Here is a 72089-nt window from a genome sequence, read left to right as displayed (position 1 = left end):
AATAGAAATTTCTTAGGAGTTCCTCGAGGGAATTCTACCGTGGACCATATCTGCCATTTTTCAAAATGTGTCTCACTTTTTGTGAAAAAAGGTGTAAAAGTCTCAAAAGCTCAAATTTTGTTTCATTTCTACTACAAAAAGGTGTTATTTTAAGGAAAGCAAAAATGTTGTTACACTTAATGAAAAATAAGTCGTCATTTTAAATTATTTTTGACGCGTTAAATCATTAACGAGCTTTTCCCGCGCTCAAAGTCGACGAGTTAGTATTCTAAAAAGCTTTTATGAGAAATTTTGATGAGTTGGATTGCTAACGAGCTTTTTTGTATTTTTTTTTACATTTCCAATCCTAAAGTGCTCATTCCAACAATCAAAATCGACGAGTTAGTATTTTAACAAGCATTTTTGCGAAATTTTGACGCGTTAGTTTGCGAACGAGCTTTTCCCGCGCTCAAAATCGACGAGTTAGTATTCTAACAAGCTTTTTTGCGAAATTTTGACGCGTTAGTTTGCGAACGCGCTTTTCTCGCACTCAAAATCGACGAGTTAGTATTCTAACGAGCTTTTTTGCGAAATTTTGACGCGTTAGTTTGCGAACGAGCTTTTCCCGCGCTCAAAATCGACGAGTTAGTATTCTAACAAGCTTTTTTGCGAAATTTTGATGCGTTAGTTTGCGAACGCGCTTTTCTCGCACTCAAAATCGACGAGTTAGTATTCTAACGAGCTTTTTTGCGAAATTTTGATGCGTTAGTTTGCGAACGCGCTTTTCCCGCGCTCAAAATCGACGAGTTAGTATTCTAACAAGCTTTTTTGCGAAATTTTGATGCGTTAGTTTGCGAACGCGCTTTTCTCGCACTCAAAATCGACGAGTTAGTATTCTAACGAGCTTTTTTGCGAAATTTTGACGCGTTAATTTGCGAACGAGCTTTTCCCGCGCTCAAAATCGACGAGTTAGTATTCTAACGAGCTTTTTTGCGAAATTTTGACGCGTTAGTTTGCGAACGAGCTTTTCCCGCGCTCAAAATCGACGAGTTAGTATTCTAACGAGCTTTTTTGCGAAATTTTGACGCTTTAGTTTGCAAACGAGCTTTTCCCGCGCGCTTTTTTGGTTTGTTTGCATGGTTTGTGCGATTTTGGCATGTCGATTTTGAGCGTGGGAAAAGCTCATTCGCAAACTAACGCGTCAAAATTTCGCAAAAAAGCTCGTTAGAATACTAACTCGTCGATTTTGAGCGCGGGAAAAGCTCGTTAATGATTTAACGCGTCAAAAATAATTTTAAATGATGACTTATTTTTTATTAAATGTAACAAAATTTTTGCTTTCCTTAAAATAACACCTTTTTGTAGTAGAAATGAAACAAAATTTGAGCTTTTGAGTCTTTACACCTTTCTTCAGAAAAAGTGAGACACATTTTGAAATGGAAATTGATTTCTACCTAGGAGCAAACATCAATATCTTGTATTTTTGAAGGTTCAAGAACGCCGATTTTTCACACCTTCTTAAATTTCATTTTTTAAGCTTTTCTTTTAGCCACCAGATGTTTTCAAACGTTGAAATTTTTAAATACAAAAACATAATCCTATTTTTCCAAATAGGAATCTAGATTTGGAGTTGCTTTGAAATTAAGATCGAATTTTGAGAATTTCTTTTTCAATTCGTTAATTAATCTAAAATTCGAATTCCAGCTATTCTCAAATAGGAAGACGTTCATTCTCACTGAGCTAAAATGGTTGTTAAAACTTGGGGGTAAAATGTATCCCCTGTGTTTCTATAAGCTTTTTGATTGCATAAAATGAATAATAAATGATAATTTCAAATAATTCTTCTTGAAATCCCACCCTATTGGTGAACATAGGCGAATTGAAGTACTTTTTGATTTATATAAGATAACTGTATAGAAAAAGCTTTGGTCTTTGACGAAAACTTTTGAATTTGAATTTTTTAGACGATGTATCTTCAGCTTAGATATTGAAATTTACTTTATGGTTCACATAAAAAAACGGAACAATGGCTTTTGAATGGGAATTAGTCATGGCTCTTCAGTTTGTCGAATGTTCTATTGTGACCATTCTAAACATAATGGCATCTTCGACAATTTTTAAATCCAAAACTCTGCGTCGTTTTTTGAATGATTATATACTGTTATCCCTCTTCATAACGCATGCTTTGGTTGGTGCATTGAACGTTGTGACTGTGTGTATGTATTGGGCTGGATACCCATGGTCCATAACCAATTACGTCCTCATAACACGTGACAGTGTGGCTGGTTTTGAGATTTATTTCACCATTATTCAGAGTATTGAGCGATACGTCGCCATCCGGAAACCGTTTTTCTATGCACGGCTTGGAAAATTGCATGCTGTTTTGTTTCTTAGCGCAACAAGTGTTTTCCCGCTCGCCTTTTGTGTTGGACGAATTTATACAGCAGCTACTTTGTTTTTTGGTTGCTTAGTTACCATCTTAGGCGGTATTTTCATATCTGCCACCAACATTTTCTTATACCGGTCAGTTAAGAAACAGTGTCGGGAAATTACGAAAACCATTATTGACAGATCTGAGGAAAAACAAAAAGATCGAAGAAAAGTCATGAAAAAACGAAAGTTACGTTCATTGAAAATGTGTATTTACATCACAATAACCTATCTTTTAACCTGGTGTCCACTGGTAGCCTTTGCTATCATCAATGTTATGATAGGACTGAATATCTATTACATCATGGCTGCAACTTTGATTGGTTTTTCCAACGGTATATGGGATGTTTTGATTTATTTCTATTTCAACGCAAAATCTTGGCGAGTTTTGAAAACACTCTTTGGGAGGAAAACAAATACGATTGGTCATGAGGATTCCTCGTCCATGTTTATTTCAACAATTGGTTCCACCAAAAACTTACCTTCTCAATCAATCAATAACCGGCTAAATCTCTACAGCGAGCATCAGCCCTAATTTCTAACAAAACTGTGATGTTTCGACGGCAGGTTATCTCAGATTTTTATGTTAAATGTGTCTACAAAACAATAATTTCGTCAATTGCCTTTAGACATAATATTGTGGGTCATTTATCTTTGGTTTAAAATTTGACGATGACTTTTTACACAGCTTCGGTCCAGAGAGATGGTTGGGTACAGAAAATCATATAAGTACTTTTGAAACATTACTTAATCTTTTCAAAAATTGCCTGATACAAGCTATGAAAAATTAGAGCAACCCAGGGACAATATTTACATTTGTTTAATATAAATGAAGAAGTTTAACCTGGGGAAGAGTTTGGGTTGTGGAGACTTGAAAGCCTACCCTTAAGGGCGGCACATGCCGAGGGTACATGGCCGGCACATTCCCCCGGTGCTGACACACAACGTTGTTTCAACGTTTATCCAACGTTCCAAACGTCCGTATAACGTTAGACAAACGTTGAAAAAACGTTGTGCGTCAGCTGTGTAGGTATCAGTCTGTACCGCCATGTTTAAATATGGTATAAAATTTTCTCTAACGATAATAAATTTATATTAAAATATGAAATTATGAAACGACAGGATCTTATTCATCCTTGATATTTATTTTTAGATATTTTTGATTTTGTACAAAATAAAACGGAATGGAACTAAAAATAAAAATGCTCATTAGTTAAGCGATGAAGTGCTTTATTATTTTCTCCCCTTTCTCGTCTATCTAGTAATTGAATTCTTATTGCTCGTGCGACTCGAGTCAATACATCAAAAAAGATTACTCCTGTGAATTTGTATTGCGGCTCTGTAACGAAAAAATATGTTGACACTGTCAACACTGCTGGGCCTGTACGCCGCTTAGGCTTTCTTGTCTTGGATTGCATTTGAACCGGACTTCTTACAGTTTCAAGACCCTTCGATTGTGAGGGTTTCTAGGGGTGCCACCAGATGGAAAATCTGACCTCCTCAACATCTTTTTCGGGGATAGTCCAATTAATTCACGCGATAAATATCATACATCCCTGTCTAATAGCCCCGGTATAACTTTTTTCCTCTGTGGGGATAAAATTCCTATTGAAATCCTAATAGAGATAGAAATTCTATTGTTCCAAGGATAAAAAACCCAGTGGGGATGAAATCAAAGTCGATTTCCCAGTGGGGCTGAAATTCCAGGGTTTCTTCCCACCGGGGACGAAGCTTTTGCTTAATTTTCCAGTGGGGCTGGGGTCCCAGCGGGGCTGTGACACAGGGGTGTTATCATAAATTTTGGGACAGCATCGATTTACCTAAGTATGTCACAACAACATTCAACTATTTCAAAGCCAATCTTTAGACTTCAGAAATGGACACTTTCAGTGCATTATCCATAGCTCTCTTCCTCATTGTGATGACCAAAGCGAACTGAAGAGCTCTACAATGTCCTACCGTTCCACAATCATGGTCAGAATAATGTCGACATTAAAAGTTCGGGCGGGATTGAGATTCTGAGGCTTGCTACTTTATCCAAGGAATTATTATAGACACTGGAAAAACAACTCGCTGATTTTTGCCAATTTCTCATGTACAAGCCTTGTCCGCAGTAATGACATTATTGTTCACCTTCCTTCCACCATTAGCATGATTCTTCATCGCATTTTAATTGCATTTCTCACTAAAATACACTTATCCAATTCCCAAATGAGCCTTTAAGTTCTCCTCCGAGAGTCAAACTCATCTAGTTAATTAATTACTAATTATACGTCGTTATGACGTTTTAAAATGCCAGGAAGATGAAAAAACATGTTATGTATAAGAAATTGAATATTGACACCAGAAATTTCTAAACTTCAACCTCAAAAAATCCGCCGTGCCACCACGTGCCACCAAAAGATTTTATACCACAGTGGAGCTATGAGACTCACGTCTAACACATGTCAATATCAGCTCTTCTTGGTGAAATATTGGAAAGATATTCCCAATTCAAAATTTCGTGTCATTATAAGCATTTTGTTTGAATTTACTCGTCTGATGATGTTTTTTTCTCACACCAGATTTGCTAAATGTATTCGCTTGGTATTCTAGCATTTATTTTCAAACTTTTGGCCAGCAAAAGTACGCATAGAAAAAGTTAGAACTTTTTAGAAATAAGAGTATTATTAATTTTTCAAAATCAGAGTCCTTCGAGCCGCCATGACAGTTGTCCTTTGCGGACAAAGCCTGTACATCGATTGTTTTCTGAAACAAAAGAAAGACAATACTTCGCTCTCCACCGTTTCATTCGATGTTTATCCAGAGTCTCTATAACAAATCCATGCTTTATCTAATCGAAAATTTCAATTTGAGATTTATGAAGGGGTACACGCTTTTTTTTATAAGAATGGTGTAAATCCATTTCATCATGGATATTCTTAACTTTTTTGGGAAAATCATCCTAAAATATTCTTATTTTCATCATGGACATTCTTATAAAGTGTATTCTTATTAAAAAAAGCGTGTATACTCCTGCTGGCTTCCAGGCTTTATTCTTTATCCTCAGCCTAGCAGGACCATTCACAAGCTTTTGTATCCTCACATCCTAAGTTGTTAGTCTCATTTTCCTTCCATTTGCTTACTCAGCATTTTAAATAAAAGAAAGAACAACTTTCTTGATTCTTCTTTGTCATAGCATAGGAGGTACGCCTCCTTTCTATATCTTAAAAATGAAAAAAGTTAATGGTAACAAGGTCTTTTATCAAAGGGGGTTTCGGCCCACGCGTTTCATGCTGTATCAAAATGAATTTCTTCTCACCAACGTTTTCCTTCACCCCCTTATTCCAACAAGAGGGAAAATAGAAAAGTATTTAATTATTATTTTTTTAAAGGGTTTCCATAAACTACACCAAATTTCGAAAGGGTGATTTTGAAATACTAATAACGATAAATCGATAATTTTATTTTCAATTTTTATTTTATTTTTTTATCACACCATTTTATCTGTTATACTAAAGATTTCCCAATTCAAGCTCGTTTAATCTAAGTGATCTCCTCGTTAACGTTTTTTGATTTTTAGACTTTTGAGAAATATTTGAAGGCTCGGAAAATTGCGATAAAAATCATAATGGCATCGCATAATGTAGATCGAATTTCAAAAGTTATTGTAATTTCGAACATTATTTTATTTATCGAATCTATAGTGATTGTTTTATTCAACTTGATTGCAATCCTGACAATATTAAGCTCAAAAAGTCTTCGAAGAACATTCAATGATTGGCTACTTTTGATACTTTTTATAGCACATTTATTGGCTGCCATTTTGAATATCGTATGCGCATGCGTAATAAACTACCCAATCGTAAACCAGAGCATTTTCTGGTACATTCGTGAAGTCGCGATCAGCTTAGAAATCGATTATACAATCTTGGTATCTTTTGAAAGATTCGTGGCTATCCGTAAACCGTTCTTGTATGCAAGACTTGGTAAATTCCATGCTATATCAGCCATTTTGAATCCTATATTTGCTGTTTTGAGTTATGCCGTCTGGAGATACTATTCGCTAACAGCGTATTTTATCGCTAGCGTAGTCACTATATCTGGAGGTTTCGCTATTTTCATTTCAAACATTTTTCTGTATCGGTCAGTTCGTCGGCAATGCGAGGGGATCACCAGAACCATCATCGATGCTTCCCATAAAGTACAAAGCAAGAAACGAGAAAGTTTGAGAAAACGAAAATTGAAATCGTTGAAGATTTGTATCTACATTACAGCTTCGTATCTTATGACCTGGTTTCCATTAATGATTGTGGTCAATTTACAATTTCTCTTAGACTTTAGTATTGATTGGCAATTTATTTTATCAGCTTTTGGTGTTACCAACGGTTTCTGGGATGTCTTGATTTACTTTTACCTGAATCAAAGAGCAAGAACGAAACTTTTTTATCTACTTAATGTAAGAAAGAATCTCATCTCAAATTTTGATCTCGATACTACAGTTGTTTCACAAGGTTAACGGCTGCAATAATGAAGACGAATATTTCTTTTATAAATAGTTATTTTGGGTAACTGTAAAATCTTTTCAAGCAGTAACAAGACTCTTTCCTTTAGAAATACTTGTCTTATTTTTCAATCTACATTTTTCAAAATCAACTATTATTGTTAGCGAAAGTTCACAAAAATAGAAATATTTTGGCCCAGCTTTTCTCTTAAAGAAGTCCCGATAATAATATCTCTCGTCTGTGTTTAAATCAAAAGCCTATTGGAGTTAACCTGGGCACTGCGAAAAATGCATTGGTTTGCTATGATTAGTTTCTCGCACCATGACATCTACAACCGGAGCTAGTAGTTAGAAATATTTGAGCCAAGTGCGGTATGAAAACTTTACTATTCAATCGCTAATCGAGATTCGAATTGTGATTATATGCATATCCACCGAATCCACTATTCAAAAGAACAGAGGGTGACCTGAAGATCCAGCTTTAATAACTTACGATTCTGCTACATCATCTGCATATTTTTCCTAACGAAAAAGTAAATGTAATGAAGAAAATTTTGATTCTCATCACCCCCGGACGTACCAAACTACATTAATTTACATTGTGAAATAAGAGACAAAAAGGAGGGGATAATAAAGCACGTGGTATTCTTTGTACTTGGCGCTCTTTTCAGTCATCATTTTGTGTAAGCTCAAAATTGGGCAGTGGCGAGTTAGGGACCGGCGTAAAATGGGCCGGTTTTAAATTAGGACTGGCGTGAAAAGGGCCGATAAGGCTCCCCGAAAAGGTAGCAGTTTCTATTTCCCACGCATGCGTAAAGCGGAAAAGATCCTTCCATTTTTGACTTCTTGGACAGATAACAGCTCCTGGCTAACACTCAATCTGTCAAACCTCTAACATCTCACTTTCGAGTAAGTAAGACTATCAGTAATCAAGACTAATTTTTCATTAAACTTAAATGTATAAAAAGGAAGTTTTTTTTCATTTCAGAAGTGAAGGGAAATTTAATTTATATATGGAAAATATCTGTGAAAGGGAAGAGGAGTAAAGCTTTTACGTCAACTCTGAAATGTTAATTAATTTGGGTGATAAAGAAAAATCCAGTTAGCGAGAAGGAGTGAAAAATGGTTGTATGATTTCGAGCCCAAAACAAAAGGTTTTCAGTTCTCTTCCAAGCCTAAAAATTGTTCTGATCTATTGGAATTTTTTCGCTTGGTCAATTTTCTAGTTTGTTGAAAATATTTTAGAAAAAATATGATTAAAAAGCAAATCGAAATTGCTAATAGTTTTATTTTTGTGGAAGGATTTATTTTGATTTTCCTGAACTTTGTTTCATTTGGCATTATTGTGTCGTCCAGAAACCTTCGTTCATCCTTCTACAATATCCTTCTCAGCGCGTTATTCTTATCGCATTTACTGAACGGGATATGCATTATCATATACATTTCTTTCGATATCTGGTCAGATGTCTATTCCAAAGGTTACACTGGAGCTATTATTGCTCGAGATTGCGCGATCAGCTTGGAAATCAATTTCTCTATCCTTCTATCGTTCGAGAGGTTCATAGCAGTACGAAAACCGTTCTTCTACGCTAAACTGACAAAGATACATGGGATTGCAAGCATCGGAGTAGCGATCGGGTTAACAACCTTCTTCACAATATTTTCGATATTCTCAGTTAAAGCTTACCTTTCAGCTTTCATCGTTATAACAAGTGGTGGCATTTTTATCATCATATCAAACTTTTTACTGTACCGATCCGTCAAGAAACAATGTAGTCAAATAGCAGCAACCATTGTCGATCGCTCCACTCAAAAACAAAATGAAAAACGGAACGAGATAAGAAAACGTCAATTAAAATCTTTGAAAATATGTTTATTCATTGCCAGCTCTTACATTTTTACCTGGTTTCCCTTGATCGTGGTGGCCATCGGAAATCAAAAAACGGACACTTCACTCCTTTTGAGGAAGATTTTTGCGGTTGTTAGTTTTAGTAATGGAATATGGGACGTTCTTATTTTCTTTGCACTGAATGCTGAAGCAAGACGACAGTTAATGCAAAAGATTTTTGGACGTAAAGCTGTGTTGCGGAAATTTTCGGACAGATACATTACAGAGATGACTATTAAGAATGGAGAACCTCTTGTGAATTAAATAAACTTCTTTATAGACTTTAAAATATATCGTGTTATCGTTTCAATGATAAATATGAAGCTTTTTATACGAATATGTAATTACTCCAGCTCATTTCTTTAATTCTGTATCTTAATCATGAACCATTCAGTTTTTACACCTCTTTCTCACAGACCCGGACCCCCTCCAACTAGAAACATTGGCCAAAATATCATCGCGATAAAAAACATGGGAATACCAATCTCAATCGATTTTATGTCTTTCATTTTTTTCAAAAAAATCCAACGGGTCTGTGAGAAAGGGGATGTTTTCGGTCAGTTATTGCAAGTTTTGAATTAATGAGTTTCACGGGTTTCATAACTGAAACCTCAGAAGAAAACTTTGGAATTCGAAATATCAACGTTTCGTTTGAGCCAAATAATCTTGTTTGTTTTTGAATTATTTTGAAATTTCTATTTGACAATCAGCAGTTGTTTGTTATGTTCTCTAGCCGTTTCTGATGCATCAATTCGCTCAAATTTCATTGCATTTAAAAAAGTTTTACTTGAAGTGTGATGATAAGAACTTTTTGACGAGATTTTCTCACTATAAGATTTCGGTTTTTAAAGTAAGTAAAATCATTTTTTTCCTTTCTTTTTTAGAGTACTGTAACTGTAGGTTGACCGTGAATGCCCTGTACTGTACTCGTTGCATTTTCAGACATTTTAGTGGCAAAAATTTTTCATTCGATATCATTTGCTCAGGTACCCTGAGTATCAGAGGTTAAGTTTTCAAAAAATATATTAACCTCTGAAGACAAATAATAGAAATTTTATCGCGCATGTGTCAATCTAATCACTGTACAAAAAATCAAAGATGAAGAGCAAATATTACCATATTAGGTCGTGTTCAGACCAAGGTTTAAAGCAATTAGGTCTACATGTTTCTTTTATATTCCTTTTGTATTTAACGGCATGCTTCTCATTAGTTAAGCCAAAGTTTAAAAAGGAATCACCCTCTGGTTTAAAAAAAATGTTTTTACGATTTCGTTACATATTTCTGAATAGACGAAATCAGAATTCGCAAGTGAAAAGCATGCTCCTTTTGTAAATGAAGAAAAAAGAATGTGAAATTTCTGACTTAGAGACGCCCGGAGCATCTCTAGCAGTAATGGCTTCAACGAACACGAATTAGCGTTTTGCAGAGGGATTCCCTGAAATCTTTTTTGTTTCAAAGTATCTCAAGAGAGAAGATGACATGATTTCAAGTTAGGAAAGGAGATTCCTCGAGATCGCCAATCGATGATGACAAAAGAAAAGTGATTATAATTGAATTCCCATATCAACAAAGTACTATTTAAACCATAAACTTAAACTTTCAGGTCTGAACACGACCTTAATGTCTAGCAGACTGTATCAGTATGTAGTTTACTATTTACGAATTCCCCAGAAACCTCCAAGTGTAATTGAAATAAGTTTATTTCGAAAGAAATCTTTTATATGATCCCCAAATGTATAACAGTAATTACTAAACTTTTAATTATGGAAATGTCACTTTAATTGAATCGAAATAATAGACAGACTTTATGTTATGATTCTCTCACTGACTCTTTTTACAAAGCATTGATGACTTTTTGTAAGTTGTGTTTTCAACGACGGGAATAAAGATATCAACTTTGAACCTCATCCAAGATCTTGGATGGTCGTCATGGTTACTTTTGTCTTCGTTGACTGCGCGCTGAATAGAATCTCGATTCGTCGGCACAGCCTCAATATATGATTTTGACCTGTGCTTTTCACGGTACTGCTCAGGTTTTGAGTGAATAATGACCAGACCGAGAGCTGTTAAGGTGCTATTATTAGAAATGACGTCATAACCGGTAGGTAACACCCTTGCCCAATGACGGTGGTGTGGTGCCACCATACATGGGACTTGATTTTAGAGAATTTTGCTAAAATTTGTGAAAAAAGAGACCCTAAATTGGATTCCCATTTCACTTTTTTCCCGAATTCCCCAATAAAATGTATCCTACGAGGGACTGATTTTCTATTCTGGTGTTTTTGTGATCCTACCTGGGACTTCTTTTTACCCAAGTATTCAGCTCCCAGGCGTATATGGATAGTATGTGGCCGCCTAGTAAGCTAATAAAGCATGCAGTAACCAAGTAAAATTATACTACGATTGAAAACTTAGTTTATAATCAACCTCATATATTTTCAAAATCTTATACGAAACATGAGAATTTAATTTTGTAAACGATAACTAGGGCAAGCTCTTGAAATTGGAAGATTTTGTTAGAACCTTTACAATGATACGATCAAATCTATCACAAGAGTTTGTGAATTACGCACAAAAATCTTTGTTTCTCAATTTTCGTGAAGAATATATAGGACTTATGCAAGAAAGCTCAACTTTCCTTTTTCTTTCGGTTGTTAACAATAAACTTCTAATGGAGTTACCATTTTGATGTCTGAGTATTGCTCAGTCTTTAAATCCTCAAATTTCGTTATTTTTTCACCTACTTTAGATTGTCTCTCTTCTTACTCGGAAAGTAGTTTCTTTCTACCTTCCCTGAATCAAAATCACCCTTAAGCTTCAAACCTGACATAAAGGCTAAAGGGGTCGGCACAGGTCGATATATGATTTCGGCATGTGTTTTTCACGGTAGGCATAAAGCCTAAAGGTGTTAAGTTCATTTCTATCGCGTCACCTCTGCCCCAGGTGACGGTCCGGTCGAATTTGTGCTAAGCCTTTAACTTTGAGCACAACAAAGTGCAGTTGGAAGCAAGAACTAATAATTTGAACTGTTTGAAACTTTTTTCATGTCATGCCACCTTTAAATGTGGTTCACAAGTAATTCTCATAGAACTAGCCATAGCTTTCATTAAAGTGCCACCGCAGCAAAAGGAACACATAGATAGAGTTGAAATTACTTTCAAAATGAATGGTATTAGCCATACAGTAATTTTTGACTTCTCTGAGACAAAATTCAGTCTTTAAATGCTAACAAATGTGTCAAGGGAGTGATTTACAGTTATAGTTTCAAAAGTAAAGCCCATATTTTGTTTTTGCGTCTACTTAGGGTGACATCCTTGCCTTGCTTTACACGCTTTTTTATAAGAATAATTTTATAAAAATACAATGCTGAAATTTGGCCAAAACCTAAGAACAAATTAAGAACAGTCTTTACTGAGAAGTACAGATTTCCATTTTAATTATTATGACAAGAAAATTTCTGAAAAACTCAGAGCAGCCCAGCCAGAGCCATAACTTATTAGTTTTCTATCAAAACCGTGTATCTAAAGGCTTGGGGACACGAGAAGTTTTTTTCGTGTTGGTGCTATGCAACATGCTCCATCCCACATGCTTTAGGCTCCCTACGAAGGCAAAGACCAAGTCGCGAGTCTATAAAGGCTTCTTATTAAAGACACGTTTAGAAAAATAAAAAAATCATTAAAAACGTGCTAAAACATTAGAGATCACAGTCTAAACTATTGCTTCTGTAACTTAAAATTGATGAATACGATGACAGAGGCTCAACGGGAGATTCATTTTTCACTCTATATTTGGATAGGATGGGGATAAAATGACACCTTCCCATCAATCATACCACAGATTTTACCATATTAAAAAGGGGGTCAGGTTAAAATTCCATATCAAGTTCCAACATGCTTTTTCGCAATTGTTTTCTTTTTTGATGTAATTTGAAATGATGCCAAAAGATCTTGAGATTTTAAAGTTTAAAAGATACCAGATATATTTCTGTTTTCATATCAGTTAAGCCAATGATACAAAGCGCTGCGAAGCTGTAAATTCTTATCAATTTTAACCTCGTTTTGGAAAGTTTTGTTGTTTTAATTTGATCATGATGAAAGACTGGAAACAGTTGATTGGAGTTCAGGTAAATATGCATTATGAGGTATCTTGGTGTGTGTTTTCTAGTGGATTGTTTTTCGGTATTAAAAGGTCGAATTTCTGGTATTCCGGTACTCTTCGATACATTTTTAATCGGTTTTAGAATAATCCTCACTAAATAAGTCTGAAATTCCGAGAACGAAAGCGTATTAACGAACGTCAAAATTTTTGCTAAAATTCTATCTTCTATTCTAGCCTAATTGTTATTGAAAATCAGGGCACTGATTGCGCTCGAACGCGGCTCGTGATGTTCGTGAGTAATAATATTGTTCCTGAAGTAGATATCACGAAAACTTTGAATTACTGGAAAACTCAGGGAGTTATGCCTGATGGTTGTTGAGGCTTTTTTCAGGTCTAGGTGTATGGTTTGTGGGTGCACTTCACTATGATAAAGGACAAAAAAACCATACGAATAAATTGTGAAGGAGGCATCTCCAATTCAGTTGTTTTTCCATAGAAATAACGCCTACCTTCTGTTGAAAAAGATAAGGAATTTCAGAACGAAGAAAAATAGAGAGTGAAAACAGACGGACGGGGCGGGAAGAAAAAAAATATAAAAAAATCTTGAAAAATATCGAAGCTGAAAAAAGATAAGATAGTTCTATTTTTTATTGTTGTGATAAGAGGAACGTGAAAAACGAAGAAATTCTTCATCAAGATTTGTTTTGTCGAGAGGGTGTATAAACATATTTGAATTTGTTTTCATTTTTCTTTTCCAACCGCCGTACTGAGGCTGATTAACTTTTTGTGGCCTCGAAATAATGGTGAGAAGTTTATTATTACTGTTATACTGTTATCATTCTTCGAAAATATAATATTGATAATTATTGGTTTCTCAATTTCCTAGTCTGCTTCCTCGGTTCTTCTTTTTCATTTTGTAAGCTCTACAGGATTTCAAGGCTAGTACTGCCCACGTTGTTTTAACTATTTAAATTCATAACAATGTTTCAGTAGTCAGTGCAGTAGGAAGTATTGCGATATCGGGGCGGGGGTCTGGGCGGGCTTAGGTTTTTGGACTGACAGCTGCGGCACTGGTAGTATTGAAGTGGAATCAGTCGTTTTTCGCTAGCTGGGTTGATATTAGGTTTAGTGAGAAGCAGAAATATTGCAATTTTTCTATTCCACCTCTAAACCTGTATTTAACGGATTTGCTCTACTTCTTCTTCTTCAGGGTATCACTAAAGAGGGTTTCTCCACCACATCACAAAATTATCAAAATCAAGATTCCATTGCGAACGTTAAACGCACTAACAGATCGGTTGATAAAAAAGCAACAACTGTCAAGCGTGTCAGCACTTCTAACAAAAACATAAGAAACTCAACACCAAGACCACCGCCCATTTCTGCTGGCAACAACAAGACAAACCAATTTACCCAACAGAGCTCTACAAATCCTTCAGTGAAGAAACCTTCGATTGAGAGACAAAGGAAAACAGCTGTAGTAGGAAAGGTAAGGGATAGACACGATCATATCTTCTATACAAGATCACTAAAAAAGGGAATACAGTGATACCTTCAATTAGCGGACACAATGGGGAATAGGGTTATTGACGACTAATTAGAAGTGTCTGCCTTTTAGAAACTTTTCAATTATGTGCTCTAATTTTGGTATAAGGCACTGTTAAGGGGTTACTAGTAAGTATGTATAATTTTGGTCCGAAGTGCTTTTCTAGAGACACTAGGACATGAAAGAACAAGAGAATGATTATTCAAATGCAACGATTTAGTTTTTATGAATCATAGTAGTCTTGAGGTCCCTATAATTTATCATTTTTATGACGTAAGAAAATTCAGCGACTGGATAAAGGGAGCGCTCTAAAAGTCTATAAGCAATTTGTTCAAAGAAACTTTGAAGTATTTAAGAAATAAATAGTTTTGATAAATCAATCCTGTCTAATTTTCAAGTCTGTAATCAGTGACCGTTAATGTTAGAGAGGAAAGAGTAGAGTTTTTGCCCTTTCGTACAAAAAACTTTTTCCACTAATTGGAGAGTGACGATCTTTAGGAAAAGGATTCTAGGATTTGACTAGGAAATGGCCGGCCATTAATTGGAGGTTTTACTGTAGTTTAGGAGGCGAAATAAATTTGAAAACGCAGTGGCGGAGATGTTTACAGTTTGTTCCAATTTCTACCATAATTTTTTCCCTGCTAATCAGAAGTGTCCGATAGCAATGTCTAGATAAGCATATTTGATCCGCTTTTTAAGGTCGCTATAAATAGCTCATCAAATTTCGTTGGACAGAGATTTCATACTTTCCTTAAAGGTGTTTATCTCCAGTACGCCTACTCTGTCAATAAACAAGGTGTAAAACTGAGCAGAGTATCCTGTATTCCGACCTTTTAATCCAAATAAGCCTTAAAATAAGCAAATAATCTAAAAATAATTTCAACTAATATTCCTATCAAATAATTTCGCATTCTGTAAAGGTCAAGTTCAAAATCACGTATCCATAAACTGTCAGAAGGAGCGTACCTGAAGGATAACGATGATAAACTCTTTGTAGCCACATAGTATGAACCCCCCCCTTTTTTAAGGGGGGGGGGATCCAAGTTTTCAAGGAAGGCTTTATAGGGGGGGATGGGCAGTTTTCCAGTTAAAATGCGGGTCAAATAAAAATTGGGGGGGGGGATAGTAACTTTTTGGTTCAAAAATTTTTTTTTTATGTTATATGTTGATTTAAGTCTAGTGTTTTCAAGTTCATTGACTATTGGTACGAATTCACACTGAAAAATATATTTCATTCTTCAAAATTCTTCCCCATTACTGGGAGTACAAATTATATGCTGGGGGCTTGGACCCCTGTAAATGGTGCGGGATCAAAAAATTTTAAAAATAGGGGGGATACCTTTATAGGGGGCGATGAAATATTAATGGGGGGGTTCAGACCCCTCTGCACACTATGAGCCATCACGTGGAAACCACTCTGGAGGCGATGAGCTGTAACTGCTGACATGGTTTTCATAACATATGTTAGAATAAAAACGTTCACACGCAGTGGCGTTGTGGGAAAATTTATCTGGAGGGGCCAAAGTCATTTTTTTAAACTAGCCGGTACCCGGCGTCGCACGTCGGTTAAGCTGTAGCTGAACGCACTAAATGTCCTTTGGATGTTGAAGCTGGCTTAAAACGATGAAATGAATAAAAAGATATCTTCAAAGTTTGACTCTAACCCTCCCCAGGAAAAAGCGGGAAAGCCACAAAGAATAGGGCAACTTTGTTTTTATCAGATTTAAAAAGATAAATAAGTCAATTCTAAATTGATTTTTTTTAAACCCTTGTCATAACTTTTCGAATTTAAACATATAAAATGCCGTACACAGTTTTTAACAGTATCAACCACTTGAATGTTTTTATATGAAGAAAGAGATTGACAAATTTCTTCTCTCTTGTTTTTTATCGCCCTTTGAATGCTGTTATTGTTCGACAAACTTTTTAAATTTATGTTTTGATTTACATTTGAAATGTTCTTTTCTATAAAAGAAACTTGTTTTGTTTTGAAAACTCAAGTGAGTTACGGCATGTCCAAAGCAAAAGTGAACCAGTTCCACTCACTTTCAAAATGTCAAACATAGCTGGAAAGAAGCACCTTGTGATGTAGATCAACGTGATAGGTGTTAGAAAAATTTAACTTGAGGCTATAAGAAGTTATAGCCCAAAAACCTGTATTATGACGTCATAAACATTACATAACATTACGTCATAAAACTAAAATTTTGAATATCTCGTGAACTAAAAGTCATATAAACGTCAAATTTTGACCACAAATAGATATTGATGTAAGAAAATTTCTGAGTTAAAAATCTTTTGAAAAAAATGATGACGTCATTTTTTATAGCCAAAAATCGAAAATGGCCTTAAAATGCTGACGTCATCATTTTTCAGGAGATTTGAAAATTTTACTTCTAGAGAATTATGATATATTTGTTCTGTCAAAATTTCATATTGATATCATTAATAGTTTATGAGTTATTTAAATTTTAAGTTTTGTGACGTAATGTTACGTAATGTTTATGACGTCATAATACAGGTTTTTGGGCTATAACTTCTTATAGCCTTAAGTCAAATTTTTCTAACACCAATCACGTTGATCTACATCATATGGCGCTTCTTTCCAGCTATGTTTGACATTTTGAAAGTGAGTGGAACTGGTTCACTTTTAGCTTGGACATGCCGTAACTCACTTGAGAAGAATTCGAATGTCATTAATAAATACGATCGTTAAATAAATTCGAAAACATTTCAAACAAAAGAAAAGAGAAAAGCAGAATCAGGCAAAGCTTAAAATTAAAATTACTAAATGTAGATGGGCCTTAAATTTCAAAACAAAGGCTGAATAAAGTTTAATTTCTACGTCAGATGGCCGTAATGTAGAGTTTTTTGATTCAATAATTATCGAACAAAAAACCAAAGTGGAAACAAGAGAAATAGAGACAAAGTATTGCGTTCTGAAATATTTATTGTCGAAACGAGTTGAATGTAAATGAAAATGTAATTTAAGTTTTTGCGTTGCTGCGTGGCTGCGTCTTGATGTAGGATTTGGGGTGACGTTGGGGATGTACCATGCAATATAACTGATAACTTAAACGCCTAGGGCTGCGGGACAGCCACTGAGGGTGCCGCGGGACGGCTGAGGTGCGTAGCCGGGAGCTGTGAGCGACCTCGTAGCGGGTACTGCGTGGCAGTGTAGTGTCCTTAGCTTAATACCGTTGGGACTTACGGTATGTCGTGACCTTAAAGTCCCGGGGGGACTTGTCGTGTGTGCCCGTGAGGCAGTGTGTACTTGATCTAAACTAGCCGCTAACTATAAGTGTAAGGGGTTACGAAGTAACCCACACCCCCAAAACCACCGCCAAATCTAACATAGGATCGCCATTACGCATAGACGTTTATGATCGCTATGGGTCCCGAGACAGGTCTTAGGAGTAGATACGATGATTAGGGTCGTTGCCTAAACCAGAGGTAGGCCAAGGGTGATTAAAAAGACACATGATGCTGTGAGACGGCACGAAAAATTAAAACTTGAGCCGCGGGACGGCATAATAAAAAAAGACTGAAATTTAGCCGCGGGACGGCAAAATAAGCTGCGGGACGGCATGAAAATGAAGAGCTAAACCGCGGGACGGCATAAAATTTGGCAGTTGAGCTGCGGGGACGGCACGATAAAATACATTTTTGGATGGAAATTGAAAAGATAAGGCCGCGGGAGGCATGATAAAGTTGAAAATCTAAGTTTGGGGCGGCATGAAAATTTTAAAACTTGAGCTGCGAGATGATGTGGTGAAATGAAAATTCAAGCCACAGGGTAGCATGATAAATGAAGAGTTAACGCGGACAGCATGATAAATTGAAATTTAACCGCGGGACGGCAAAAGTTGAATTTTGAGCTGTGGGACAGCATGACAAAATGAAAAGTTTTGTGGTAAATCAAGTTTATTCATGAATTAAAAGATTCTCGCATAAAAGGATAGCGACCAAATGTAATATGCCTCTTAAACTGACTATGAGCACGGTAATTATCCCCCAATGGACAGTTTTGGAGGTGCTTACAACACCAGCTCAGCTTCGACAGCTTCATAGTCTCCCAGAGGCATTTGTAGACCGCATGCTAATTAGGACTGAGGAATTACCCAAGGAGCAATATGCAAAATTCCAGCCAAATCGAATCACTCTAAAGTATCCTGTAAACTAAGTAAACTAAGTAATGGTGTTATATATTGGCGTATGGGTGGAACACCTTGAATCATATCACATTGAAAATGAAGAAAAACTAACCCAGGGATTCACCCAAGGACCATGATTGCAAATTTTTGCCTTTCAAACACTTCAGAGATCCCCAGTATGTCCAAATTTCGACTTAGTTCTCAGCCTTTAATTGGTGACCCTAAAACTAAATTGCAAAATTGAAAAATTGCCCCAGTGAATTCACCCAAAGTGCAATGTGCTCGAAATTGAAGCGGATTCAGACAATTTGGAGGTCTCCAGCCTGCCCACATTTTTGTAAGTTTAGGACAAAAACCAGTAACCCCACCCCCAAAATCCAATAGAGTATGAAGCACACCCAGGGATACACTCAAGAAGAATGCCCCAAGGACTCACTCAAGGAACTACATGTACAAGACTTTAGCAAAATCAGCCAACTCCCAAGAAGAATGAAGGAGAATGCCCCAAGGACTCACCCAAGGAGCTTAAATGTACAAACTTTAGCAAAATCAGCCACCCCCCAAAAAAAATGAAGAAGAATGCCCCAAGGGCTCACTCAAGGAACTACATGTACAAGACTTTAGCAAAATCAGCCAACTCCCAAGAAGAATGAAGGAGAATGCCCCAAGGACTCACCCAAGGAGCTTAAATGTACAAACTTTAGCAAAATCAGCCACCCCCCAAAAAAAAAAAAAAAAAAAAAAAAGAAGAAGAATGCCCAAGGACTCACTCAAGGAACTACATGTACAAGACTTTAGCAAAATCAGCCAACTCCCAAGAAGAATGAAGGAGAATGCCCCAAGGACTCACCCAAGGAGCTTAAATGTACAAACATTAGCAAAATCAGCCACCCCCCCAAAAAAATGAAGAAGAATCCCAAGGACTCACTCAAGGAACTACATGTACAAGGACTTTAGCAAAATCAGCCACTCCCAGAAGAATGAAGAAGAATGCCCCAAGGACTCACCCAAGGAGCTTAAAGTACAAACTTAGCAAATCACCAACCCCTAGGTCCTGAGCATGCATCCAGATGACGACCGACATCGCACATGCACCCACGTACACCCACACACTGACAGACACACTTAATTCCAAATAGCTCAACTGAAGTTGAGAAAGTCTAAATAAAAAACGGGATAGTTGAACCATGTTGAAACTAGCAGGGAATCCAGCTAGGGTGAGGCATAATATAGTCGTGTGCTATTAGAGATGCATGTGGGAATGCTGGACACGTATAGATGGGACAACAAACTCTAAAAAGAAACGACTCACCCGCACGCTTGGAGTTGTTGATGGAATCTAGGTCGCAACAGGGCAGGCTGGCAGGAAGCACTCTGCTGATTGGTGGTAGGTTGACAGACAAGCCCAGGCGCGTTACGGCCACAAATGGATTGGGAACGGTCTCGAAGGTCACCACTTTCGCAGATTCTCCCTCACCAGGTCGAATGTAACACACAAGAAAGGGAAGTTGCAATGTCATCCCAAAATTTGGTGATACATGCACGACAGAATGCCAAATAATTTACACAAAGATGGTTCCAACTAAGACAGGATCAACGAGTTACAACAGCTTGATTAAATTTACAGGATAAATTTTCCAAGAATCCACATGACTTCACTCATCAAATTCCAAAACATTATGATTTTAAAAGAATGTGTTTCGATTTTCGGTCACGGTTTACAGGCTAAAATTCAAGATGGCCACCAAGCGGGCGTATGTTTGATGCGTAAGGGCGTAAGAGCCGTGGTGGGCGTAGCGTTAGTCGCTTCCTCGAAATTAACATGAGCTAATGCTTAGCTCTAACTAAACAGGTAAACAGGCTCTATCCGATCTGTCAATCAAAACTAACTTATCGAGAACAAAACATTGCTTGCAAAATCTTTTGCAAATGGCGTGAATCCAATAGAACAAATTTGTGGAGCAACAGACTAAAAGTCATAATTCTAAAACACAAACAAAGCGAAAACGAAAGTGGTAACACACAGACACACAAAGCACCGCTATTAATATATAGATGGCGCCCCCCCCCCAGATTTTCCAAAGTGGTGTCCCCACCCACGATTTTCTAAACTTTTACTAATTCATTTGTCCAGGCATACTTAGGAAGGAAATATTTAGTGGATAAGAGTAGATATATCTTGGATGAATGGAAAAGGGAAAAACAGGCCCCACCATGGTTGGGGCCGACTAGAAAATTTTTTTAAATCGACTGCCAAGGTACAAATTTGACACTTGCTAGAAGTGAAAAGAAACTCAAAGAAACAATGTGTAATGCGAGCGAAGCGAGTGAAAAAATTGATGTTTTATGATTTCAATATTGTTGTCAGTATATTGGTCTTGGGGCGCAGTTAGATTTTCATTTAATAATGCTTTAATATTGTACACAAAAAACTAGTAAATTAGCTAGATTGCAAAGAAGTTACCAATTAACTGTATTGCGAGCGTAGCGAGCGCAAAAAATTGCAAGTATCTTAAAATTATCTCAGTAAAATTGGTCCTGGGCGCAATTTAAGGCGCATAAAGTATGATTTTTAAGATTGGGGCGTTTAAAAGAAACTCTTTTGGCGCCCCTTGCTCTTCGGGGCCCTTTCAAAAAAGCTCCACTGGGGGGGGCCATGGCCCCCCTGCCACAACGCCACTGCACACAAGTCCATTCTTTTAACGTGTGCACTAATGAAAAAAGAAGAAGAAAGAATTACTTTTACTCTTCAGTGCTAAAAAATTAATTTTCGGTACAGAGGCACTTTGAATCCTCCTGATCTCAGATCTATACAATTATTCTCACATAAAATGATTGTTGGATTGAAGGAAAAAACAACAAAAACGAGGATTTTTGAATCATCGTGCAACCTTCTAGAAAATGTAACCTTTGATATAGAAATAGACTCTTTTGTTCCCAGCTCACCAAAAACTTTGCATCTTCTCCCCAGGGAAGAGAATTTAGTATATTTTTACATGATATTTTGGGCTAATTTTTCCACTCACACCAAGCCTTTGAAACAAGGGTCTAATATATATTGGTTGACCGTTTTTACTGTGCGGCACAATGTTTTGATTTATAAGTGGTTTGGAAAGTGAAGCTATGTTTTACGTTTTTCTGGAGTTCGAGAGGGTCCTTCAATATCACTGAAAAGTCCTCGAGGAATTCAAAAGTGCATAGTGGCGAACGTTTCAGCTTTCACCAAACATTACATCATAATTTGTACCGTTGGAAACAAATCAAATGAAGCAAGGTGATCATTATTCTGTCATTTCGAAAATATTTTGTTAAACGGGTGAGGCACTTAACTATACATAGATACCGAAAAATAAATAACCAAAAAGTTACGAAAATCCGTCCTTAGAATATTTTACACCGCTGTCACGTGCTTAGACGGAAGTAATGTCGAAATATTTTGTTTAAAAAAAGTTCGAAATTTTCTCATCATGAGATGTTACTGTGAAACGACATGAATTTCCATATCAGATAAAAATGACGTCTAAATTTCTTGACTTTATCATATTTTTGTCTGATGTGTACAGTTTGAATGTTTTGTCGTAGCATGTAACCACATCAAAGGAAAAGACTTTTTCTAATGCACTGTTTACACTAAGATTTGGTATTTTTGTAAAATTGTCAAAAAGTAAAGGAGTTTTTTTCAAACGATTCGATTACTTCGAGGTTAAGTTTTGAAATTAAAAAGTTTTACAATTGGTGAAAGGACTCGTTCTTTTACGTATTGTTAATTTGTTGTTATTATGCGGGACTTTTCTTTAAGCCTTTCACCGTAAGCCCTTAACGGAAAGACCATAATACTTTTTGTAGTCTGATATCGTGGGTCGTGTATCAATCTTTGAATTCGTGGAAGCTTTGGAATGCCATATTGTCATAGTTCCAAAAAACCGTTGTTTTTCGTTAAAATAACGTCATACGATGACGTCACTCAATTGTCTGTTAGGTAGCATGGCTGAGGGCTTAAGGTCAATTCATTTGTTCCTGTTTATTCATGCAAGGCCTTTGTTGCGAAAAAGGTGTCAAAAATTCCCCTTTTTAAAAGGTGGTCATATTATGATGTTATCTTAGCGTGTGTCTTGTATCGTTATTGCGCAACGTAAACAAGCTCTTTGTTTCTCATTTCAAAGCTTGATTTACACTTTGTAAGTTTTATTTTGATCACATGTCATTCTATTGTCATGCTTTGTTGTTTATTGACGTTTCATCCTTTGCTTTGAACTCGCCATCATAAAAGATGTGAACTTTGAAATTTGAAATGGCTATTCTGAAAAAATAAGGTTTGTATCTCTACCGAGAGGATCGAGTTTGAGAAGTATCGTTTTGTGTGTTGATATTGGAGAGGTTTTATCAAAAGGGCTTATTGGATTTCATTTTTTTATCATTTTGTGAACGTATCATATGGCAATAGAAAAGACAACAATTCTGCAGGTATGACGGCCAGGTTACTGTTTTATAGTTAAGTCATACTTACTTTACCTATAGGCGAATCATTTAGGGCCAAAACCGACACCGTACACTGTACACCGTCATTCGATATAATGAGTGATTCCTCTGATCTTCCGTCCTGGATAATCGGTTATGTCTGTAGAAACTAATGTGGTGATCTGACCTGGTTGTTCAGTCAAAAAACCACACTGCTTTTTGCTTTAAAGGAATAATCAGATGGTTTCAGATATTTGGCATGTGTAATCTTTCTATTGTCCTGAGCAATACCTCAAAATATTTTTACCTCAATATTTTCCAAAGTTGAGGTATTTAAGTTACAATTTTTTGACTTTTAGTAAGAAAACAATTATTAACAATAATAATTTCACATTATGATATCTCGACTTTGGAAAATAGTTACCCAAACAAGCTTGGAGGTTTTACTTAAGCCCACATAAGCTTTCTGCCGGCCAAATATCTCAAACCATCTGATTATCCCTTTAAAACGAATCTGCTTTGAGATCAGGTTCAGCCGATCTTATTTGGATAGAGAGGGGAATTTCGAATGAAAGATCCGTTGTTGTGATTTAAAAATTAAAGTGTCATATAATGACGAAATGAAATTTGAACAGTCGTGATACAAAATACTTAGCTTAGCGTAAAATGTACCCTTTCAGCAATGAATGTTTTGCTTTGTTTGTCGAGTTCATGTTATAACTTTTTGGGTAGAATTCATTCGAATTACAATATTATATGTTTGATATATTTTTGAAAATCTGTACTATCAACTAGTGTCAGGCCTTGAATATGCAAATGTTCGTTTAAGATATATGTTATCTGTGAACTATTGAGCCTCTGCGAGTGGAGTTTAGCTCATTTTATTTTAACTTAGTTACAGATTTATACATTTCACAATGCAGATTAAAATTAGCATCGGGGCAAATCTGATACCACTGTCCATTGAAAACTCAATTTATTAAATCAGAGATTTGGGAAAAGAGGATAAGAATTGCGCTATTCAGCTATAGAAATATAGGCTAGGGAACCTTTTGTTCTATTGAAATATCTGCGCCCGATCGATTGTTTTAGTTCTGAACCAATCGGAGCGCTTGATTATACTATGCGCACAAGACTAGAAGTACAAACAGAAAATGGCAGCCGTGGTTGATATCGAAAGTGAAATAAAAATATTTTTAATATCGGGTATTTTGGTATTTTTTTATAAGCATTTTCCATTTTGGACAGGGCGGATACAGTGTTAGTCGAGCCAAAAACTTTCAGTTTTAACCAAAATACTTTCCTCAAGGAATGCTCGAACCGATGTCACATATTATTTTGTAGAAATAGAAATAACTACTAATAAAGAATTTAAAATTTATTGCATTCAAACACAAAAAGAAGCTGGTAAAACGAATAGTTTTTCATTACTTCTCGGGCTAAAGTGTTTTGACAATCATATAAACATAAAAAGAGCTAGCTTGGTTGAATATTAAAACAATGAAGGAGAAAGGAAGGAGAAGGGAAGGAAAATAAACAGGACTGAAACAATGGCAATTCATGATATCAATGACAAGAAATAAAAAATATCATGAATTTTTTTGTAAGAACTTTTTGAAGTTTACACAACAAAGCGAAAAATCATAGCAATATAATACAAAACAGTAATACACAAAAGAATACATTAACAAAAATTATACAAAAATCTTTATTTGGTCGCGTTTTGTAATAACAAAAAATAATAATAAACTGTTTAAATTTCTGGACCAATTTGATTCTAATTGTCAATTTTATTTGTCTTATTGCTTTCAAAAAGTTACTTAAATAATTGCAAGAAAATTAATTACAATAAAAAAACTTTGACTTGATCCTTCCTCACTACAAGCACCTTGGAAAATAAACATATATTGTGAAACAGTATATGAAAAATCGGTCACTCTTGGATTTAGGGGGGGGCTCACTAATTCCAATAGAGGTGTGATTCTAAGATAAAAAGCAATTTACCCTTTCAAATAAAATTTTAGAGAAAAAAAGTATGAATATAACCAGACTGTTCATCAATGCTCAAGAAAAGAGTATTTCATAAGATGAATAATTATATAATGTGATGTATGAGAATAGTCCAGTGTCCACTTCCAATTCCAAACTGGAATTTCTATTTAAAGCATTTTTTATATCTATATGGTTGGTTCATATCAATTATCTTGTAATTGTAGTCTAGCCCCATTCTGGTGTCTTGTTTGGGACTATTTGCGTAATCAAGCAGGAAATCCTGGGTTGGTCTAAAAAGCAGGGTAGCCAATTGGGGTAGCCAATTGGGCTAGGTTGTGGGGTACCTAAATATTTTACAGACCAGAATAGAAATACCGAAAATGAATGCATAGAACCACATTTTACTGACCAGGGAGCATGAATCTGATTGATACTTAGATTGATCATGTATGATTCCAAAGATAAACAAAGATATAAATTACCACGTGTTAATGCACGAGGAGTAAGAAATAGAGTTTCATTATAATAGAGCTATTTCAAAAGACCTTTTGTATATACCTATTATAAGCTTCCATATTTAAAAATTTTGAAAGAAATTAATTGTGTTTGAAACATCTAAACATGATTTAAACTAAACAATAGATTCAATAACAAAGGATTGTGTTAAGATATGACAAGATTAGAGATCATATGGCCCAAAGGCGATTCCAAAGCTATTATCATCGAATTACAGCTTCATGGAAATAACAATTAGAAACATAAATAAAATCTAAATCTAAAAATTGTTTTGTATATATTTTTTATTCGGGTCTGTAAATTTTCAAACGAAGCCAAGAAGGAAGACAAAATGGCGCCAGGTCTCTTGAGAAGTAACAAAGTTCAGTACCTTTGGAAAAAAGGCTATTGTGGCTGAAGTTCGAAAGGAATCTTAAATTCTATTACATGGAATCATTAACAAGATGTTGTAATAGTTATTTCCACATTAAACAGGTTTCAGATTTCAAAAGTTTAGGCAAAAAGAGGTACCCCATAACCTAGCCCAATTGGCTACCCCATTGGCTACCCTGCTTTTTAGACCAACCCGGAAATCCTGGTGAAACAGGGATAAAAAGACCTTAATCCAACTGCAAACAAACCATTACATCAGATTCCATTGTTGTTTCCTTTGAGTTTAAACATGCTTTTCACTTGTCCATCTTATTAGCAGAATTTGTTGGTGTTTGCAAAGATATTGAACCTTGTACGTGAGAAATTCAGACAAATTTTAAGCCAATTCTCATTGTATACCAACCACGTGAAGGTACAAAATAATTCATGGATCTAGGTTACTGGGGCAGTATGATGGTAACTAACCTGAAAGTATATAATAATGAAAATGGGAATTAGGATTTTTGCAGCAAGCTCTCATGAACAAATACAGAACACAAACAACATATCTTAATTCCACCGACACCAGACAAAAACCGGTGAAATAAATCTTATATAACTGGAAAATCTATTAACCGGTCAGAGCCAATCTATTAACCTGTCAGAGCCAATCTATTAACCTGTCAGAGCCAATCTATTAACCGGTCAGAGCTAATCTATTAACCGGTCAGAGCCAATCTAAACCAGTCAGAGCCAATCTATTAACCGGTCAGAGCTAATCTATTAACCGGTCAGAGCCAATCTAAACCGGTCAGAGCCAATCTACTAACCGGTCAGAGCCAATCTACTAACCGGTCAGAGCCAAACCGGTCAGAGTCATAGTTTCATAAAATTATTAGAACTTTGGTTGCAATTTTCTGTTACATACAAAAACTTGAAATTTCAACCCCAAAAAAATGTTTTTCCTCAGTAGGAGCTAAAAAGTCATCAAGGATAATTTAGCGTACTTACCAAATCCATTGTCCATTGCCATCAAGCAAGTTTTGCTAGGATAACATTATTTTTTCATCTAAACTGTAGGAAAAAAACAACATTTTTAGTCGATTTTGCCCATCTGCCCATCTTCAATCAAAATGCTAAGAAAGTTTGAAGATTTGCCATGTAAAACTAAGCTATAGGTTGTCATTTAATCAACCTTACTGCTACCCATAAAAATTATGTTTGCAACACAAAAAAAATTAATTTTATTCAACTTTAACAAACAAAAAATACACTTTTTAATATAATTTTTCAGCTATCTTTGAAGGATGTGCCAAAAAGATCTAGAAGGTGCCAATAAAAACCAAAGCTAGGCTAGTCACCTACAACCTTTTTCCAACCCAGACCACTTTATTTTGACTCTGAAAGACTTTCCAGTAAGGCAAACTAGCTAAAAATAAAAAGGTCCCATTTCACATCCAATTTTAGCATGCCTGCTTCCGCCATCTTTTTCTCAAAAAATAAAGCAAGCAGTTTCAGTTGTTTATATTAGTAGGAAACCCCTCCAAAGGAGTAAATTCAGACAGTTTTTCTTGAACTGTTATAATACTGCACATAACGCCATTTTTTTCGCAGTACCTTCTTGGCCAAGTTGTTCCCTAGCCTAGCGACATCAGACGACGCCGAATTCAATGGTCAACAATGAGAAAACAGCGAGCGGCAGCGGCGATTCTTATCCTCTTTTCCCAAATCTCTGATTAAATTAAGGGAAGGTGCTAGTTTTTACTCGAACGCAAAATTTCAAAATTTGCGCATTTGTAAAGTCACTTAAAACCTTACTGATGACTAAGCATTTTAAAGTTTGTAACTGTTTTTCCCAAACGTACAATATTGCGAAAACGCAAACCCTCAGTCCCAATCCCTTTCTTTAATCTTTTTGTTTTGTTGTTGATATTTTACAGAGCAAGCAGCCTGGAAAAACAAACATCCAAGAATGTCAACAGAACTTCAAACGTGAAGGTCAGTCAATATTTTATTTCTCTTAAAACCTTTCGAAGAAACTTTCAGAGAAAAGGAATGAGTGTATTGTAAGCATCTTTGGGCTAGATGAAATGTGTCTATATTAAGGCAACAACCGCAATTTAAGTGGTATGGTTAGTCTCATTCACGTCTTTGTGGGTGGATAGCTCTACAACATATAAATAGGTTACTGTTATTAAATTTAGAACCACTCACTAATCACTAGGAATGTCGAATGAATTTTATAAATCGATTTTGAATCAATAAGATTGATTATCTATGTTCATTGATCGAGACGGTCTTTATAATTTCTTAGAATATTGAGTAGTCTGGACTTCATAGATGAATTCGAGATGAAAGATGAAAATTCGTTTGGATAGGCCGAAACAAACTAAAGACTATTTTTTATTTCACGAGACGGACTTTTTGGAGTTTGGAAATGCGTTACACGTCGCTCGGAGCTTAATACCTTAGCGTTAGCCACAGTTAGACTGTAGTCGCCTGAAGTTGCTTATGTATCTATACCTTTGTGTTTTCGAAATACGATCCGCTGTATATTTTGGCGTTAACTGTATTACGTGAAAATCTCTACAGCTCTTCAACACGGGATTATTTTTAGTGTAATGCCTTGTTTACATATACAAGAGCTTTTTAGTAATGTCATCACACAAATATCTTTTTCCTATTTTCTCACAGCTTCGTTTATCAGATCGACAAGTAAGGATAGCACAGAAGAGAACGGTAAGGTGAATATAGACGCAATGACAGAAACATTGATATACCCCTATTTCACCAATTCAACCATGGATCAGCCTCCGAACAAAGCATTACCTTTGGTCCCAGATGAAGCACCAAAGAAGCAATTACCTTTGGCGCCAGACGATTACAGTTACGCATCTATAGAATTCCGCTCGATGGCCTTGCAAGGTAATGTTTTAGTCACAACTGCTATTGACGATAAAACAAAACCACCCTCCTCAGAAATAGTGGAGAGCGAATATAGTTACGCCCCGTTCGAACCATCCCGCCCTTTAGTAGTAGGCGTTGGAAATGCTGTCACGACGCCTATATCCGATGAGAAACCTTTGATTGACATTGGCGATTCTGAACAAGAAGACTTTCTACATCAATCCATTAATGGAGATATTTACGCCTTAGTTGATAAACCTCCAAAGTATAAAGCACCGACGAAACAGACCCCTACGACTGACTCTCGTAGGCCGTCTGCCTACGACGTAGTTGCCGATCCTCTGCCGCAGGATCCTATTCTCGAAGAACTTTACGCTTCCGTTCAGAAACCGAAACCAACGAACTCGATGACTTTAAGTAACCGACCAGCACCGTTCAACAATAATATGATGACTATGAATAATAACAATATGATTTATCCAGCTGGATTTAAACCCGGTAAAAAACGGGTTAGTGACGGAATGTTGAATACAAAATATTTTGCAAATAATGGAACCTCACGAAAACCTCCGCCAATGCCGCGACCTTATGGATTAGGTATGATTCAATTTAGTTTATTTCTTTGTACGCGTTCGGTAACAGACGTTCTTTTGCATCCCATCAAGTTCATTATTTAGGTATCTGAAAGCTGGATCACACAGAGAATATTTTATTTCAGTTGCTATAAAATTCGTTCAGATTTGATGAGGGATTAATTTGTCAGCGAATCGAATTTTGTGTTCAGGAGTTCAAGGAGACAAAAATTCATCAATATTTTGGAGTTTAGTAACCTCAGAAATGTAATTAAAAAACTTCATCTTTCAAAATTCTTATTAAAGTTTGGTTTATTAAAGTAGATCTTAGGGGAGCCTATTTCTAGTCTACTTGAAAGAGGGATGCTGTAAAATTGAAAAACCTAAAGTAGAAGGACGTCATTTGGAGACCATTTCGTCTTAGTCTGTTATTTTAACGGAGAATTTTAAATGCTAATGATGTGGGTTCCCAGTCTAAGAGGTCGAAATTTCTTTAGTTTGATGGTTTCTCCTAATTTTAGTACTTTAATTTTGCTGATTAACAATCTGAAACAAAATGACTATCACTCACTAGCTGAAAGATTTGACACACGTATGACTCGTAAGCTAGAAAATATATTGACGCTTTGATGTTAAAGTATTTTGATTTGGGCAGTGTATATAATGGGCCAAGCTGGAGTTTTTACAAGCTCTTATTCGATTTGGTTGGTCGTTAACATGTAGTAAAACAATTTTGTTACTTTTTCTAAAGAACGCGTCATCTCTATTACTTCAAATGACCAATTAGTGAAGTATCTTATAAAAACTCCAGCTCATCCCGTATATAATGGGGGTAATTTAGGAGTAAGGTAATTGATCAGTTAACCGAAAAGCTTTTCAAACATTATCTTGCATATTGATGTGATAAAAATCTGATGCGTTTTGAGATTTTTTTACATAAAAGTGAAGAGCTGGATGATATGATGTACGGCATTTCATTTTAGTAATGACAGAATCAGGTTTAGCCTGGATATCCAAGCTCAAAATTTAAGAAAAAACAAAATTTACCTCAACATACAAAGTTCTTAAATTATAGAGCTTGGTCTCCCTAGAGAATGAAAGTGAAAACCCATGTTTCCTAGCCAACCCAGGGCAGCAAAACAGAAATTAATAAAAAGCAGTCTTGCAAGATCTAAAACTATTTAAAACATCCAAAGATTACACCAAAGTCCATAAAAAAGTTTGCATGCATTATCATGACCAACCATGTTTTCTTGGAAAATGAACTTGCCTCTGTTTTCTTCTTTTTCATGTTTTCATGTAACAGAAAGCCCTATCTTCACTAGCAACTGGAGGACTATCCTATTTTTGCTTTAGAATTGCTCAACACCGTGTAGATTGGCCCTTACGGTTTTAGCGAAGTGAGCGCAAGCAAGCGGACTGCATTCTCATATGAGAATGCAAAACGCTCTAGGGAGACCAGGCTGTAAATCAGAACATAAAATATCTAAAACTAGACTGTGAAATAATTTACAGCCTGGATATCCAGGCTAAATCAGGTTATGAGCTCAAGTTTCATGTTTAGCTTCTTGGCACCGTATTATTGCATTTATAGGGTTTGCTAGGTTCGTTGTTTGCCCCCATTATAATGTGTAGCACATACTCCTGTTTAAAAGGTTTCCCCCGTGCGTTGCAAGAAATACCCCTTTAACGTCATAGTCCCGACATTTTGGAATGTATGATTGATATGGCGTAATCCCCGTAGCCATTAAAATACCTATTAGATTAGAAAATGTGTGGAAAATTTTGTTAAGCGTATCTAAGCAAAGAATTTTGTTTGATTTTAATGGCAAAAGATTTACGCAATATTTGGTCTAGGCTGGATTTACACTTTCGAAGTTTGGTTTCACTATGACCCATGATTGACAGATTAGCGTTAAAACCTACCACTTTCACTTTTGTTTTCAAATACATCTTCCATCATAAAAATAATTTTATCAATAATTTATTGGAGAGAAACATAAGAAATATGATTCTTCTGATATAAAGTATTCATCAAAAGTGAATCGATTATATTTCTTCTTCAATCGAGTGGTTTTCCCCTTCTTGAATTGAAACTGTTATCATCCATTTAATAACTTTCTTCTGAAACCAATATCAAGGGGTGAAAGCGAAAGTGAAGTACAAACGTTCTTGTAGAGGAGGGAATATACTGAAGTGAAAGTTGAGGCGAAATTATAGTTGTATGCGACCAAATGCATTTATTAGCATCCGCATGAGGAGCGGTAAATACCCTTCGCCAGGGTCATATAAGGGCAATACCTCTTAGGCAATACCTCTTAGGTATTATTGTGATATACGTAATATTTAGATGGTAGTTCTTTGTTTTTGTTGGTTGCTATGTACCTTTACCACTGTCTAACACTGCCTGGCTAGTAGGTTTTCGTTATTTTTATTGTGGATTGCGCTTTAGCGCCCTGGGTAAGGGGCACAATTGGATTTAAAAATTTGGAGGGGGGTTGAAACACCGTATTGTCTCATCTATTCCGACGGATCTTTATCACTCAGTGGATATAAAAACTTCAACAACACGATTCCAACGGGGATATGCAATCTACTGCGTGTTTAAGAGCTAATGTGGCAGTATTTTCATTAATTTTTCAATAGCGTTATGTTTAACTTGGACTTTTTGTAATCAAATTTCCCAGTGATCGAGTACGTGATTCGGGGTGAAGGGAAATTACTGGACCAGAGATTTTAAATTTGTTAAAAATTGGATTTATTTGACTCGCTTACGTTATGGCTTATATTGGATCCAGTTTGTTTGAAGGAGTCGTATTGTCAGAAAATCATATGATTTTTATCGGTTTCTGTTGACCCCTTTCTTATTGATGAGATATCATTTTCGTATATCGGAGATTTTAAATAAGATTACATTAACATAAGGAGAATAGAAAGTCTGCAATAGTATGGTGTAATATGAAATTTTGTAACGTTTTTATGTTTTGATGTGATCTGGATTAGTCGTCAGTTGAACTTTGTGACAAAAGTTGTTTTTTTGGATTCTATGTTATTTGGATGGCGTGCAGTACTAAGTTGTGGGTAGAGTTTGAAAGACATTACATTAGTGTGTGAACTTTGATATCACATAAGTTATTGGAAAAATCATTTGTGGATGGACACTTTGAGACTCAAATTTCGTCCAACGTAAAGGGAAAAATATTGCTCCTATATATAGTTCTTCAGGTTAATTTAAAAACATAGAACGAAATTCCCCCATGGATGCAATTTAGTTTTAACTATGCCCTTGGTATCACCCTGGCAATACGACTTATTTGTCATGCAAAAAAGCAAAGATCGTCGTGTGTGATGCATAGATGCTTTTATATTCGTCTTAATAAAACACATAATATTTTAAAACGAGTTTTTCATTTTCATTTTCAAAAAACGAAATTTCCTTTTGAAAGGACTTACCGCAAAGCAGGGTTTTTTTTGACGAAGTTTAAGACCCTTTTCAAATGAATTATTCAGTGAAGACTTCTACTTCTTTCAAATAGTCTACTTTTGAATTGATTATGATGGAGGAAATAAGACCAAATCTAATATGTGACATGGGGAATGTTATACATAGCAGAAGTGAGAACGATGAAGATTGGTTTGTTTTTATTTGTGTAGTGGAGATTCTTGGCTTGGTCTTTGACACACACCTGTTGGACTATAGTAGGAAGCAGACACAGGGGTGTGTCACAGACCCGCTGGGAAATTTTGGCAAAAATTTCGTCCCGGTGACCAAATACTCTCCAATTGTTCAGCCTTACTGGGAAACTGACTTAGATTTCATCCATATTCGTAATTCATTGTTAAAAATTACATTAAAAAGCCGTTCCAACTAGATTGTTCAAGTTGGGAACAATACAATGGAAGAATTTATCCCCGCTGTGTGAAAAAGACTCACTGGGGTTGTGAGACAGGGGTGTATTAGCTAATCATTCAAAAATTTTAAATTTTTCTCCTGACGTTGATGCGATGTGAGCCCAGCAAAGTTTTCTATTTACAAAATATAATCTTCAGTTTTTATCCTTTATTACCGAGACGATTTTTAGGCCATTTCTCCAAGTTGGCAGCTCGTTCGTGCTGTTCCACTAGGCCTGATACATTAAGTCGCCTTTTGCTGAAAATTTGATAGTGTTTTGGTCTTTGGACAAGACAAGCGTGGCCTTATCAATAAAGATCCCAAAGCACGTGTGAGGGCTTAATACCTTAATTTCTCTCCTTTTTAACGTGCTAAAGAAATAACAACACTAGAAAATAAAGAAATATTAGAAGAAAGATTTTAACAATTTAATGAAAAAAGAAGGTGAAAAATATAAAAAAGAAAAAAGTTCTTGTTTTTTCAATTTCCAAACTTTGTAATGATTCCACACACGACTTGTTGAAATGATGAGAATTTGTTGAATACACTGTTCTTCAAAAGAAGAGGAGAGAGTATGAATTCTGCTACAGAGTACGTGTCAAGCTGGTTGAAATCTATCCCTAATAACGTTGCTAACTTCTCAAGTAAGTATTTTTTTCTGGTGAAGCATATGTTACAAAGCAGTATAGAAAATCTAGTTATAAACTAGTTATAAACTTACACTACACTAAGGACCGATACTTTGCTTGGATATATAGTGCTATTGTTTTTATGAGAAGACGCGCTTGATCAGCACAACAGCATTATATCCTTTTTGATTATCTTCTTCGACTTTGGTCTTTGTTGTTTTTTTGTATCACACACCTAGGTTTAAAATTCTCGTCACCAAGTTTGAAACAACACAGTAGAAACATTTCTGCTGCTTTTTTAGGCGAAGGGTGAGGGCTTCCAAAAATCCGGTATTGAATGGTATCTCAGTATTTGACGGAAAAATGGCCGGTGTTTTGGTCTTAAAAGGCCGAATTTTAGTTTTTCAATATTTCATACCCTCGGTAGCTTCTTCATTAGTTGGTGAAATTATCTAAAAATAAAACCTGGTGAAATCTTCCTTCACTACTTCTGCTACTTTTCTGTCCACTAGAGATCATCTACTTAAAGCACTGTGCAAGCTAAAGAGACTCAGCTTTTTCTCTTTCTCTTTTACATCCATTCCAGTCTGACTGCTTTATAACTTCTTTTCGTGTGATAGTAAAAGAGCTTATATAGAAATGATGAAAAGATTGTTCAATATATGAGAGAACTAGAAAACTTTCTTTCGTTATCAATATGACGCAGTGGTCGCTTATGTTAACAAATTGTTGAGAAAAAGAGGTGTGTTGAATAAAGTTGTTAGTGAGAAAGATAGTTTCTTCAGTAGAATGTATGTAAGATAACTAGATATATCGCTTAAATTGGTTAACATTATGAAGGTATGGACAAAACTTAAACGGATATTTTGACAGAAAGCCAGCGAGAGTAAATCATTCATCATCATTCTTGGTTCTTCCCTGTTTATGTGTGTGATAAATTTTCCCGGGGGGGGGGGGGTACTTAGGCAAAAATGGGTGCTGGGTATGTGCGTGCCTTAAGGGTAGGGTTTTTCACCCTCCCAAAGTCTCTCTAAGGGTTACCAAAACAACAAAAGTCAAAATCAGTCTCTCTAAGGGTCGGTTTTTTCACAAACTCGGGTCAAAGAAAAGTGAAAAGTCAAAAAAGTGAGAACATTTTTAAAAAAAGTGAGAAAATTTTTCAAAAATTAGAGAAATTTTTCGAAAATTGGAGAAATTCTTTTAAAAATCGAATTTCTTTGGCCCATTATAGAAATTTTTTGTGAAAAAGTCTCTCTAAGGGTTGGGTTTTTCTACACTGAGTCTCTCTAAGGGTCACCTTTTCACCAAAATTCAGTCTCTCTAAGGGTAAGGGTCCAGAGGTCTGGCACGCACATACCCGACACCCATCAATCCTAGTACCCCCCCCCGGGTAAATTTTCTACCGTTCACTTTTTTATACCTCATCTCATAACAGATCATCCATTCTGCGCATATCTCGCTCTCCTCTAAAGGACGACGATCTGACCTGGTTTTTCAGCCAAACCAATCAAAATTGTGTTGCCTTTTGCTTGAAAACGAAAGCGAAAGCGAAAGCGACTGGGTTCTAATGTTTATGTTTACGATTGGCTTTTGATTTTGGTGCCATTGTTTTGTTTTAGCCAATCAGCGCGCTTATTAATGGCGGTCTGCCAACCTGGATAGATTCTCTTAAGGAACCATGGCCAACAGATTGCATACGTGTCAGCCCTGAGTAATTAGAATCTGCTCGGAGATCACCTACAACTGTACCAGGTGTAAAGCTAAGAGAGCCAAGGATGAAAATAGACATCGGACGATTTTCGTGTGCGTAGTAAACAGACCAGGAAAATCTGACATTACGGTTGAACTAGTTGTATATGTGTATTGCTTCTTTCTATGGTTTACTTCCGTATTTCATTGACTCTACCTTACTTCCTTCCTGTTTCACTTAGAAAAAAGATTTATTGCAAGCGCCTATAGGCCCCTGCATAAAAAGCTCAGTAAGAGGTTGACATGTCATTTTAATAAAAAGGTAATTCTTTTTTATAGCCTTTTGTATGAAGCCATCCTCTTAATTAGATTGTAATCAATGACAAAACGGTTTATATCCTGCACAAATGTTTTTTATAGTATTAATTCATTTTTCTGTGGTCATTGAAGTGATGTTTTGATGCTTACATTCAGACAGATTTTTGTATGAAAGTTGTTATTGTAGAAACGTTTTGTAGCGTTGTACTGTACGTAACAAATGTTAATGTTAAAGTTACCGACTATTTTGTCCTTCGTATTTAGTTCTGAAACTTCGAGTCAGTATTTGCTAAAAATGTAGACTACATTAGAACGTATTGAACAGTGCTGGTTTTCTTATTATATGGATAGTTTGTTGATGGAAGATGTTGAATCGAGAAAATGGGAAAACAGTAAGACGAAACGGAAAGATTTATCATACATCGGCTAAACTTTCTCGTTTCCTAAAATATTTTCAACAAAAAATGTCCAAGTAACTTTAATTTGTTAGATGAAAGGTCATAGGGTATTTGTTGAAGTCAGTCCACTTATTCCCCCGGCATGCATACCCTATGAAAGCAGCTGACAGATCCTGGAAATGGGCCAGAAATGTTTTGCCGGGAATGCGAAAGTTTCTTTGCTAAAAAGTATATTGTTGTGAAATTAGCGAGAAAAATTGTTTTAGCAGAAATGAGAATAAGCAACAGTTGTAAGCGAATTGATCGTGATTAGATTTCATGAAGCAAGGTTAGATGGAAACCAGTGTGTGAAGTTTGAATGAGTTGTCGAAAGCTTGTTTACGAGATTGTGGTTCGTCAAAGGAAGGTGTCTCATATGTTTTTCCAGCAGAAGGAGTGCTGTTATTTTCAAAACAGATGAATATTGGATAGATCAGCTTCCTTCTCCTCATATGCGCTAATACACAGGTTGCAAAATTTAAGTCTGAAGACAAATTACGCTTTTACTCTTTTATTTTTATGTGCTTGTTACATGACATTTTGACATTTATTTCTGATTGGTTCGAATTTATTGACACTAATAAAGTTAACAGCTGTAATTTGTAAAGCAAGTAACATGGGAATAAAATCACGTGAACTTTTTCGAGTAATCACATGTTTTGACTGCACTGATATAATTTTGCAACCCGTGTATTATCATACCGAATATTATGATATCCTTCACTAAAACTCCTTGCGTTCAACCCTTTTCGTTTCTTTCTTTTAGATCGTAAGCCACTTTCACCGCACATTGAAGAGAGGCTAGACTTCAATAACCGTGCTACACGGTCTACTGGCAACGTTGCAAATACTAGTTCAGACTCTTATTCAGAGGTCACTATAGACCAAACAAAACAACCAAGCAGATTCGTCAATCTCGAAAGTAGTGACCGACTAACGAAATCGTACAATTCTGACCAATTAGGACCAAGTATAAAACAAATGCGAACACATCGACGTAATCTTTCTCACGAAGACGTTTCAATATTTCATCGAAGCTCAATCGATAATTCTCGAGAAACACTAAACGGACATTCGAGTGCAATGAGCGATAAATCGAGTCGTTTATCGAATTCCTCATCGTCGATATCGAATAGAAGCGAAGATGAATCGTTTCCACCGAGAATTAATCTAGCGACAACCGACTATTACAGTCGTGTAAGTACGACAACAGACCCGAATAACGACGAATTGCCCGAGGGCTGGCAAGAAGTGAAGGACGATTCTGAGACATATTATTGGCATATTTGGACGGGAACCATTCAGTATGAACGACCCACTGCTCTTATGGTTAGTTTGAACGTTACAACATATTGAATAAATGTGTTTTCATATCAGGTCAACAACCAAATCGTAAAATGGGGAAAATTAAGCTTTGATATTCTTATCAGTAAAATCTGTATTATGATATCAAAGCATAGTCAAAAATAAAGAGGACATTATCTTATTGAGGTGGTAAAGGCCTTGAAATTATGTCGAAAGTTATTGAAAAATGAAAACTGTCTCGATTCTCACTTCTTACATTTGGACCCTCTGTTTTGATTACGAGTCCTTATTTGCGATTTTTTCGATTTTCGGATATTGGCCATGTTTACAAATGAGTGGGGAATTCACAAAGCAAAACATTGAACTCGATGTTTTACTATGTTTTGTACATAGAAGACCAGTTGGTTTGATTGAGGGTGAAAACTTCCCTTTGAAAAGAATTTAATAAAAACTTCATAAATCAGTGAGAATGAGAAGGTTTCTTTCAAGAATCAGAAAACAGGGCACATTCGATTATGAGCTGAATACAGTGCAGTTGCTGACTTGTTGTTTTCCGGTATGCGATTGATTGATTGATTGATTGATTGATTGATTGATTGATTGATTGATTGATTGATTGATTGATTGATTGATTGATTGATTGATTGATTGATTGATTGATTGATTGATTGATTGATTGATTGATTGATTGATTGATTGATTGATTGATTGATTGATTGATTGATTGATTGATTGATTGATTGATTGATTGATTGATTGATTGATTGATTGATTGATTGATTGATTGATTGATTGATTGATTGATTGATTGATTGATTGATTGATTGATTGATTGATTGATTGATTGATTGATTGATTGATTGATTGATTGATTGATTGATTGATTGTGCAAAATGCTTAATCTCTACAAAATAAGGGGAAGACATTCAGAGACAATTGAGTACAGGCTTTAGGCTTATCAATATGAAATCAACCTTTTTTTCTTTTTCAGACGCCGACTTCATCATCTCGTTCTGTTTCACCTTTCAATTCTGAACCCAACTCACGCGCCACATCCATCACTGATCAAACGGAAAATTTGAAAATGTAAGAACATCGCTTTCTCACAACCTCTCAGTGATAGGTGTTATATTGTCCAACACGATTTATTCTTTACACGATTTCACAAACTAGCCATGCAACTGAACGTGGTCATGTACATTTATATTTCATCCTTTTCTTAGGTCTGCATTTTAGTTTTAAGCGACACATATGAGGCTTTTGTGGAGCAAATATTGATCATGGGTTTTTTCTCCTTTTCTTCGTAGATCGACTCCCTCACCGCGACCAGAAACTCCTGACACTATGAAAGCCAAAGTAAGTCATACTATAAAGCCATACTGGGAAACTTCCCCTGATTAAAGGGTCTCAGATTTAAACCTCTTTTTTTTAGAAAGAGATTTTTCTCTCGACTCTATTGCTTACAATCAAAGTGTGAATAAAAGTTTAGTGTGGTTTTCCAAAAGGGATGATGTTTCCTAGATGGTTTTTCTTACCAGGGACGTCTCTTTATCGACTTTAAAAAAAAGTTGCATTGTAGTTAATTGAATATATTTTACCTTTGTTTGGTCTACAGCAAATCATCAGTTTTCCAGTACATTCCATGGGTTGGATGGATGTAGAAGAGGATCTAATGGGAGCACAAATTATCGGCGAAACTGTTAATAATTGCATCACGACGCTCGCTAATCTCAGACATGATCTTCACAAAACTGAAGAAACGTGGGCTAATGTAAGGAATATCTCTTGTTAATAATTTCTTCCAACTTTTGAATGGATAGTTGTCACTAACAGAACATATCCGTAGCAATCAGCTTTTGTTTTGAGAGTTTTTCTTTTGACAATAATCTCGTTTCAAGGTATGAAGCTTTTCGTAGACTTGAGCTGAGGTGTTTCTAATTCGTGTAATATATAGGGGATATGACGATACGATAATTGTAATGGGATAACATTAGTTTGTTTAAACTATTCGGTCTGTGCTTCTGTCATTCTCCACTCTTTCTTAAACCAAGTTGTCTACCATACAAGAAAAAGTTTCCAAGAAACGTGGCTTATTTTTGTTACACATAGGGTGAAGATTTGAAATTAATACTTGAGGGAGAAACGTTGAAATTGGTTCATCCCGAAACAAAACATGTATACCACAAACAACCCATCGCTAAAATGAGAGTTTGGGGCGTTGGGCGTGAAGGCGAAGAAAAAAGGTAAGGGCGATGTCATTTCATTTCTCTCTAAGATGGCGCAACGAACTATACTTGCCTTGTTATAGTATTGGAGTATGATAATATTCCGTTGAAAATAATTTATTATTTGTTAACTTATCCCATGTTCTTATAAAATCGTCATTACAAAAACGCGTACATTTTAAAGCAAGTGATACCACCAAGCTTTCCTCGTCACATACATTAAATAAATAATTAACTTTTTTAGAGATTTTGCTTACATCGCACGTGATCAAACAACACAAAAACATAAATGTCACATGTTTCGTTGTCATGGTCACGTCTCTGGACGATCCGTCACCAACGCGTTACAAGCCATTTGTACCAGAGTTTTAGAAGAGAAAAAACGAGCCAAAGAACGCGAAAATTCGACCGTCAAACCACCGTCTGATTTGATGAGGCCGCCCTCCAAATGTAAGTGAAATTTAGATTTTATGATATATACGTTGTAATTGCGAATATGCAAAAGTCTGCATGCGTTCAACAAGAGCATAGATATAGTATTTTGAAAGCTATATACACTACTATTCCAAATGCTCCCCATTTTAAGATGTCTCAATGCAGTGGAAATATTTAAGTCTAATACACTATACACCTTTTTGTTTTGAATTATGATTAACTTAGTGATTACGAGGTGTTCCTAGCCCAATTTTCCGTTTTTGAATCAGAAGCTCTCAGCGTGGCTGAAAATATGTATTTACTCTGAGTTTTCATGAACTTACATAAGTTATTTGCCATCTGTTAAAGGGAGGTGGGAACGAATGGTGAATGGCGAAACGTAGCTTTCTGAGGGAGGACCAGCCTTTCGATACTTTTTAAATTAAAAGAAGCGCACAGCTCAAAGATTATTTAGCATATTGATAAATCGCAATTGTCAAAATTACTTACTTAATTTCATCAAATCTGCTTACGAAGGACTTGAAAGAAACTTGTCTACTGGAATAATTTATTCCGAAATGTTTCGCTTTTTCTTTAAGTTTGAAAGTCTAATTTCATTGAAAAGATTTTTAGTCCACACATCAAACAACCGCACATATTTTTTACATTATGATTTTAAGGTGTCAATCACCAGGTCTCAATCTTCTGTTTTTGAGAAAGAAGACCAAGATCTCTGCAATCCCACCATTTTTCTTGCACATACCTACAAATTTGAAATACTAGCTTGATGGATATTTACTAGTAGTGACCACAAGTTTTTTCATTCACTGCCTGTTGAGGATGGTTGGGGAAAGAAGGGATGACCATCTTTTCGATACTTTTTAAGCTAAAGAAACAGAAAGTTCGAGTGTATATTTAGCGTATTGAGATTTACAAGGTACGAAACATTATCTGTCGAAACTTCGAAATCTGTTGATTCAAGAATTTGGTTTACTCTTTTGTTGTTTTTTTTGACCTGCTGAGTTTGAAGCTGTGGTTACAGGGGATAACTGCCAGTGGTCGACTTCTTGAGGGGCGCCGATAAACACCGGGGTGCCAAAAAGTGCCTCTGATTGCCAATTTCAGCGCCCCTTTTCTTTTTTACCCCCTAGCAGTAGTAGCAGTTTTCAGCCCAAAAGAGGAAAAATATCCAAAAACTATCCTGCTCACTTTGACCCGCGTGATTCTTTCAAAGATGTTTTCCTTAATAGCGGGGGTGGATACAAACTATGAACCCCCCCCCTATGTGTGTCCCACCGCGCTTCTGGTCTCAAGGGATGAAACATTTTCTCCAAATAAAATTTCTGTATTTTTCTTTTCAGTATCAGGGTCGAATTTCAATGAAAAGGTTTATCCGGACCAGAAGAAGTGTTTCACAGCGAAATACGTCGGCAGCGCTGAAGTTGCAAAACCTTCAGGTACAAATATTTTCCGCTTTGATATCCCTCTTTTGTGTGAAGTATCCCATAATTCCTGTAAAAGACGCTTAAGAGGTTTGCGTGGTTAACTAAGAAACGTTTTTTTAATTTCTCTGCCCCTTTTTCTCGAAGAAGTGAGTAGGCGAGTAATTGATGTAAGTACACGTTTTTTTTTTTTAAGAAACACACTTTTAAGAAACATGAGGCTCAGAATGCCTAAAAACTAAGAAACATCTAAGAAACATGCTGAGGCTGAGAATGAGAAAATAACTTTTTATAATTCGGTTTCTTTTATGAACCTTCCAATCCAGCCTTCCATGAGGCTGATTATGTCAAAAAGTTTAGAAACATGTAAGAAACATTTAAGGCTCAAAAGGCCGATTTCTTAAGAAACATTAAGGCTGCTTGGTAAAACTAGTTTCTTAAAAAAAAAAACGTGTATGCCTGTATTTTCAAAGTAATTAAGGTGTGGCGTCAAGTAATTATATAGTAGCACCTGTATTTTTCACGTATATTTTCCAAGTATATCAATTCTTTGGCTAAATCTATCTTTTTATAAAGGAATTTCAACACTAAGAATCATAGTATACTTTCAAAGGACAGATATTATTTGATGGGAAGAAATTCAGCAGATTTTCTGCCCAAATGTTTTCCATTAAGATCATTTGATAATTTATAGAGAGGTTTAATTTAAAGAGACCCCTTTTATTTTTAGGCATGGAGGGTTTGAACAAAGTTGTGAAAATGCTGACGGAAGGGGAATCAACCAGTAGTTGGCCTTCAGTACTTTTAGAAGTCACTACCTCCGAAATCAAGACTATTGACTGTCTGGTAAGTAAAATGTTCTCCCGAAATTTTCTCCTTCCTAATAAACGATGTTTCAAATATATTCATCTAATATGGACCTCACATGAACGTATTCCTGACGTTTGAATACCATAGTCTGAATACCATAATCTTTTCACTCTATCTCATAATTTTGCTGTTAAAGGATGCGGAGGATTGAAGCTTTGTGAATTTACTTTTGTGTGGTTTAAAGAGCAGCCTACTTGTTTCGAATATTCTTATGTAATATTTCCCATAACATCTGCCTCATTTTTGTCTGATTAGGGCACACTAAGTAATGCCCCTACCAAGATACCTGCAGTGTATTCTACGTAAATCCTAAAGAATATTTATTTGGTTGCTATAGAAACAAGAGACAACAATGGAGCACCGTGTTCGATTTGTCACGTTTTTGGGTGTGGCCACAGACGAGAGGTTTGGTGCCTACATTGTTGCGGTGGCAAAAGACATGTTTGTATGCCACGTCTACTTTTGTGCTCCCAATGCTGGTACACTTACCAAAGCTATCGAAGAAGCAATGAAGGTAAAATTAATTGTTTGGCTTTACCTATGAGTAGCGAGACAGATGATATATAAAATACATAGCCCAATAATTGAAAATTGTCATTGATTTCAAGCAACTTTCTAATTCGATTTTCAAGGGGAATAGATTCTAATAAAGAAGCGTATCGAATAGCAGAGTGTCATTTATGAGATTAAGAGTATTTTTGACGGTGATTTTCAATATTATCGAATAATGGAAAGCGTCAATTGTAGTACTGAATAATTCATTTCATTTCAGTTGCGATTTGAGAAGATGTTGGACAGTCAACAAATACGTCGTCCATCATCAGATCAGCCAGCAGAAGCTCCATTGAAACTTCAACCTGTACCACAACCTCATAACCAACAACATCAGAATCAAGGAGGAATTTCTCCACAGCGTGGCAGTGTCAAAGAAAAGGTAGATTAAATGATGAACGGACTGCTACTGATTGAAAGAGTGGACCGGCTAACTTTGTATAGACGTTTTGGACGTCGTATGAATGTCGAAAAGACGTTTTGGACGTCGCATGAATGTCGAAAAAAACGTTGTGTGGTATCTCCTTAAAGGTGGTTTCGCCTTAAAGGTCTTGAACTGAATGTGAACTTTTCACTGTTCTGTAGCTTTGAAGACATGTTCTTAATCATCAATCTTCTTTCTTCCAGACAACCAAGATGTTCACAGGGATGTTCAGTAAATTCAACAAAGGGTCAGGGCGGCGAAAAGAAGAAGAAACGCCTCCGAATTCCCGCCCATCATCAATAGCGCCAAGTGCAAATGAACACGTTATACGATATTTTGGCGCTATTCCAGTAACCATAGGAACGGGCAAGGAACCCATTGAAGCGTCTGCTAAGGTATTGTTATGAATGGTTTCATACAAATTCTTATGTTATCAAAGTGATCTGAATGTGTAGCCTGTAGAAATTTAGTTTGGTCAAGGGAGAAAGGTCCTATTCCAAAGAGTGTACAATTTCCCCAAAAAAGCCTCTTCTACACTTTACAGATCATCTAAATAATGACGTAATATTTCGAGCTCCAACCCTGACCCTAACTGATAAGATCGAAATAATCAAAAATATCGAAAAGATCAAAAAGGAAAAATCGAAAAAGTCATCCTCGGAACAGTTTTCATTATTCTCCTGTGAGAGTGGTGCTCTTCAATAAATATTCCCTCATAAGTATGTAAGCCTTACTTTTAATCTTACTTTCAGCAACTGGGGCAAGGAGAAGCCATGCTTGGTTACCTAGAAGTAGATCAAGACTGTCTCACTTTATCAGATGCCCAACGAAGTGCTATTTCACAACGAATATTTGACGTAGCAAACATCAGCTACTGTGGAACAACAGGGTATGTTTCTTCAGTATCTTTCTATCGATCGCCCGTTCTTTTCCTTCCTAAACTAACTTTAAGGTGCTTAGAAGAAAGGTGTTTCTTCTGATACTTTCTACTGAGTTACAAGTTACATTACAATTAAAATAAGGGATCTTTGGGATTACGAGTCGGACAGGCTGGTGTTTTTGTTTTCATGTAGCAAAGTTGATCGAACGGTATTTTCGAAACAAACATGTACCCCCCCCCTAACTTACAATATGTTTTATCATTTCTATTTTTAGTGACCGTAAATTTTTCGGTGTCATCGTATCAAGAGGAAAGGGGAAATTCATCTGTCATGTTTTTCAAGAATACCAGGTAAAAACCTCCTACAACCTTCCAACTCTAATAAACCTCTGACAAGCCCTAGATTAACGAACATTCCAGAGGAAATTGATACGTTACACCACGCTCCTTTTGACTGGGTACTGCTAGAGACATGGGAACTCCGCGATCTATGTGAACCTATAGAAGCGTTTCAATCGGGTACAGACTCTAATCGTGGTTGAAATTTTCTTAAACATTTTTCATCGCTTTCAACTTTTTACAAGGTCTTGGGGTCAGATAGAGCTACCCGTCGCAACCCAGCTGGCACACGACGTTTTTTAGACGTTTATCTAACGTTCACAACGTCCATATAACGTTAGGTGAACGTTGAAACGCCGTTGTGTACCAGCTGGGACTCTTAATATTTCTTTCAATTTCTTTCTTTTCAGCCGAACACAGGATTAGAAATAGTGGATGCCATTCACAACGTTTTGTAGGTACCATGCCCCTTCCATTTCATTTTATGTATTTGTAAATTTTTTTTAAAACGAAATTTATTTAGGATAAAGATATTTTTTAAAACAATCAACTCTTTTTTTATGAATTTCCATTTTTCACAGTGGATAGAGACATCAGGTATTTACACAAATCTAATTCTTCAAAATAAAGATTCAGTGTTTTTTGCATGATATTTTCATGTCGATTCGTTCTTTCTGATTTTAACATTCATCAATTCTGTTGATGACATTATTATATTTTTGTCAATTTCATTTTTTATATTAGATCGTTGAAAATAGAAATTTCTAAGAGTCTAAAATGTATAAGGGAGCTAGAGGCTTCATGCGGTAATTGAGGATTCAGCATAGACCGAGGAGGCGAGGCTTCCAGGAGAAGTTCTAGATAAGAGGTTCAATCAAGATTTCTAGTGCGTGATTTACTCTAACTGACCTCATTGAGAGATACACTCCAGAATTAACCTCGCTTAACCCGTTAGTTAAAGTTAAGCTTTTTCATTTGATTTTCCAAATCTGTCTTTAAGCCCTGCTGACACTATTTTTAATAGCATCTTGCTCGGAAAGATTTAAACAGAAATTTAATTTTTGATAAATAATTTTTTTTGTTTTATGTAAATTAGAAATTTATTTTCATTATTTGTTCATGTAAATTACTTATATTGTCAGTTTACAATTTTTTCCTAAAAGAGAAACAAGCTATTAGAAATTACCAATAATTTAAACTGTTTCAGTTTCTTGTGAACTAGTTGGTTCTAGCTAAATCTCTAAAAGGAATGTAAAACCCGCGTAAAACCCATTCCTCAAACTGAGAAAACCCATATTTTTAATTTCCTCTAACTCTTAATAATTTTCTTTTGAAGAAACGAAAAAGAAAATTGATCAATATTTCATATTAGTTTTAATTTCTTTCTGTTTTCACGGTTAACCATTATTTTTCATCTTTTTTCAAAAACAAGATTTCATGAAAAAAGTAAATACGACCTTTCCCTTTCGCTTCTTATCATAACACTCCCTTGTTATTTTTTGTCCCCTTTCTTTTTCGACGACGAGAAATTCACAAGAAGCAAGAGAAAATTATAATAAGCCGCAGATGAAATTGGAAGTTGCTAGGTAGAAAGAAATCAAAGTCATAAACAGAGGTCGAAATTGTAAACTTCCAGAAAATGGATGAGATAACAGCGATGGAAGGATTATACATTTTTGTGGATTGTCTTGGAATATTTGCATCAATCTCAAGTCTTTTCATCTCAATCACAACTCACAATTTATCAAAAATATTCCGCCCCATATTCATCAGTTACGCTGCTTTTAATTTATGCATCACTATATTAAATTTATGCGATGACGTCATTCCTGATTTCCATAATGGTTATGGTGGAGCCGGTTACTTGCGGTTGTGCGTTCTCGGCTCCTCAACATTACTCACCATATTACACCAACTTTGTTTCACCTACGCTGAATCGCTTCTCATTCGTAGCACGACCGGTAAAAAAGGTTTATCACATTCAACAAGTCTACTGATGGTTGTTTGGGCTCTTGGTTTAACAGCTTTTGGTGGATTCCTTGCATTTGCAAAAGTGGATTTAGTGTTTGCAATCACTACAGTGTTATTTGTGACCATTTCTTTTTTCATTTTGACATTTTATTACATGAATTGCATCAAAAAATACCGAAATAACAGACTTTACTTGGAAAGTATTAGACAGCACGATATTAAACCGGTTCCTGGGCTCAAAGATCTCCGTTGGAAAGATATTTATATTCCAAGACTGGTGTTTATCTGTTATTACACCATGGCCTTTCCGTTTACACTTTATTCAACTGTTCAAATCTTTGGTGGTAATTTCCAAGCCTGGTGTGCATCAAGATCAATTTATTTACTGATACATGATATCAATTATTTGTTGTTTTCAGGACTTTGTTTTTATCTGAAGTTGATGGATATCTTTGCTAAATTACCAAGACTTCGTTAGGTTTAGTTTTATTTTCTTAAAACAATTGTAAATATTTAATTTGCGTCAGAGGAGGTGCTCAGACATACCCCCTCTGTCACAGACCCGCTGGGACCCAAGCCCCACTGGAAAATTTGGCTTACATTTTGTCCCGGTGGGGAAAATACCCTAAAATATCACCCCTGCTGGCAAATTGAATTAGATTTTATTCCCATTTGCAATGCAATGGAAAAATTGCACTCCAAAACAATTTTTGAGGACAATTGAATTGGAACAATAGAATTCCTATTCCCATTGGGATTAAGATTGGGATTAACTTTTATTCTATTATGGGAAAACATATCTACCGGGCTGTGAGACAGGGGTGTTAGACATAATTTCTCTGAAATTAAGTCTGTGCCGACGGACTTCAAGAAGTCCATCGCGCATGTCTCAATCATATGAGTTTATGTATCTGTGTTTTTCTGCGACGGAGACGGTTAGCTTTCAATTTTTCTACATCCTGACTGACTGAAGACGACAATCAGCGTCACCAAAATAAGTAAACTTATAATTACTATCCAAAGAATTGAATATGGAGAGCACATATTCTCATGTTAAAATTGAGCAGATCAACGGATTAGAAAATACAGATTAAAAGCTCACGGAAAACACTCGTCGTTAGGTCATCGCTATTTTTTACGACGTTGCTAGCATTAATATTCGTAAAAATCATTTACCATAGACATTTTTATTGGTCATTTTGTTTCACGTGGTAAATTTCAAGCTCCTAATATTGCATGTAAAATTAGTAAAATATTTTAAAAATTTATTTTCCATTCGAAATACAGTCTTCTTGTACCAGTATGCAAGATTATGTTCTTAGCTGTAGACCATACACTTAAATTTTGACTTATCTGAAAATTGCAATTGAGAAAAAATAAAAAATGAAAGTTAAAACCACTCCACATTTGTTGAGTCTAAAAGTTCAGTGCAGCATACCGAAATATGTTACAATTTTCACATTCAAAAAATTCGTCTTCTACATCTGTACTTTTCAGAGCGTTGTCCACCATTTACATTTTTCATACAGAAAAGTGCAAAAACTCGTGATGTTATGCTTACTGTGAATTTTCTTGTATTTTCTTTGGTGAGAAAATGCATAGAGTAGAAAGTAAATTGGGTGAAAAATTTTCTTAAGATACAGGATTATACACGATTTCTTTTATAAGAACATCCAAAATTTTTTAAACCTTCGGATGTTCTTAACTACGTATCTAGAAAATGTCAATTGCGGCATCTTATTAAACAGTGATACAATTAATAGCTTTTGCTTCATTGCTTTGAAATTTTGATATCTTCATTTCTAAAACATGCTGATTCACCTCACCAATAACTTGCATTATATAAGTGGAAAATTTAGTGTAGAAAATTAGTACATCAACAAGAAAGTGTAGAATTATGAAACCTCAAACAACGAGGAAAAATATCAGCGTAATGAGGTGGCAGATACACGCTTTTTTTATGAGAATATACTTTATAAGAATATTCATGATGAAATTTACCAAAAGATTAAGAATATGCTAAGAATATCACCATCATGGAATTTGGCTACTAAATCTAACAATGCAGGACCGGCGGAAGCGGACTTCAGCCTCCCCACTTTTGAGCAAATTAGATTTTTTTCTCAAATTCCTCACGAATTTTATCCCATTTTGAGCCTTCAGCCTTCCCACTTTTACGGTTGCCGGGCCGGGCCTGGAATGCCATTTTTAGACCATTTTCAATTATAAATTGCCAATTACCCCCAAGTAAAGACTCACTCCTTTCAAAAAAATCCCATTTTATGCTTGAGACGTATGTACTAATGTTAAATCTGGTCTGAATTAGGATCCTAACCTAAGAATGCTGTATAAATATATTAGGACGATTTTTCCCAAAAAGTTAAGAATATACATTATGAAATAAAAAAGCACCATTTTTATAAAAAACAGTATATTGTTAAGCTGTGTTTATTGTGACTTTACAGCTTTTATTATTTCTATGTCAGACATAGGATGACATTTTTGCAGCGTCGAGGTATTCCTGTTGATCCTGGAACCTTTCCATTGGGAAGTCAATATTCGCGGGATTTCTTCAAACAAAAAATTGCTTTCATACAAATGACAGATCATGCTTACAAAAATTACCCAGACGCCCCTATCGTTGGAACGTATGAATTATTTGGTCGTCATAGCATCGTGATTTAAGATTTGGATGCTGCTAAGAAAGTCCCGGTGAAAGATTTCGACCAATTTATGGAGAGAAGGCTGGCTTCTCTTAACGCTTACAACCCTCACCCTCACCCTTATTGAACAATCGATATTTACCAGTAATGTTAACTTAACTGCGTGGCCAACGAAGGAAGAGCGTTCGAGCTTCACTGACACCTTATTCACTAGTGGGAAATACAAAGCCATGGTTCCGCTTATACACAAAGTCATCGATCACTGCGATGTCTTTTTGGAGAAAAATGTGGGAAAAGAAATCAAAGCCAAAGAATTATTGAGAAACTATGCATTAGATGTGATTGTAAGCACAGGTTTTGGTTATGAGAGCGATAGCGTCAATGACCCTGAAAGCATCTTCAAGACGAATACAGACTTGATGGTTGGCAAAACAATGAGTATTAAAACTATTCTTAACCTTTTTAATGTTTGTATTCTTTCCAAGATTGTTGAGAAAGTTAGATTGGCCTTTATTCAACCAAAAAAGCGAGGATTTCTTTGTGACTGCTGTCAGAAAAGCAATCAAGGAACGCCAGGAAAGTGGGGAGAGACGCAATGCTGTCAGTAATACTTGTCTCGATGTCCCGTTTGCGTTGTTGGTTTCGGACATGGTCCGAGGAATTATGTTGCACAACGTTTTGCCTTAATGGAAATGAAAATTGTGGTGGTTCGCGTATTGAGCAAATATCAAGTGATCACGTGTTCCAAAACTGTGGAAGGTTTGATTCCCGACCCAAGATCACGATCTCAATCTCCGAAAGGTGATATTTTGGAATAGTCTCAGTATTGTTGTGGATTATAAGAAAACCTTTTAACCGTTTTCATCATAAAATTTGAAACTGTATTTTCTCACCAGATATCTTTTAAAAGATTTTGTAAATAAGTATGAAAAGAGATTTCACTTCAACATGATACAACATTTGATGATTGCCATGGTTACTTTTTAATTCGCTCTGAATAAAATCCTGATTTTTGATACTCACGGTACTTGAAAGCTTCGCAGAAACACTTTAAAAGAATGCATTTCTCTAATAGCGCGTCAAAATTTTAGAAATATAAGTCTCTTTGAAAAATTTTCAAATTTTGTGTCAGGCGACCTTTCACTAGGGGGGGGGTTATGTCCAAGCCAAAGTTGAGGGTCTATAAATAAATTTGCTGTCCATTTTGGTATGAAGAAATAAGGTTCGTTGTCATTGTGAGAGATTCGATATTTTCTGTGTAGCTGCTCAAATAGATCCCACAAAATGTATTCAATTGATTCAATTGAAATTCGAATTTAATTTAAATCTACACCAAATATCGAGCTAGCTGATTTGACACTCTAAAGCAATTTGGGAAATAGAATTGCGTCTTATTTGAGCAGCAAATGTTTGAGATTGAAACATGTATCCTACACAAAAAGGGATTATTATGTAAATCGACTTTCGGTCGTCCCCTATAAATGGTGAGTTCCCTTCAAAATATCTCTTTGATACGAATCAGTATAGATCTGATATCAGCCATCATGATTTTGAAACTTTTGATCGTCACATTTTGTTTTGTTTACACAATTCATTGCCATGGTTACATGGAAAATCCACCTGCTAGAAACAGTATGTGGAGATATGGATTCCCCAATCCTAAAAACTATGGAGATAATGAGCTGTTTTGTGGAGGTAATCGTATAATTTTATAAAATGGGTTTGAATATTTGAAAAGAGCCTTTTAATTTGGTGCGTAAGTGGTCCAGACCCCCGTCCGAGAGACCAAGGCTAAATACTCATATTAAGTAAATTCCTTCACTTAGGGCAACTCATGTCACGTGGCGGGTAATAATTAAAAATACATCTCCCCCTAGTAGGATCAAGCATATTATACGTTGGAGGTGAACGTAACAGAAGGAGCTTTCCCAGAAAAAGTCAACGTTTTTCGTTTATCTAAAACAATTATGTCAGTTTTTTTTCTGTGTTTTTCTAGGTGCCATGGTGATGAAAAGAAACGGTGGGAAATGTGGCGTCTGTGGAGATCCATACCACGCTAAAGTTCAACATCACGCGTGAGTCTTCATATTATACTCAGCTAACCTGTATCTCTACCATATTGAATTATGCCAATGAATATCTGTACAGAAATTGTTTATTGAATGGCCCACACACTCCACGTTGTAAATCTTTATAAATTGAGACTTTTAAAGTTAGAGATATTTGAAACAGACACTAAACAGTCTACTATAGCCTTTCTGCCCTTGTGAATTTCAAAACCAAATATGGTGTCTTTCAATATTTACCAAGTTTGGATGATTAATATTTTCATCTAGGGATGGCGGTCGATATGCCAACGGTATCATCACCAGAACATACAAACAAGGACAAGTCATTGATGTCGATATCTACTTAACAACCTCTCATCGGGGTTATTTTGAATTCCGTATCGGGGAATTCGATAACAAGAAAACTTCAGGAAATGCGATCGGCAAATTGAATGGTCACCTCATGGAAGTGGTGAGTTGTGAAAAAATCTATAGTTTAGATAAATCTTTTATGATGCTTGATACGTATCTTTTAAAGAAGTTCTCCCAATAAAACATTAACCTACCTATATTGGTTTTTTACTTTTTAAAAATTTCTAGTAATATCTTAGTCTTTTAGAATATAAAGATCCAAAGTCGATTTTGTTTCTTCAATCGAAAATTGAGAATACATGGGTTGCAAAATTATAGCAGTGCAGTCAAAACATGTGATTACCACAGATATCTGTAAAGCCCGAAGGGCTAGATTTGCGGCTTTTATCGAAAAGTGAAGCCTAGGTTTGGAAGGATTTCCTACCAAAGTCACGTGACTAAAATATGCAATTTCACCGGTTTGAGAGATGTGAAATAGCGTTTGCCGCCTACGTTTTTTGATCTCGCGCTCCGAAAACAACTAAAATGCTAGATCCTATCCATCGGTACGAAATTTAAAAAGTCAAATTTTTGCTTCACTTTTTTTTGCTGGAGAAAGCTTAAAGTTGCCTATCTAGCCCTTCGGGCTGAGATATCTGTGGTGATTACTCGACAAAGTTCACGTGATTTTATTCCCATGTTACTTGCTTTACAACTCAAATTTAATTACTTTATTAGTATTGATAAATTCGAACCAATCAGAAATAAAGGTCATTTAAGAAGCACATAAAAATTTCGAGTCAAATTGTGTTAAAGTATAGTATATATTTTTCTCCACAAGGTCTCTGGTCCCGTCTCTGCTGATGGAACTCGTTTCCAGGTTCTCAAATATGGTCGCCAAAAACTAAACATGAAATTGAAATTGCCTGCTGGTTTGAAATGTAAACGATGCGTTTTACAATGGTGGTACCGAGGTGGAAACACTTGGGGCTGTGATAAAGAAGGCTGTGGACTGGGTCATGGTGCACAAGAACATTTTGTAAACTGTGCTGACGTCAGCATCCAATGAGATCATGTGTAATTTCTTATAATATCCATGAAATAAGATCACTTATAATATTTACTTAGAATCCTTAGAAATTACTGTGTTTTCCCCTTCACAATATAGGGAGACTTAAAAAGTTTATATCTTTCTTAGAAAGTATTTTTTAATGTACAATATGGCACAAGTAAGTTTGAATTGAGAATCAAAAGAAGGAATATAGTGTTTTGAGATCTTTCTTATCGTATATTTTTCGAGGAAATTCGAATCTTAGTATTTTTGTATATAGTATTATTGAAAAGAATACTTTACAATAAAAATCCTACGTTAGCTAAATAAATATTTATGACCTCCCTTTGCGTCCTTCTTGTCCACTTCTTACAATCCTGATACCACGTTTCCATCCATTTCATATTTAAAGAATTGTTTCAATGTGCTGTAATCAATGATTAGTAGGATGCCTACTGAAACAGTTTATTTATTTTTTTTTTTATTTTATTTTTTTTTTTTTTTTTTTTTTTTTTTTTTTTTTATTAATTGTCTTTCAGGCTCTTCCATATTTTACAATGGCTATTCGTCCTATGTAAAAATAATCATATTTAAATAAAAAGATAATTATATTCTATGAAAAAAAATATGCTGTAGAAACAAAACACACAAAAAAAACAACTCAAGAATACTGACAGAGCTCACAAAATTTCAGATTATAAAACCGTAAAACTGTAGAAACAAAACACAAAACAAAACTCAAGGATACTGACAGAGCTCGCAAAATTGCAGAAAAAAAAACAGAAAGTATAACTTGTTGGTGTTGTAGTAGTTGATTAGGAAAAGTTCGGTTGAGTTGTAATAGTATTGAAGTGGCTAATCCTGCGAAAATTAAGTGTTGATCAGACCACCAGACTAAAATATCAAGTAAATATTGTAAGGTAAATATTAATAATATAACCACAAGACCTCATGATCATAGAATCTACAATATATTGGCTTGAAATAGGATAAACTGGCACGACCCGAAAAACGTTGCTAAAACTTGAACATGATGAGAAATTGTAGAGTTGAATACTGCTAACTCGAACGAAGAAAACTAAGTAATGTATAGATTGCTGTGAGGTTACCGATTGTAAAAAAAAAAAAAAATTAGATATAACGTGTATAAAATATTGCCAGACTACGATCTAATAAATACTTTTTTAAAATATTGCGAAATTTTTTGTGATCAGGTTCTTCCCTGATCGCTTTTGGAATATCATTCAAAAGGCGACTTGCCTTGCCAACAAATAATTTTTCCGATACATTAGTCTCATATTTAGATTCAACTTCCTCAACATTACGAGTATTACGTCCAGCGACTCTTAATTTAAAACCTTTTAAGTACGATGGAAACTCATCCTGGTGAATCGATTTGTGTGCGAGTTTCAAAAGTTCAAAATTAATTTGCTGCTGGATCGGTAACCAACCAAGCTGTACTACATCCTCGATTGTAGAATATCTCAGCGTCACAAAAGCTGCAATTCTGCATAGCAGTTTATCAAGTTTTTTCAACTGGATTTGTGGTAGGTTCCAGAACAATGAACAACAGTAGTGTAACTTCGATATAAGAAGGGCTTCGGCCAGTTGCTTCCGCAGACGAAAAGTTGCTGTACGACGAAGATAGCGTAGCACGTATAATTTTGCGTAAACTGATTGACAGAGTTTATCGATATGAGTTTGCCAATTTAGATTTTGATCGAATTGGATGCCAAGAAGTTTATAAAAGTTTTCTGGTCGTTCCTGATCGAACCTTTCGGATAAGTCGATACTGTTGGTTATAAGAAATCAAAAAATCAAAAGGGAGCCTTGAAATATCTAAAGCACTTAGGTTTGTGAAAGGTGAAATTTCAACGCCACCCAGCGACACCTCTCATCGTGCCATCTCCTCGGGGTACCTAAGGCACTCCCGAATGGTCGCATGACGCTTGCACCCTAACGTAAATGTTTTTTAGGTTTTTTCGAAGCATTCTGATATAGAGAATAAGATAGGACATGGTCAGATGGTCCCGCTTGTTAAAAAATCGAAGAATTTCGAAAAAACCTTTTCGCCCCATTTTGATGACGTCACAGAAATAAGAATTTGAATAACTTCTTTTAGGAGAAAGCTTTTGATTTCACCAAGGGTGTAAATCAATAAAAGGAAGCGATCCACGAAACAAAAATTAAAAACCTTTGCTGACGTCAGCAAATTAAAAAAAAACCCTTTTGGCTGAAATATGCAAGAGTCATGCGACCATTCGGGAGTGCCTTAGGTTCCCCGAGACGCCATCACGCCAAATTATTTACTCCCATCACCATACGAACATTGCAAAAATCTCTTCTGTTTAGCTCTAATCACGCCATAACGCCTTTATTTTTCCCTATCACGTATCAAATCGCAACCACACAAACAATTTTGGGCATCGGCTATGGAAACAAATTGCACATTAAGGTAAAATTGTTACTACAACTTCATGGTCGAACTCTATTGAGAATAAAACTTATTTCCTCGTTTTTCGAAATTTGGAGTTCGGGCGAGAAAGTTGATTTTGGGCCATCTCTTAAATTTAATCGCATATTTCAATTTGACTCGGGTTTAAAGACTTCCAGGCTCTATTATGAGCCTTATTGGACCATTTTTAAGTTTCATGTTAAAACTCAAAGTTAACACTCTATCCTTCCAAACTACTAGAACAGTTACAAATCGATTGTGGTTATACTTCCCGGTAAATTTCCCTTTTTCTCAAATATTACGACCATGATTGTACAACTTCATCATAATGGAAAAGTATATTTAAAACTTTACCATCACTGTATAATGTTCACTCAATTAAAAAAATAAACGTCAGTCAATAACTTGTTCAAAAGGGTCTATTTCTTACGTTTTTTTTCCTTTCAGATTTGTCTGAAACATCAGTGCTTAGGCCATAATGATGTTTTGCTTGTCCTAATAATTTGTATACCCCCTCTCAAAAAAGTGTCTATTTGAAAGATTTTATTCCCAAAAATTCACACACTAACGCCATTGAATAGGAATAGAAAGTGTGTGCGTCCGAATCGTTCCCTCGCAAACCTGCTACATCACCCTCCCTGGGAGCATGGGGAGGGTTGTCCATACATTTTCTACTATGACTGTGTTGTAGCCTTGAATAGCCTACCTCGATTTTTAAACAGCAATATGTGCCACCAAAAAATTGCATTTAAAATCAGAAGCTTACAGCGCAGCCCTTACAGTTTACTTTGATTTCATATTTTGTTTTGCTGAATTCCACCTGAAAATGAAGCTGAGATGTTGATACAATGTGCAAAACAAATTAGAATGGTTGCAAGTCAAAACTGTAAAAATAGATCAGATTTTTACTGTCAAACTTGCTATTCAGCTCATCCTCTAGCGAAAAAAGTTTCTTTATAGGCTGCTCGCAGTTTGAGCACTCTTGTGATTCCACAATGCAATCCACAAAATGTGTAACTGTACATCCTGTGCCCAAGTTCAGGAGTTGCCATAAAGCCATTATGGCAATAACCGGGAGGTCACATTGCTATACATTGTATATAGGAAGTATATCTATAGAGGTCTGTGATTCAATCCCCAATTACACCCTTACAGTGTATCCAGCTAAAAAGAGACCCTTGTAGTGCTCTCTATCAAAAGTACACCCTTACAGTGCATTTCGAGGATCTCGAAAAGCCTACCCTTAAGGGCGGCACATGCCTTGGGTCGGACCATAAGTGCCTCCTCCCGGGCTAAGGAGCCCCGTGAGGGGCATTAACATCCCCGACGACCGACGGGGATGGGATGTACCACTAGAGTTTGAAACGTGATCCCTTTCAGATATGAATGCTAGGTAAATTTGGAAGCCTGTCAGAAAGAAAATTGGAAATTTTTCCCTTCCTTTCCCTGAAAAATGGCAAAACTGACTAAAAACCGATCCTGTCAAATCCACATCTTAAGAGTTTGTAAAATTTTGACCCTGTCAAATATCTTCATAGCCTAAAAAAGGAACCCTGACCAGCGGCAAGCCCCCGTACACAATTTTGCCTTAGTGCCCGGGCGGGGAGCACTTTTTGGCTAGTTTCTTCTTTAAAAGAACAAGGATGATGTGAAATTGATCATATTTATTTACTCGAGTTAAAACACTTCAAATGGTAAAATAAATACTTTTAAATATCTTAATTTAATTATCAATTTCACAATAGAAATTGAGAGTTTCTGATTGAATCTGACAAAATTCTATTTACACTGCTGATCAAATTTTAAAAGCTACTTTGCAACATTTTCATTTGTTTGAATCTTTCAAAATTTACTATAAAATCGGTATAAATATTTTGCATAGAAAAATCAATTTTTCTTTTAAACCTTTCTTCCTACCAATTCAGCCATCATGATTTTGAAACTTTTGATCGTCACATTTTGTTTTGTTTACACAATCCATTGCCATGGTTACATGGAAAATCCACCTTCTAGAAACAGTATGTGGAGATATGGATTCCCTAATCCTAAAAACTATGGAGATAATGAGCTGTTCTGTGGAGGTATGGTGCTAATTACTAACGTTCATAAATTATTTTTTTTGCCAAATTGTTTTTTAATTTGAGGTTACACAATTGTTTGATTACAGAGTCAATTCTTCTAGTTCGATCTTCAAAAGACCGGGATTTCTTCAGGGAGATTCGAATTTGTTTATGCTTTCAAGCTCAGGATCATCATTTTTGTCGAATTATATATAGGAGGTTCGAATCATCTGATCATCTGCACTAATAACAGCATTTATTTTTTACTTTTTAGGGGCATTTGTTATGAAGAAAAATGGCGGAAAGTGTGGAGTTTGCGGTGACCCATATCATGCTAAAGTTCAACCACATGCGTAAGTCAATAACAAGTTTTTTGTCACATTGTAATTCCTACTTCGATTGTTTTTAATCTACTAATACTATTAAAAGGGTATTTCCTCCTCATTTTCATACCCATTGCCCACGTATGATTCTCTTCTTCTCTTTTATACGATATTTGGTCTTCTATCTAGCTTGTTTTCGTTTCATGTACGCTATGTTTCACTTAAATCCTCCCACAGATATTATTCTCGAATCCTGTTTACGTAGATTTCATTCTAACAAAGTAAACCTTTTAACTTACCGAATCTACCCAGCGGCAGTTTTTGACATGGTTTTTGACACGCAAGTTTCTGCGTAGCTAGCCGGGGATTCTATAAGGCCGGAACACCGGATTCTTCCAGTCATTTATACAAACTAAATCCCGTAGCAATAAACGTATTATCTTATAACTAGGTCACAGTGTGGATGTAAACCACACTGAAACGACCGCCTTCCACCACGCATCACGCTCGCGAAAGAGCGCGCGCACGTTATCAACGCCTACATGTCATCTCCAGTACATTTTAGATTATTCATTGAAAACAGATTAGAATATAGTCATTTTTCATGTCTCGATTATTCAATTCCGAATAAAAGACATTCGGGGAAAAAAAAGAGAAACACCTGGGTAATCTAGTTAAAAACCGAAAGTAAATAGTAGACAAAGTAATGAGCCAAGGCAAAACGAGATTAGCGTACCACTATGAAAGAAACCGCCTCCGGCGGTCGATAATAATAATAATAATGCTATACAAGTTCGCAGGCCACCATGCGAGCACATGGGCCTCTATGAACCGCTCTTTGTTCGGTTTACAATTTTCTTAAGGTAGAGTTTTTTCCTAGGGCTCCCGCAAATTTTTTTTCCGTGAACGGACGGAAGTATCTTCGACGGTCAGAAGTATCATCTTTTGACGGTCGGAAGTATCATTTTTAATTTTTCCTATCCGTTATTCCGTGGTTTAGGGGGTATTGGGTCATTACCAATCAATTAGGTAGGGTCAGGGTTGCTAGTAACGGCTTGTCACTGTGCCGGGTGCATACTGGGCGCCTTGGGCCCCGCAGGGTTGCTAGTAACGGCTCGAATTTCAGTCAGTTTAAAAAAGGGGTACTTTTACCCATATTATAATAACATTACCCCCGTCTTTTGCCAGTTCGGTATGATTTGTTATGAATTGCGTGTATTTGCTGTGCGGCGATGGCTCAACGGATAGAGCGCTGGCTTTCGAAGCTGAAGGTCTTTCTTTGGTGGTGGTTCGAATCCCACTCGGTGCGAAAATTAGACAGGTCGAAATTGATGGACAAATGATTGACAGGTATGAAAACTCAGTCAGAAATGAGAAACTAAGTCTCAGAAAGTAGAAAAACAGATAAGGTGAAAGATAGGAAAGGGAAATTGGGCCGTCAAAAGATGATACTTCTGACCGTCGAAGATACTTCTGACCGTCGAAGATACTTCCGTCCGTTCACGGAAAAAAAATTTGCAGGGCTCCCCCTGACTTTGAATTTGAAGTTTGCGTCCTTTATTGAAGTATTCATTTCTTGGGCTTTGATACACCACTCTTTGGTTGTCTTCCTTTCACTTTTCGCAAGATCTTCTGTCACGCGGAAGGGTAATCTTAAGGGTAATCCTCCTTTGGTGATTGCCTTTAACACTGTATTTTTGTCTTCTTCGTTTGCAAATCGGACTTTTATTGGTCGATAGTGTTTCTCATCTTCTCTTTCCTTCGAAAATTTTCCGATTCTTTGAGTTTCTTCGATTTTTATATTCCTTAAGCGTAGCATCATAGGTAAAGACTTTTTCATGAATATATTCTTTGTCGTAGATTTTGGTTGACTCCTCTGAATCTTCAGTGGATTCGTCAACACCGAGTTAATCGAGTTAATCCGAGTTTTAAGTTTTGAAATTTTGAAATTTGGCTTAATCAATAATTTCAACGCTCTTTGTTGAAAATGAATTAACTTTTTGCCAAGTTTACGTAACGATTTACAATAATTTATTTCAAAGTTCCGAGTTATAACTCGGATTGCGTTTTGAAATTTGGGTTTAATTATTAAATTTTTGAGCGAAAAATAACATTTCAGCCAATTCTAAAGTGCTCAGAAAGCCAAACAAACAAATCAATCTTTGGAAAACATCTTAAGTACAATCCTTTGTTCAGAACAACTCAGAAACACACGGAAACTAGGGGGTGTTCTTGTACCACCCCATAACTTTTGATCTAATTGATGGTCTTTTTGGATGAAATTTGGCATTCATATAAGATAACTTTTGACAAAAAAATCTTTTTTGATGAAGTCACTCATCATGCCCAAAGTAAGCAAAAACCGAAAATTTCCTTTGTTCTTGTGAATAGCCATTGTATTATAACAAAGACTTAAGAAAAAAATTCCCCGAGTTTAAAATGCTTATTTTATCCTAAATATTCAATAAATTACGGTTTAAATGATATATTTGACATGAAAATAAATTTGTATTGAAAAGGTGTCATTTTTTGTGTCACCTTACTGTCAGAAATAAGTGGACTTGCGTTTTTCGTTTTTAACAGATTGCTCTATAAACTTTCAGTGTGAAGATTAACAAATTTTACACCATTTTCTTGCATGAAAAATTCTCATTGCAATGATATTAATTTGTTTCGATAAAACTTGGTTGAGCTTCGGGAAAGCAGATTAATTTCTTACCTTCCTGCGAGCATGCTTCCTGCTTTAGAGGTTTTGTCTAATGATGCGGTCGTGATACGGTTATATCATTTGAATTGCTAGGAAATTCTGAGCAAGAAAATATAGCTTTATTTTGGTCTGAACGAGGTGTTCTCAAAATATAAGCCTCTAAAGTTCACGCATAATCAGACTCAACCTACCTACCTAGGTCGGGCGCCAGCCCGGACCCCATGAATTCTTCTTTTACAGCCTTCTCTATCCATCATTGCTGTTCAAATCTCGTTTTCATTCTCACACCCAGTGTCTCTTAACAATGTGTCAATGAATGTCGTCTTGCGCTTTCCTCTTTTCGATCTACCTCGTGTTGGGTTCCAAAGCACAAGTTTTGAGGCTTCTTCTTCATTATGGAGAACACAATGACCTGTGAGACGCATTCATCTTTCTCTTATTTTTGATGAGAGCTTGGGTAATGTGCCATATAAAATGACATTTGAAACATGATCTCGCCTAGAAATGTTTAATGCTGAGCGAAGTAATCTCGTGTAAGTTCCAGCGATCATTTTCTCTGTGGATTTTGTAAGAGTCCACGTCTCACAACCGTTAAGAAGTACACTCTCTACTGTAGAACAAAATCAAGTAAAACAGGTCCAGATTTGGAGGTTCTTGGATCACTCGTTGACCAAATTTTTTTTTTTGTACTTTTTGGCTTAAAATCTTGCTGGAAAGACTCACTTTTTTTTTGCTTGACCATGAGGCCCAATCCAATTCCTACGAGTTAAACCAAAAATGACGATTTCTAACTCAAACTGGGCATTACAGGAGGGCTTCGCCCTCCTACATAGCCCATATCTGATATATACGGCATTGGTACTTAAAGGGTTAAGGGCAAATGACCTGGTACATGACGAGACGTATTTCCATCATTTTCAAGAAGCCTTTTCCCTCTTTATACTCTGAGTACATTGAGCTAAAAACTACCACCGTGCTGCCTCACCGGCCTCACCCTAGTACCCTGAGTATCAGAGGTTGAGTTTTCAACGAAAATATCAACCTTTGAAGACCAATAATAGAAATTTTATTGCGTATGTGTCAATCTAATCACTGTAGAAGGAATCAAAGATGAAGAGCAAATAACATATAAATGTCTAGCAGACTGTATCTATGATCTTGGATTAAGTTCAAAGTTGATATTAGTTCCATTTATACTGAGATGGAAAAATCGTCTGAGACAAGTAGTTTGTAAAATGTGATTTGTGGAGGAGATCCTATTTATTGAAACATGAATGGAAACATTTGGGAATCATTTAAAAGATATCTTTTGAAATAAACTCATCTCAATTACACTTTTTTCTGGGAAATTCGTCAACAGTAAACTGCATACTGATACAGTGACACCCGAGTATCAGAGGTTGAGAATATTTCAACCTCTGAACACCAATAATAGAAATTATATCGCGCATGTGTCAATCTAATCACTGTAGAAAAAATCAAAGATGACGAGCAAATATTACCATATTAATGTCTAGCAGACTGTATCAGTATACAGTTTACTATTTACGAACTCCCCAGAAACCTCCAAGTGTAATTGAAATTATAGCCCTGTAATACAACTGTCAATCATTTTTGAGAAAACTGATTGGATAATTGATGTCACGTGGCCGGTTAATATTTCCCCATAGTGACCAGTTGGAAATTGACATCTTTAGAATGTTAATTTTTACGATGTAGAACAATAGAATACACTTGTTAATTACTTTTATTACTTTATTTTGCATGGCTATAAATGGATTATTAACCTCAGTAAGCCTGTCTCTCTGGAAAATATTGACCTCGGGCACACGTGCCCTCGGTCAATATTTCCTCAGAGAGACTGGCTTTTCGGTTAATAATCCATAATGAGAAATCTTTTACATGATCTCCAAACCCGGGGGGGGGGGGCACTGGGTTTGCGGACTGACGGTATGTGCGGTCCAAAAATTGGCTTTTAAAATTGCACCCTTACAGTGCAGCAAAAATCAGTGAAAATCATACCCTTAGAGTGCATTTTCCCCCAAATTTTCGATCCCTTTCGTGCAAAAAATGGTCAAAATTCTAGCATTTTTGGTCAAAATATCTAGATTTTTCAAGAATTTTCTGAAATTTCTACCCTTACAGTGCATCTCTAGTTTTTCCGACCCTTACAGTGCATTTTAAACATATTGGAAAAGGTACCCTTAGGACCCGCACATACCCGTCGGTCCTTTTGCCCAGCTGCCCCCCCCGGGTCTCCAAATGTATAACAGTAATTACTAAACTTTTAATTATTGAAATGTCACTTTAATTGAATCGAAATAATAGACAGACTTTATGTTATGATTCTCTATAACTGATTCTTTTTAAAAAGCATTGATGATAATTTTGAGTTGTATTTTCAACGATGGGAATAAGAAATATCAAATCTGAACTTCATCCAAGATCTTGGATGGTCGCCATGGTTACTTTTCTCTGCGTTGATTGCGCGCTGAATAGAATCTGGATTGGTTGGCACAGCGTCGATGTACAATTTCGACCTGTGGTTTTCACGGTATCACCCTAGTATTAAACGTTGAAAGTTAGCATCTAAAATCTAGATTTTATTAAACCAACCTAATTCAACGGATTCATAGTTCATTTGCTAAATTTCTTTTTTATATTCGTCCCCAAAGTCCATCCTGAGATAATTGTCTCCTTTGGATTTTCCATCCCAAATACAACTTTGACAAACCACTAAAGGTCCACCAAAACATCGAAGCATGAGTTTTTGAATCATTTCAAATAATCCTTGGTCTAAGTAATTTTATTTAAGATGAATTTTTATCCGACGTTTCAGAGATGGTGGGAAATATGCCAACGGTATCATCACCAGAACATACAAACAAGGACAAGTCATCGATGTTAAGATTTATTTAACTATGTCGCATCTTGGTTATTTTGAATTCCGTATCGGGGAATTCGACAATAAAAAGACCTCGGGAAATGCGATCGGAAAATTAAATGGTCACCTCATGGATTTGGTGAGTAGTCATGGAGATTGATAACTGGCAACTGTTGCTTTCAGTGAGATCCCCTCACCTTTCCCCATTGGACAAATTTACCAGTAAAGGGAAAATATCCTGAAACTCTGAGCACCACTCGGAAAATAGCTTAAATTTTGAGATGTACATTCGACTTTTGAGCTTTAAGGTGGGAGTCACATGAACCTTTGAGATTTGGTGAAAAAAATATCGATTTCGGGATTTTGCGCGTTTCGTGACCCTATACCCTTTCTGAACACACCCTGAAAATGTTAAGGCCATAGCATTTATATTTCCTGAGATATAACGTTTTTTCTAGACCCTGATCTAAAGTATTTTCCTTAGCAACGAAAAATCATACCCGTTGCTAGGGCCTGATTTCTTTATAGCTGATCTAAACATAGGATCATGACATACCAAACGAAAGATCTTTTTACGCCCTTTTCGGGCGTCTAAGTCAATACCGCCTTTTTTTCGCGGGATTTCCTAATATCAAAGATGGTAGCCAAAGAAGTGATATTTTTAAAAACATACAAATTTTGGAGCCAGCCAGTGTTTTTGACTATGAAAACTGCTTTAATTGGGAAATGTTGGATTGACTGATGACATTTTTTACTCTTTAATGTCATTCTTCTCAACTAAGAAAGCTTGAGTTAGGTGAAACCAAAGACTTGATTCTCAAACTCAACGTTTCCGATATGAACTTATAGTTTGACGACATACAACACCTACCGAAAAACTTTGAAGGACAAAGAGATGAAAGGCATATTCAATGATGTATCTATTTAAATGTCCAAGTGTTTAGGGAATTGAAAGCCTGGAGGCTGGTTTAACAATTGTGTGATGAATTATTAAAGGTCTGCGACACTCCCTTCGCGCCCTCTGGCTGGATTATTTACATTCACGAGAAATCGTGCACGGCTAGATGTCCAAGTGGATTCTTGTATCGCAACAGATCAACTTTAAATTAACTTATGACTGACAGAATCAGTGAGGAAAATATACTAGGATGATCTATTACATTGAAAATATGGTATTTGTTGTGAAAACACACTTAAAATGACTTAAATCAATGTTGACGTGGAGTTTGGCGCAAAATTTTAAGGATTGGCGCACATCACGTGAAAGTGATAAGTTGGAATTTCTGGACTATTTTGATATTTGAAAGCCTTTTCTAAAGTATATAAAGTAGAACTTTATTCCATTTTTGTCAAACAGAGAAAGAATTTTGTAAAACGGTCGATTTATTACAGAGAAATAGAGAGATATATCTACTTCTGACTTTACGGACCGTTTTCTCAAAATAGGTTTCAGGGGGTTTTCGCACACCTTGGCAACGTTTTCTCAGGATTGGAAAGAGCTATGATCATGAAATTTTCAGGAGTTGCTCCATTTATGGTTTGCTATGGAATGAATGGATTAGATTTTTGAAAAAATCTAGAAAAATCAATTTTCGACTTTAAAACTCAAATTTTCCATTTTTTAGGTTCCAGACCCCCTGGAATAAAATTTTGAAAAAATTATCCATTCATTCCACAGCTTATCCAAATACTAGCAACTTCCAAAAAAAATTTTTGGAATAGCTTTTATAGATTTTTCTGAAACGCTGCCAAAGTATTTTGATAGTGTATTACCCCCTGGCTGATATTACCCCCGTCTTGGCTATTTTTAGAATTTTTTTTAAATTTTTCACATTGTCTATTGTTATATTACATTTCTGGAAAGTTTCATTTAGAAATCTTTTCTGCTTCAAAAATTATGATGAAAAATGTAAAATTTCAATTTTCTCCATTCTTCATGTGACTCCCACCTTAAGGGGATTTTTTTTCATTTGGGTACTCTCACTTCGGAGAAAGGATGTACTTTCTACTTCTGAGACAGGGGTGTGCTTTCTATTTCTGAGACAGGGGTGTGCTTTCTATTTCTTAGACAGGGGTGTGCTTTCTATTTCTGAGACAGGGGTGTGCTTTCTATCTCTTAAACAGGGGTATGCTTTCTATTTCTGAGACAGGGTGTGCTTTCTACTTCTGAGACAGGGGTATGCTTTCTACTTCTGAGACAGGTGTGTGCTTTCTATTTCTGAGACAGGGGTGTGCTTTCTACTTCTGAGAAAGAGGTGTGCTTTCTATTCACAGGTTGGTGGTGGAACTCGGTTTACTGTACCGAGATATGGCAAGCAGAAATTCGATATCAAATTGAAATTGCCTGCAGGTTTGAAATGTAAAAGATGTGTTTTACAATGGTGGTACAAAGGTGCAAATAATTGGGATTGTGATAAAAATGGGTGTGGCATGGGGCATGGCACTCAAGAACATTTTGTAAACTGCGCTGATGTTTCAATTGTGTGAACAACTTTCATTTGTATCAAAACTTAAACTTTACTGAAGAAAATAATTTTCTGATTGTTTAAAGCATATATTTTCATTTAATAAAGTGTCCCTTCCATATAAACTGGAATCCATAATATTAGAAACTAATATATTTTCATTTGTGGTTCGTAGACAACAATCTGAATTTTTTAAAGGATTTAAAATACTAAAAAAACCTATCAAATTCACAATGTGCCGATCTCATGAAAGATAAAGTCGAAAAGGTCCTTCAGGCTTCCTGTTTTTCCAAATATTATCACGAAACTGTTTCAGGGAAATTCTTTTTTTTTCTGTTCACGATTTTGAGGGGCGGGGATACTTAGCAATTAGCAAAGCGGGTTTTAAGGGTGGGAGCTTTTCGTTGTTGGTTTTAGGATTCAGGAAATAACTACAGGATTAATTATGTCTCTTAATTCAACCTACACTTTTAATGGGTGACTGAATTTTCATATAGTTTTTGCTTATCAAGTCAATCTCACTAGATTATTGATGTTACAAATGGCGTCAAAACAATGCCCTGTTTCACACGCCTAGAAGAACCCGAACTACGTATTTCATAGTTTAAGGCGTTGAATTTTGATAATATCATGATGGCGTTGCAGAGATTCGTTCAAAAGTTAAATGACGTAGTGTCCCCGTCTTCCCTTCTACCGTACCTCGTACTAGGAATGTATCAGGCTCTTTAGTACCCATAGAAAACGTCATAAAGCCTGGAATACACGGGACAAAGTTACCCCTGACTCTCTGATAAAATCTTTTCATTTGATTCTATCATAGGTAAAAGATTAACATCCAAAGATTTATAGGGGAAAAAGGAAGAGAGATCATTTGCTTCTCATCCCAAAACTAAAGCTGAAGACAGAATCACCTGCATTTTAGTTCATTGTTATTTAAGATCTTAAACCTGATTGGTTCATGCAAAAAGTTAGAGGTAATATGTAAGGGTGAAATTTAAACCCTGTTATCAGTTTTATGAAGACACGTCTCATCAAAGACATAGAAAAAAGAGAGAAATTTCATTTTCAAGCATGTTGCATCAAAGGTTACAAAAATATGATATTGTGGGAAGGGAGAGATCTCAAACTATGGGCAGCTCACAATTCTTGGGCGATGATAATAGCTGGGACAACGATGACCTAACACGGCCAAGATCGAGAACTCAATATGGAGAGGAAAGCCATATCCAATACAATTATTTCACAAATTCAACATCAAATCTCAGCATTTACGACAAACCAAGATACATTAAACCGCTCCAAGTTCTTGACCTTTCACAACAACGCATTTTGAGTCACGAAGAGCTTAAAAGTACTGGAAATAAACTCAATAGAACAAGAAAAACGTCAGCTGTCGAAAAAATTAAACGCAAAGTTAGCAGTGCTAACAACAGTAAAACTTGTTTGAACGTTATCAATGATAATTGTCCTTGGCTCGGACATCCTTTGAATGATTCCCACGTTGCTTTGGAATTCCCGGACAATTGTACTTCAAATGTAGAACATTTTCTAAAAACCAGATTTTGCAGACGAACGGCTGTTTCGATGGAAAGCTTACCGAATATCAAACAAATTGCTTCAACGACGAACTTTGACTTTTTAACTTGCTTTAAGATTGCCAACGCCTCCTGATTCTATATTGATACTTTTTTCCAATTTAGATTTTTCAAATGTAATATAAGCATTAACACTCTCTAACTTTTAAAATTTTGTTTTGATTTTGTATGTTTTGGAAGAAATTTTACACAATAAAAACCCTTTGACAACTTATTTGCTGTAGTCCTTTTACTCTTTCACTGGCCTGGGAAATGGCTTTCTACAGACTTTGGTAAAAATCAACGAAATTTATTTAAAACGCTGGGTGCATTCTTAGATGTGATTTAACCGAAGCTCTATCTAGTGTTTTATAGAAGGTATCTGTGATCGGGAGAGTTAGATCTATGCTTTTTGTCAGACGTTTGTGACATAAAGGCTGTTTGAATAGAATGTTTGTGAGCACTATTGACATCTTTGTGTTCCCCTTTTTCTAAAGAATCTGGTGTCTGATGCAACACCAGATTCCTGCAACAGTGCAGGTTCATTCAAATAAGATTTGTTATGAAAGTTCGTTCCTGGATTTGTAGAACGTGTTTAACCAGAGTGGACAGAATACACTTTGGGGTTAGCGCTGGGCAATAATCCAACTTCTGATAATATACTCCAAATTAAATCATTGTGTGTCAATAACATTCGAAGAAAATTAACTTATGAACGTTGAAACAACGTTTCTAAGGAAGGACGAGGATTTTATGCTTGCTATAGATCATCCTCGAATCATCCTTAAGCTTGTTTTGCTCGTTAAAAAAAACCGAGAGTTAAATCAGAACAAAGGCGTTTCCCCTTTCGTGTTCATTCGTTTTTAGAGATGAAACTCAAGAAGCAAGGGGCTTATTTTTTACCGTAAAGTAGAGTAAAAGAAAACCATATGTGATCATCATTTTTCGCAGATGAAGAGGGCTAAAGATAAGATATCTGTTATTTTTGTTCAAGGCAGATGATGATCAAATCTCTAATTATATTCCAATCGAAAAAGATTTGAGATATAAGAAGGAACAGGATTTATGAGGGAAATGAAAGAAAAATATTCAAGGTCTTTTCCGATTCTTAAAAAAGTGATGATAATAGTTTATTATAGTTTCTTTCATTGAAAGCTTGTGAAAATGATCATAAAAAACACAGGAATTCCATACAATAGAACCTCAAAAGCAAGATGGCCCGATGGCGTCCTCTAATTAGAAGTTGCACTGTAGTTTCGATAGTTATGTTGCCTTGCAAGTGTAAACGCCGTTTTGCTCGGAATAAGGGGCAACATAGGTAATTATCAACGACACATATATGTTAAAACCAAGTAATATGTTTTCTTTGACGGATATTCAAAGTAGAAAATCGCTATAAATAAACGAAATAAGAAACAAAAAATCAACCATCATATCAATATCTCACAATCATGGAAATCTAGTACCCAGAGCTACCTGTACCACTATTTGATCTTTTGATTTTAATCTGATGAACGTGATACTTTCGTGAGCGCTGTCAGAATCATAAAAAAGCAAGCTAAGGGAATACAGCGAAAAAAAAACATGTCAATCTGATATCCCCCAGACAAAATCAAATTGTTTTGAGCGTGATGAATTTTTTTTAGGTTTATTTTGCAATTAATTTTGGGATGGGTACTTTGGAAAGGGGTATGGGGATGTGCCGCTGATCAGGTAGACGATGTTATCGTCCGTTACAGTGATAGTAAGGGCGGGAAAAAATGGCGGTATGGCGTTATATTATGGCGGTATAGGGAAAAAAATCGGCGGGAGAGTTTCGAAGCAGACTGGCAACTCTACCGACTGTAAACTCTTTTCGGCAAAAAAACTCGTTTGCGAATTTTCTTCGGATTTGGGATTTTTTCTTTGATAGTGATTCGTCTTAGACTATAAAATAGTCTACTGATCAGGCCCGGGGGGGGGGCACTCGATCTGAAAACGACCATACGTTCGGCCCAAAATTTGGCTTCTAAAATTGGACCCTTACAGTGCAGTGAATTTCCATGAAAAATCATACCCTTACAGTGCACTTTTTAAAAATTTCTCGCCCATAAGGGCGAAAATTTTTGCAATTTTCCAAGAAAATGTGGAATTTTTCCTCCAAAATTGACCAATTTTGATTTACCTTGAGTGCCCCCCCCCCCGGGTGATCAGGGTACCTTATTTTTTCAAAACGTTTAGCGGAGGACTTTCGTCCGCAATGTATACCACCCGTATAATGTATTGCAGCCCGGAAGTCTCGGAATGATTTTCGTTGGTCCCGACTGGCCTAAACAGACCAAAGTCCAGAAAATCTTTCTATAAAGAAAGACAGGGGAAAGACACTATCATGACACTATGACTGATGACACAGGCTGGAGGTAACTGACAGCAAACTGGAAGAATCATATAGGATGGAATGTGGTATATCTTGCATTTTTTTATTTTTATCTGTATTCTTTAAAGTAAAAGTCTCTATGCACTACCTATGTATTATCATCTGGGGTAAATACGGGACACCCCTAAAAACCGTGTTATTATTATAAATTTGGATTCAGATGGAGAGGATTTTGGAGATAGTCATTCTAGCTGCTAGAAAAATGTCTAGTTAGATTATTCTAACATATACCCAGACGATCTCAATCGAACAGAATCGACGATCGAACCAGTCAAACCAAATCAAACGCAATCGACCGATTGAAATTCGATTGTCGAACGCAATCGAATCTCAATCGAACGTCAATATTCTGGGTAATATTTGATTGGTTCGATTGTTGTTCAACTGGTTCGATCGTTGATTCCGTTCGATTGAGATCGTCTGGCTTTATTCTTGCATGCAGCTTCCCAACATCCAGGCTCTCAAACATCACAAGCTGACAAGCCGAATGAAATTACTTTCGATTTCCCGTAGAAATTATGCGATGAACAATCCGGGGGTCAATGAATCGACGATTAAACGTCAATTCCGTTCGATTGAGATTACTCTGGATATACTTTTGATGTTTCAACAAAAGTTTCACATGTTATCATAAAAATCAATTTTCGTAGGTAGTTTTAGAAGGAACTTTTCAAGCTTTAGTGTCAGGAAGAGCTGTAATCACTTTAATTATATCAGCCTAGACTAATGTTAATTTTTCTTTCAGAAAAAAGACTATAATTTGTTTACCTTTATTCCTGCAGCTTCCCAACATCCAAGCTCTCAAACATCACAAGCCGAATGAAATTACTTTCGATTTCCCGTAGAAATTATGCGATGAAAAATTTCCGAACAAGTTATCTTAGCTTATAACGAAATATTACTTTTCAATATATTTGCTAAATATAATGTTTGATTACAAGAATACTTTACACTGTATTTAAAGTTTGAAAAAGTCGATTCTACTATTCTACTTAGCTCTTTGTTTTCATGTCTAACCCCCGTCTCAAAAGAAGTCCCAGAATCCCGAGATTTTTGCAGTCGGGCGTTCAAAACAAAGGCGTTTTTATTTTTCTGCCCACTTACGAATTTTTCTTTATAATAGGCATTTAAGAGCCAGTTTTTTTAAGAGCGGGGCAGGTCCAATAGTTTGAAACTTAGATTTTTTTCATTTTTGGATATGTTGTTAAGTACAATGAACTGAGTAAAATCCCAAAATATTTTGGTCTGAAAATCCATAATGGCGGATTCATGCCAATTTCAAGTTTTTGACATTTTTGGGCATTGCACTTAAAAAGTTTTTTGATATAGAACCATGCTTTCTCAGATCAAAATGAGGAATTGATTTTGGGTGATTCTGAAACTATGGCCAGTAAACTATACAATTTTCCATAAAAATCAAAATTTTCAAAATGGTAGCTGGGGTTATGACGTCACAAAAACACTACAAATTTGATTTTAGGGGTATTTTAAAGCCATCTGACCTGTCCCAGGGGAGTTTCTTACTGCTCCAAATAATATTTTCTGGTAGTTTAGTCCCTGGTCTATCCATTTGAAGTGATTGCAATAAAAAACTCCGGCTCTACTGGCCCCTAGAGGCCCGAAAAGCCAATAAGGTCTCAAAAAAGTACCAACTTTAGCCCAATTTTCCTAGAAATCCCAACATTGTCTGACCTCCAACTCTTCTGTTCCTGAAAGACAACCGCCTGGTCTCTTAGGATCAAAAGAGAAACCTATGTGACCTCCTACCATTAATTTTTTATCTTGATTTAAAAATTTTCTTAACATCGCTTGAAAAATGACTAAAATTTGGGATATTTTGGCCCATTGGCAAACTTCAAAGGGGTCTAGGTCACTGAATTTGTTATAATATAAGGGCTATGATGAATCTTTTATATAAAAACAATGAAACTAGGTGAAAAAAGTTGTCAAATGTGCTTTTTTGGGCCAAAAAGGCTTTTTTTTCAATTTTTTGACTAGATCTGAGGTCATTCTATTGCAGCCAGGTAATTGGCAGTTAGAAAGTAAATTTTATCTGAAAATCATGATTCCTCATCACATTCCAGAAAGGTTTCTAGGAAAATCAAATATGGTACTCTTCGAAAGCTTAAAGAGGCTGAATTTTCACTCAAAGGCGGCTTCAAACTCCCCTGACCCCCTTAATTTTGTAAAATTGACTTAAAAGTACATTTTTGGCTGAAATTTTTGCCCAAAATGAGTACCCATTGCTACTTGATTCTTGATTTTGTGAAAGCATCCTATAGATAGTTTCAAGAATTTATCAGAAGTTGGAACCTTTTCTTTTCTTTTAAA

The 72089-nt window shown here is 36.0% G+C and overlaps 3 protein-coding genes across 3 annotated transcripts; all 3 read left to right on the top strand.

Moving 5' to 3' along the window:
• Nucleotides 1-14089: 14089 nt before the first annotated feature.
• LOC136807473 (uncharacterized) lies at nt 14090-45982 on the top strand. The gene is made up of 17 exons (XM_067064053.1): nt 14090-14367; nt 27836-27893; nt 28590-29399; nt 37106-37668; nt 38636-38730; nt 38952-39000; nt 39260-39415; nt 39754-39887; nt 40114-40319; nt 41645-41740; nt 42456-42571; nt 42933-43109; nt 43368-43529; nt 43775-43966; nt 44324-44460; nt 44727-44802; nt 45201-45982. The coding sequence occupies exons 3-17, from the start codon at nt 28655-28657 to the stop codon at nt 45246-45248; spliced, it is 2952 nt and encodes a 983-aa protein (XP_066920154.1). The 5' UTR covers nt 14090-14367; nt 27836-27893; nt 28590-28654; the 3' UTR covers nt 45249-45982.
• A 4908-nt stretch (nt 45983-50890) lies between these two features.
• LOC136807472 (uncharacterized) lies at nt 50891-53205 on the top strand. Its single transcript, XM_067064052.1, has 4 exons — nt 50891-51119; nt 51421-51499; nt 51761-51944; nt 52665-53205. The coding sequence occupies exons 1-4, from the start codon at nt 50906-50908 to the stop codon at nt 52890-52892; spliced, it is 705 nt and encodes a 234-aa protein (XP_066920153.1). The 5' UTR covers nt 50891-50905; the 3' UTR covers nt 52893-53205.
• Nucleotides 53206-57223: 4018 nt separating this feature from the next.
• On the top strand, nt 57224-65853 carry LOC136807471 (uncharacterized). Its single transcript, XM_067064050.1, has 4 exons — nt 57224-57410; nt 57664-57742; nt 63259-63442; nt 65578-65853. The coding sequence occupies exons 1-4, from the start codon at nt 57260-57262 to the stop codon at nt 65788-65790; spliced, it is 627 nt and encodes a 208-aa protein (XP_066920151.1). The 5' UTR covers nt 57224-57259; the 3' UTR covers nt 65791-65853.
• The last annotated feature ends 6236 nt before the right edge of the window (nt 65854-72089 follow it).

This window comes from Clytia hemisphaerica, unplaced genomic scaffold, assembly GCF_902728285.1.
Source record: "Clytia hemisphaerica strain Z4C2 unplaced genomic scaffold, Clytia hemisphaerica genome assembly, whole genome shotgun sequence".
Lineage (NCBI taxonomy): Eukaryota > Metazoa > Cnidaria > Hydrozoa > Leptothecata > Clytiidae > Clytia > Clytia hemisphaerica.
Note: the sequence above shows the minus strand (reverse complement) of the source record. Positions and strands in the feature narration are given on the sequence as shown.

What these genes read in the sequence shown, in the direction of transcription:
- LOC136807471 (XM_067064050.1), top strand. Translation starts at nt 57,260, where the DNA reads ATGATTTTGAAACTTTTGATCGTCACATTTTGTTTTGTTTACACAATC. An exon ending in TAATGAGCTGTTCTGTGGAG is followed by an intron (nt 57,411 to 57,663) that starts GTATGGTGCTAA and finishes TTTACTTTTTAG; the next exon opens with GGGCATTTGTTATGAAGAAA. An exon ending in GCTAAAGTTCAACCACATGC is followed by an intron (nt 57,743 to 63,258) that starts GTAAGTCAATAA and finishes CCGACGTTTCAG; the next exon opens with AGATGGTGGGAAATATGCCA.
- LOC136807472 (XM_067064052.1), top strand. Translation starts at nt 50,906, where the DNA reads ATGGTGAGTTCCCTTCAAAATATCTCTTTGATACGAATCAGTATAGAT. An exon ending in GCTAAAGTTCAACATCACGC is followed by an intron (nt 51,500 to 51,760) that starts GTGAGTCTTCAT and finishes ATTTTCATCTAG; the next exon opens with GGATGGCGGTCGATATGCCA. An exon ending in ATGGTCACCTCATGGAAGTG is followed by an intron (nt 51,945 to 52,664) that starts GTGAGTTGTGAA and finishes TTTCTCCACAAG; the next exon opens with GTCTCTGGTCCCGTCTCTGC.
- LOC136807473 (XM_067064053.1), top strand. Translation starts at nt 28,655, where the DNA reads ATGACAGAAACATTGATATACCCCTATTTCACCAATTCAACCATGGAT. An exon ending in CGTGAAGGCGAAGAAAAAAG is followed by an intron (nt 39,888 to 40,113) that starts GTAAGGGCGATG and finishes TAACTTTTTTAG; the next exon opens with AGATTTTGCTTACATCGCAC. An exon ending in TCAAGACTATTGACTGTCTG is followed by an intron (nt 42,572 to 42,932) that starts GTAAGTAAAATG and finishes TGGTTGCTATAG; the next exon opens with AAACAAGAGACAACAATGGA.